The sequence below is a fragment of the Diadema antillarum genome, unplaced genomic scaffold (genome assembly GCF_040938485.1).
Source record: "Diadema antillarum isolate AM-2024a unplaced genomic scaffold, OU_Dant_1.0 seq00000843_RagTag, whole genome shotgun sequence".
Taxonomy (NCBI): Eukaryota; Metazoa; Echinodermata; class Echinoidea; order Diadematoida; family Diadematidae; genus Diadema; species Diadema antillarum.
Genome location: NW_027271718.1, coordinates 1 through 65,000, shown reverse-complemented (window position 1 = coordinate 65,000; position 65,000 = coordinate 1). Strand labels below are relative to the sequence as shown.

General features: G+C 38.8%; 3 protein-coding genes across 3 annotated transcripts; 1 reads left to right on the top strand and 2 right to left on the bottom strand.

Moving 5' to 3' along the window:
• Positions 1 to 7,289: 7,289 nt before the first annotated feature.
• Positions 7,290 to 53,495, bottom strand: LOC139740220 (proteasome activator complex subunit 4-like). The gene is made up of 39 exons (XM_071650803.1): positions 53,263 to 53,495; positions 50,554 to 50,694; positions 48,638 to 48,754; positions 47,596 to 47,640; positions 44,309 to 44,458; positions 43,727 to 43,790; positions 42,910 to 42,984; positions 42,137 to 42,256; positions 41,641 to 41,730; positions 40,659 to 40,717; positions 39,679 to 39,885; positions 39,124 to 39,310; positions 38,219 to 38,373; positions 37,410 to 37,563; positions 36,869 to 36,967; positions 35,590 to 35,727; positions 34,885 to 35,100; positions 34,170 to 34,324; positions 33,205 to 33,300; positions 31,794 to 31,965; positions 31,171 to 31,269; positions 30,694 to 30,852; positions 29,975 to 30,103; positions 29,223 to 29,417; positions 28,560 to 28,681; positions 27,718 to 27,771; positions 25,141 to 25,270; positions 24,097 to 24,341; positions 22,149 to 22,344; positions 21,521 to 21,673; positions 20,677 to 20,882; positions 19,802 to 19,933; positions 19,137 to 19,342; positions 18,161 to 18,237; positions 17,498 to 17,626; positions 16,818 to 16,973; positions 16,402 to 16,552; positions 14,737 to 14,870; positions 7,290 to 12,172 (listed from the first exon to the last, which is right to left on the bottom strand). Exons 1-39 carry the CDS (start codon positions 53,475 to 53,477, stop codon positions 12,038 to 12,040), a joined length of 5,463 nt encoding a protein of 1,820 aa, XP_071506904.1. The 5' UTR covers positions 53,478 to 53,495; the 3' UTR covers positions 7,290 to 12,037.
• Positions 53,496 to 53,879: 384 nt separating this feature from the next.
• On the top strand, positions 53,880 to 57,296 carry LOC139740227 (acylphosphatase-1-like). Its single transcript, XM_071650811.1, has 4 exons — positions 53,880 to 53,949; positions 55,604 to 55,620; positions 56,121 to 56,230; positions 56,885 to 57,296. Exons 1-4 carry the CDS (start codon positions 53,880 to 53,882, stop codon positions 56,997 to 56,999), a joined length of 312 nt encoding a protein of 103 aa, XP_071506912.1. The 3' UTR covers positions 57,000 to 57,296.
• Positions 57,297 to 61,087: 3,791 nt separating this feature from the next.
• On the bottom strand, positions 61,088 to 64,491 carry LOC139740224 (eukaryotic translation initiation factor 3 subunit K-like; the record flags this gene model as incomplete). Its single annotated transcript, XM_071650807.1, has 3 exons — positions 61,088 to 62,258; positions 63,315 to 63,518; positions 64,425 to 64,491. Coding segments are annotated over 3 exons (303 nt in total), but the record flags the coding sequence as incomplete, so codon positions are not given.
• Positions 64,492 to 65,000: the final 509 nt, after the last annotated feature.

The following is a 65,000-nucleotide window of genomic DNA, read 5'->3' as shown; positions in this document are numbered from 1 at the left end:
TTATTTGCATGATCATCTAGTATCTATAAATTATGGAATTTCTGTAGGCACATGGAAAAGGGATTCTACCTTTAAGAAGACGGCCTCTTTCAGGCAGACTGCAGTTCGTTTGGTTGTGCATTTCACCTGACAAGAGTCATTACATGTCAGGGGCTTGCGTGTAAATTAGTTTTGGAGGGAATGCATCACGATTGGGAAAGATGCAATAAACCAACGTTGGCTGGAAGATTAAGGGCAACCTGTTTTCTCTACCCCATCGTAAGGGGTACAGGTCGTCACCAGGCCGCCATGTTGGCATTATTACTTGCATGGGCCCAGGCTATTACTCGGTATCGAGGCCCTACTATCGCTGTAACCAGACGCTAACGGGGAAGGTTGTTCAGAATGCTTGCGATTGCCTTAATCATGGGGCTGGGAAGAGAAAACTCCGCCAAATGAGATGAAATGGGCGTTTCAGATTGCATGCTGGCTCGGGAAACGCGATCCCTGAGGCTACAGCAGGGTAACAGTGCGCGGCGATTCTTACGCGTCGACCGCTTCGGCCGACTTTACAGTGGAACACCAATCACTGCGGCTCGCCTGGCACGCAGTGACCCCCAGCGGCAATGGGATATGACGTCACAAAAGCACTGTACTTTGACCATCATTTACCACCTCTTTGTCTTTCACCTGTACGCTCTTGCGAATTTCCTGGCATTCAATTGTTCACAGAATTGTGAACACGAGAAAGCTGTGCAAATTAAGGCTCGACATCGGGCGATTTTTTTTTTCATACTGCTACAAATAGAATGAAAACTATAGGAAACAAAATAAACATGCACCGCAAATTCATTGATATGGTATTTGCATATTATGTAATTCATATCAATGATCCTTGGTTGAACATAGGCAAACATGGCTGTATTGATAAAGGGATGAGGATGTAGTAAAAGAAAATAAAAAAGGACATGAAACTGACCTTTGACTTCACTGGCATAACATATTTAATATTTGATAAATCTAATGATTAATATTGCACTCTGATTATTTCAAAAATAAAATGTACAACTTGATATATCATTCTTCAGTTTATATAGGGTAATCAAAGGTACTACCATTGGGAGCAGTGATTTTAAAAATATTCGAGTTATAACATTTGATTCATATTTGTAGGTAAGTTGTATCATAAAACATCCTACCATACAAAAATTTTGCAATAAAGCCTAAAATATAAGAAGATTCCACTGTTTTCCTTACTCTGGGCGGTTTATTCCAGAAACATTTGGATTATAACTATTGTTCACATTTTGTGTATTTAACAATACTTAAAATTGATTAAACTGATTACCATTTTTACATTGGTTGGTTGTTTCTATCCCTAACTCACATTTTAGAACTATTTTGAAGCTCTGAAGCTCAGTTTTAGTTTTATCTGCAAATGGTTAATAATGCCTACAAACCATATGTTAATCATCGTTGAAAATAGGTTCTGTTAAATATCCCTTTCTATATTCAATTAATTGTAGTCCACTTTCTTTTATTTTAAGTTTTTGATGGTGTGCAATCATTGTTCTGACACAGATTAGGGCGATAGGGAGAAAGAAGAAAATAGCCGTGAATTTGGTTATATGGAATGGTAGGACTTAAAGTGTCCACTCCAGTGACTGTCTTTAAAATGGTTTTACATATGCTTGATATGGTGAGCAAGCAGTTTGAGCAATAAACATAATCATCATCTTTCTTGGGGTTTGGTTGTGTTCATGTGATCTCCGGCTGTTCAAACTGAGCTTTGAATGCTTCCAAATACTTGTTCGCCAATGTGTTCTATCAAAATTCTTAGAAGAATATGAAGAAACGCACATCCTTTTTTATTCATAATTTGTTTCTGACCTGCCGGGGCAAGACGGACGGACCGTGGTCCGTTTTGCCACACCCCCATATGCCCCGTTTTTACCGTAGGCCTCGGGTGTAACGGCCCACAATGGTATAAGAAAAGAATAATTATTGATTTTGTTCAGAGAATAAAGAATTTTGTTTCATTTAGTCAACGTAGATGGGTACATGCGGCCACAGGTAGCATATACGCCGAAGAACAATATTCAAATACCTGGAGCCTCAAAAGTTAAAGGGTCCGTCTTATCCCATTGTCCCCTCATACTATCAGATCATCATACGTGTGCCTCAATATGATTGAGCAAAGGCGACATGGACAACATGCACTCGGGTGTGCTGTATGGTGTGTGGGTGGCTTCGTCTGAAGACAGAATTCAAGTTCTCTCGATTAATGAACGACAATGGGCAACAACGTTGTCTTCCAGATAAGACAAACATGAAGAACTGGTATGGTGGTATGATGCAGCATTTCGTCAAAGTACGATGCTCTATAATCCACTCCAAGTCTTTCACGGGTAACAATTTCATTGTTGTTCATTATTTTTGTGTGATATGATTTAGTATAAGTGTGCATGACACAATTATTCTATGGATTTAAAATCTTCAGTATGGTACAGTCAGAGGGGTGTGTAGCCTACTTGGTATTCTATCAACGATTGGTTCTGTTGAATCTAAAGCGTTCCGCAGTCGATTTCATTCATGGAGAGAAATATATTTCAAAGAAAGGATATGAAATAAAATAAAAAAATCACAAAGCCAAGCTTAAAGAAGAGATGCATAAACCACGTGTCCACGTTTTACTCAAGAATTTCTCTCAAAAAGAGTTTGCTCCACTCTTCTATGTTAAATCCAAGAAAAATCTGTCAGATCAAAGAAAGAAAGAAAGAAAGAAAAAACAAGTATAAATAAACCATAAAAATATTTCGTCAGAATAAAACTCTCAGTTGAACTGTCTCAGTGAATGCTTGATGTTTTTCGATCTTTTCTCGACTGTCTAACTGTCACGTACGTGGCAATCCCAAATTGTTGAAATACCTCTAATCTGTCAAGTTGCGATGCACTGATGATGAAATACACCTTACCTTCCGAGCGATGTATAGGGCAATAAATTCGCGCACCTGTTTATGAACATGTCCTAGTCGTTTAAGTGATTATACACATGACGTTCATCTAATCAAGTGTATAACGGCAGGAAACTCGTTGCCATTGACTACTACGCGACCGCGTTCGTCAATTTTCATGAATTATTGTCTACCCCGCTACTTGACTCGTGAAGCACACAGTTTTCCAATGCTGTAATCTGAACGAACTCGTACATAGATAAGAAAACATAAATTTGCCCATATGACAAAACTCAATACTGAGTAAATTGAATTACCCCTTCCTAAGAACGTGATCTGAAGTTGGGTTTGAAACCGTTTAGTTGGAATAAGAACTTCTCTCCCTCTCTCTCCCTCACTCTCTCTTTGAGTTTGAATTTATATAAAAATTCCAGGGGCAAGCATGCTAACAAAAAACACACAAAAAAAAACTTTAAAAGCAAACAAGAGTTCCTTTGACTTATTAAAGTCAAACACAAGGGTGACGGTATGTTAAGGCAATATATCGCAACATAATTTAAGGCAGTCACCTCATCCTATTCGATGGAACCATTTGCAAGTATTGGACCTTAAATTGAATACACGCCACTTCTGTAACTCATTTTGATATACAATACATGTACGCCACCATTTCGTTGAGGTTTGCTGCTTTCATCAGTAGCATCGTCAGTCTTTTTCCCCCCTTCCTTTTCCTGTACGCTTTGTCCAAGCAGAATGCTCATCAAAACAGGAGGTCACACATTGTGCGGCGGACTTGAAATACAAAGCCATTCTGGTGACCCTGAAGTCGTGACGATGACCCTAGTCTATGAGAAATAAATACAGTGTAGAGGTCATGGTATTACTAGTATCATGTACATGACGTGTGGTCAAAATAAACGCCCTCTGCAGCTTGACAGGAAAGTTGTATTAAACGGCGCGCACACCACAGAATACGGCAATTCGCTTTTTAATGGGAATTGCTATTTCCATGTAGGGCTGTCTATTCTCGACAGTCGTCACTGGAGTTATAATCAGTGGCGTATCTAGGGAAAACGGCGCCCGGGGCAAGCGCGAAAATTGCGCCCCTAATTTCTGAAAAAGTGTTCAACCCTATACCCATCCCGGTAGGATCTTTATTTGTTTGTTTGTTTGTTTTTACTTCCGTCTTCATATAAAAATACACACATTACAAGTTACATATACATTGCATATACGTACAGAAGAAACGGGGGATTGCCTGTTCAGTCATATTTTCAAAATATGTCTGTTCTTCCACATGGTCCCGATATAATACGCTTTAAACAAAGTCCATATGATATGCTTTTTCAAGCACTTAAAAGGGGTCTTTTGAGGGTGATTCAAATGTAATGAATTTTGATAAATTGTGGCGAACGAGCGCAGCGAGCGAGCCAAAAATTTTTGCATTTCAGCTTACAAAACATGGAATTCTTGTCATTTTTTGCTAATCATATCTTACAATATTTCCGCGTCATCATCACGTTTTGTTATTATCTCTTTTTTTTTTTGGTAAATTTTGGCGAGCGAGCGCAGCGAGCGAGCCGGAAAATTTTGTATTTCAGCTTACAAAACTTGGAATTCTTGTCATTTTTTGCTTATCAAATCTTACAATTCTAATCAAGCTATAGTGACGACCTTATAGATAACGATTTATACCAACAAACTGAGGACTTGAAAAAATACTCTAAATTAGTACGAGCGAGTGAGCCGAAATTTGTATATTTCCGCGTCATCATTACGTTTTGTTCTTATCTTTTTTTATTTGTTTTTTTTCCGCCCCCCCCCCCCACGTATGTTCGAAACCGTTGGCGTCCTCTTTTGATCCAATCGGCGATCGCTTCAGAACGAATGAAATTGCAGCCGCTGCTCCGTGTAACATTTTTCCTGCTAAATATGAAATGACACGTGTGAACACGATAGACATTGTCATTTTGTCCGCGTCATCGTCACGTTTTGTTCTTATCTTTCTCTTCCTTTTTTTTTTTTTTTTTTGGATAAATTTTGGCGAGCGAGCGTAGCAAGCGAGCTGAAAATTTTTGTATTTCAGCTTACAAAACATGGAACTCTTGTCATTTTTTGCGTATTAAATCTTACAATTCTAATCAAGATATAGTGACGACCTTATAGATGACAATTTATACCAACAAACTGAAGACTTGAAAAAATACTCTAAATTAGTACGAGTGAGTGAGCCGAAGTTTGTATATTTCCACGTCATCATTAAGTTTTGTTATTATCTTGTTTGATTTGTTGTTGTTTTTTTGCCCCCCCCCCCCCCGTATGTTCGAAACCGTTGGCGCCTTCTTTTGATCCAATTGGCTATCGCTTCAGAACGAAAGAAATTGCAGCCGCTGCTCCGTGAAACATTTTGCCTACTAAATATAAAATGACATGAATGAACACAATAGACATTGTCATTTTGTCCACGTTATCATCACGTTTTGTTCTCACCTTCTTTTTTTATATAAATTTTGGCGAGCGAACGCAGCGAGCGAGCCGAAAATTTTTGTATTTCAGCTTACAGAACATGGAATTCTTGTGTAAACACAATAAACATTGTCATTTTGTCCGCGTCATCATCATGTTTTGTTTTTATCTTGTTTGATTTGGTTTTCTGCCCCCCCCCCCCCACCATTCTCCCTCCCTTTCCGGGCGATTTTTTTTTTCTTCTTCTTCTTTTCTTTTCTTTTTTCTTTTTTTTCTTCTTCTTCATTTTTTTCTTTTTTTTCTTCTTCTTCGTTTTTTTTTTTTCGTTTTTTGCGCCCCCAAGGAGTGGCGCCCGGGGCACGTGCCCCCCTTGCCCCCCCCCCCCCCTAGATACGCCACTGGTTATAATACGCACACATGGACGTCCTAACTTTGTTTCGTTGATCACAAAGACAATTGAATCATAACATCACTGCATAAACACTGTTTTAAAAAATCTTTGTGTCTGTGGCACTTGTTTATGCTGGTCCTAATTGTTGCTGCCATTTTTTGTTTTTTGTTTTAGTTTTTGTTTTATTTTTGCGGCTGTTTAATTTTTCGGGTTTTGTCCAGTTTGTTCGTTTTGAAACAAATCACAAAATCACACACGACATGAATGTCAGTGACACGACATTTGCTCCTGCGAAAGTTGCTCCTGTCTTATTTTCTCATAGGACTTAGGGTTAGGGTTATATTCAAGACAGGGTTTTAGGTTCAGTTTGAAGTGAGGAGTAGGATTAAGGTTAGAATTTATATTTGGCTTAACATGGGTTCCACCTTTATTAGGACCACATTGCTTTACTTTGTTTTTGGATATGTCAGCCATTTCAAGACCGATTTTCATCAAACTGACATTTAATTCATTTTAGAATTGTATGCTACAATGTATTTGATATTTTATCTAAAAGGTTTCTAATTATCTCGCAAAAAGTTAAAAGTCTGAACCCCCATCTCAACCAAAACTATACCATCACTTTAATGTCTGTAGTGTTTTCTGTTGTTGTAGTATCACTTTTGTTCCATGTCCTGCATGTGTCCGTAGATTCAATATTTCACATAAACAGTTTCTAATTATCTTGTAAATAATTAAAATCTAAATCCTATCTCAACCAAAGTTACGCCATCCCTTTATATCATGGCTAATTAGCTGATTAATCCCACTGGTTTAATGCAGTTAAGACTGAACTGTAAACACACACACACACACACACACAGACACACCCACATACACACACAGACACAAGAAGTCTTCCTGTAACAACATATATTCCATGTTTTATTGCATACAACATCCGTTTGCAATCATCTCATAGTCAGTCAGTGTCACATTTGCATTGCTGTAGAATTCACTGAAGCATCAATTTGGATCTCAAAATGGGGGCGGGGGCCAAGAAGAGCTTCCCTTACACCAGGCAAAAGAACCAAAAATTCCTCATAATATTGTATAGACACAACATTCTACCAGTAGTTCCTCTGCTCTCTGTGCACCACAATTTTAAATCCATAAATGGTGACATCGATGGTGCCAAATATTGTTTTAAGACACAAACCACACCTGCATGAGGTATATTATATACAATTTTATGATTAAATCAAAATGAGAAATGTTCCCCAAACTTATTAAAGCAGGGAAATATCAATACACTGGTATAAACTCACCGTTATACAGATTAGATATTGTTATCAGTTATCAATGACCAATTAGCACTTTTCAGGTTGATAAACTCAAGGCAAAATAAAGATAACTTGTATGCATGCTACAACCACTTCTATTCAAAAATAAATCTCTCAAGTTAATGACACAAATCTTATGCTGACTCGGTAGAATAGGGGAGAATGACAAAATTTCAAACAGCCGAGATTAGTATAAGTTGAAACTGATCATTGCACGACATGTCAGTGGCATTATTTTGTTGTCCTCATTAACTCTAGCCACATATCCAAACTTTCATAACAATCATGACCATCCATACTTTCATTTTTTTTTTATTCTAAAAAAAAACACCTGTGAGTGATATAGACATGCATGTGACATGTGAATGGTGTGGTAGCCTTTGTCCAAGGCTCAGCAAGTAAATCATTATGAACACTGATACTGTCTTAGCTGCATTCACGGCTAAGACACAGGGCACAAATCACAGGTACCACAGGGCACACCCTTTAATGTGCAGCAACTCCTTTGTGTTACCACCGCTAGCTTTACCCTTTACACCACCATAAATCAAAGACAGGAAGAGACAAATAAATTATTGACACTCTTATGTACTCCTGATGATACACAAGTTGCTGACAAATCATGTCAGCATCCACACCAAACCCACTTTCTGATGGTTTGTCACACTGTTGTATGAAAAAAAAAAAGAAGAGAAATCCCATGACATATCTAGAGCACTCAAACTCATGAAGAAGATGCAGAACAACACTCGCTGATAGTCTTCTTCATCCAGTCATTCTCAGGGAATTTGATTGCACCATGTTCACAAGTAACAAAAACACAAATAAACGATCAATCACGCAAAAAACTCTGGCATTTCAACGTCAATCCCCCTTCCTGTCACTCATGGACTAGATTAAAAGTAGTCAATCATTTTACTATCTTTGTTTCAATTTTCCAAATTCACTTGAGACATGTGATTATTAAATTTGGGTATTTCTTTCACATTTGACCTAACACCCTGACCTTGGTAATTGACACGGTAATCCCAGAACCAAGGCAGGAACAAGTAAAATCTTTTTAACAATATGAAGTTGAATTCATCAGGTTTTACAGCGCTATCTTTTACACATTTCCATGTGGGAAATAACGACTCTAATTTGGACCTTTGAGTCCGGTTCTAACAAAAGCAGCCAAATTTGAATTTTGAACAGCTTGATTACATGTCACTGGAAAAGATACATATGGTGCCAGAGTACTTCCTTCTTCTTTTTTTCCAGTACATGTCATTCTGGATTTTGTGGGACACTGCATAAAAATGGAAAATACACTTGTGGTTATCTAAGGCAGGGTAACTACTTGGCTGACTGTCAAAACAAAATATAGTCTTTGACACTTCTTACATACAAGAATATGAAGCGACATACCATAACGCTAAACCACAAAAGGTATTACTTAATGCTACACCACAAAACCTAAACTTCCCGAAAGAATTTAGAATTGAATCAAAATTGAATCATAAGTTACAAATAAGGAGTCAGAAAAGTCTGAACACATATTACGCATAAATAGGCCGTAACAGACGTATTGATAGAATGCTAAGAATAAAATCATCTAATTTGTTTTCCCACATATAACAGACAAATAAGCACCCCAGCAGCTGAGTGGTGATCACACTGTACATAGCATTAGTTGGTTACATTTTTAATTTTGTGTAACAATCATAGCTGGATAAGGATTTCACAAAGACTGATAAATTTTTATGGATAGACATTCTACGACAAGTTGGACAGTATTCCACAGGAGAATTTTGAGAGTGAACAAATATACTACATTAGATAGTAAGGGACTGAAATACAAAGTAGCTTGCTCCCTCTTTTTTTTTTTTTCTTACATTTTGACTCTAAATGGTCTAGAGTTGTGATATCTACATGCACATCCTTTGACACACTGTTGTGGTTTGGCATACTTACTTCTCACAGCAGTGAACACACATGGATACTTTGGGACTTATATTCCAGATTAAATATCAGGTTAGGTGCAAAGTTTAGCATGTACTCGGCTTGGTCCATTGGATTTCTATGTCTGACATGGACCAATAAAGATGAATGAATGAATGAATAGCCAGAGTCATACTCTGTTTTCACTGAGGCTTTATGCTTTGATGACAAGACAGTCTCAAACATGATACTTTACACATTATACATGATAAAAATTTGAATGCTCTCTGGCTGAGTTATTTGCCTTGCAAGTGAAATAGGCATTACAACTTCAAATTTCTTATTCCAACATCAAAGGATCCCCAAAGTGTGAAGGTAGAGTCTTTTTCAGGACTCATTCTTCAATGCAGACAAGACACGATCTACAATCTATGCAACATTTGGACACTCGCGCTTGCAAACACGGTAATCCCGTCATGTTAATGAGATCCAGTAGTGGGGCGCTTTGCAAATGAATGCAGTGACATTTCAGACAATCATTTCTCGGCGGAAGTCCCAGCAGAATAGGTGTCTGCAGAATACCAGACAAAAAAAAGAAAGGAAATACCAGCCAGTATTGTGGATAGGAGACCTTTGAAAAGGTGACAGATTTTCTATTCTGGCACCATGATATTCATAAGCAAAGCTAAAATAACAAGCAGAGAGGCAGAAGAAACAAGCATTATTCAAGCAATCAAAGGAAAGCACAGAAAACTGTGTGAACTTAAGCAATCAATCAAAACCAAATAACAATATCCACTCAGCATCATGAGCAAAATTCACCACAGTATACATTGTTTGCCTGCATTCATGAATTCAATTGTTTCCATCAAGATGCCCTTAATTTATAAATCACTGCTGAAAAGCATGGATGATGATGATCAAATCTTCTCCAACCTAATCTACCTCAATCCCTTCGACACATTATACAAGTACCAAAGATACTGTAAAACACGATATATTAGCGGCATAAAAATTTCGCAAATCGGAGCCCATGGCCTTTCTCGCAGCATGAAATTTTCGCGAATTGCCACTGGCATCCAATGCATATTACGTGGGCAAGAACTTTCGCTCGCATTCTAATTTCGCGAATGTTGGCGCTCACGAAATTTGCGTAATTAAAATGCACGCCAACATTCCTAGTTTTACAGCATACAAAAAGAACATGGACCAGAATTTGTCACGAGGAGGGTGGGAGGGGGGATGGTAAGCAGCTTGCAGGAGGACGGAAGAAGGCCAATTCGCATCAACTTTTCATATATCCTGCTGTTTTTGCCTGGGGCTATGCACTCGTGGGAGAGGAATTTGAAATATTGTAAAATATTCAGTTGCCATTCTGATATATATGCTATTGCTGCCAGAAATAGATGGGGTTTTGGGTATAATGTCTCCCCAATGCTGGCATTATCAATTATCTTTACTCGTTACCTCATGGCGTTATCAATGTTCAATGCATCAAAGTTGATTTTTGTGTGCAATTCACAGAGCACTTGTTGTAAATGGCAGCTTGACTGTTGTATATAACACTAAGCAGTTTTGAGTATCTTTTCTCCAATCAGGTTTGAGTTATATTGCTCATATGTACATTTGTATCATGGTTATATTATTTGTTATTCTCATTTTTTCCCCTAATCGTGGCAAAAGGGATTGAGGAGGGGGGGACATAGAAATTCAGCTAATTTGGTCGAGGGAACTCTCCATCATGCTCCTTTAAACATTTTCTGTGCACGTAGTAAAACCTCTAAAATATTTTATCTCTTATGAGCCACTTTTTTTCTCAATGTCACAATTCATGTTATACATGATGGGATGCTACTTAAGCAGTAACAAAAAGATAAGCTTGGGAACACTTCACATACTCATTCTTGCCTTGTTGGATCGATGTTTGTACACATACACCTGCAAAAATATGGCTTTAAAGTTAAAAAGGCAGAAAATGGATAAATATATCATATACCTTTACTATCACTCCCACCACATTATGATAAACATCTAAGTTATATATTCCATCTTACGGAGGTATACATAAAGCATTTACTACTGCATTTTCTTTATCTGACCACAGCGATAGATTTAAGCCCATATCTTGACCCCTAGGCCCGAATTCACGAAGGTGGTCTAAATTTAAATCATGGTGTATGTATATTTCTTCTGCGTAGATATGATTGACAGATTGCGTACGCTAACAGGCATCCGGTAAAAAAAAACATGCATTGATGCACGCATGTATTGGTACACCTATTTAACGCTTATTTTAGAACATGGTCTAAATTTGTACCATGGTCTAAGTTTAAACCACATTCGTGAATTCGGGCCATAGCGTGTGGGAGTGTTAAATGGCACAGAAAACCCCATAAGGTTGTATACACTGTTTAAAGTACCTGGCACAGAAAGGACCAAGAAAACTTTGTCAAAGATACACACAACCTGTGCAGAAGGTATTACAATGACTGTGGCTAGGTTCCCTCAGCTTATCTACTGAGTGCGATATCACGGTAAAAGTTCAGTAGCTACACATCAGTGACAACCAAAGCAGACCCAAATTTGTTGTCCATTTATTCTACGCTTTGTCATATAAATAGATATTTATTGACAGTGCAATATGATGCCAGGATGCATTGCATGAATTGAATACTCTGCAATGTGTGCTTTTTATATCTTTGTTAAATGCTCTCTTACATTAGAACTTCTTTGTACAAAATCCATTCCACGTATGCTGCCATCATCAGTTGAAGTTCAGGCAAACCAAATGCCATTTATCTTTCATTGTCTCCGACACACCCTACTTAAAGACAAAATCACACACTTACAAACACAGACAAACACACACACACACACATGTAATCGTATACATACACATATAAAAAATATCATCTCGCCGCGGGATACAGTACAGAGTGCTCAAAATGATTGGCCAGTCATAAAAATTTCAACCTAGTCTACGACAGTCCGGCAAAAGGCAAACATCAAGCGTAGTAGCAGGGCGACACGAGAAGGTCCGTCAGCACGACCAGCTGGTCGTCGGTAAACTGCTGCTTGTGTTCGTGCCAGTTATCATGGTGAGTGCGACGGAAGTCAGACAGGGTCTTTCTTACTGTCCTCTGCAGTATCAACAACAACAAAAGAGAAAATAGATTTGATCCCATTTTGCCTCTGTTCATAAAAAAGGCATGATGTTAAAAAAAGAAGAAGAAAGACCGGGTATTTCACTCACTTCACGGCAAAATGAAAAGGCATGTCCACAAAGCAATTTCACAAATTGTAACTGATTGACAAGTTGCTCTACATCAACATAAATAAGTACTGAATTGATCAGTGTTTTAGTAGTAGCCACGACAAAAGATATCATGGGGATACATACTCAAGCAGGATTTGAACCTACGACCTCCTGATCTCCAAAAAGATATCTTATGCACTAGGCCACTGAGCTTCCGCCTGATGGCTAGTGCTGGTTCTAATCCTTGTAGCATGCAGCAGGTACTGTGTAATTATTCAAATTCATGAAATTCTTCTGTCAAGTTTTTTTTCTTAATAATTCAAGTCGATGCAGGGCAACTTGACAATTAGTTGCAATAAACACAACTTATTGGAAGAATTTCATGAATTTGGATATTACAACTGTTTTATCATAAAAGAAAGGGCAGCAAAGTCTCAATAAAAAGCATCAATTTGATATTCTCAACATAGAGAGAACAGCTTCTTTATGTAGATATGAAAAGAGAAAAATTCAAGTAGACATTCAGCTTGAGATATTCAAATCATACCCTCAATGAAAAAAAAAAAGAAATCTGCTTTGCTTCTTCCTAATTTCTTGTCAAATTTAAAACAAAGTCAAAGTACACTCCATGAAATGTAGTTTGATAGTCACCTGATATATATGCAATATCACTTATCAACCATGTCACAAAGCATGTATCCAAGATGAAATATTGAAAATGCAAGGGACAACTCATTTAAAACATCACTTTACGCCACACTGATTAAAAGGTCGCAGTCCCGAATTGGCAATTGTTATACAGGGGAAAAAAAAAAAATTTGTATATTTTTTGTCATTATGGCAATGCTCCAATGTCTGTGACTCCGTACAATTTAGCTTGAAAATATCAGACCCTTCTAGTTAGATGCACATAAGAAACTTTATACAAATTCAAAGAATATAAAAGGAAGGCAAAAAAAAAAAATCTCATTGTAGCAGCTAAATGCAAGTGATTTGACACATTCCATTTCAATTTCAAGGGCCATCTGCAGATGAAATGCGGTGGATTTGTAAGACATTACTTCTTCCTATCTTAGAATTTGAATTGGACAACACAGATCTTTCAACCCTTTATGCAGCATCCATTGAATTTGTACCCCCTCCACTACTTTCCCTTCCCCCTTCCACCAACTGCACACAATCCAATCACTTGAGTCTCAACAAGCACAACAAAACAAAGAAAAAACAAAAGAAGAGATACGGTAAAATAAAATCTTCTCAGAACAAGGTCAACAATACTTGACAGTTGAATGGCCATGCAGCTAGCGAGCAAGTTGGTTTTTGCCACCAGTTTAGCCCAAGGGCTTCCTGCATAATTTCTCCCAAGAAAGCCAGCCACATGGCGTCAGATGTTTGTTAGGTATAGGAGATGCATGGCTTTCTTTGTGCTTTTAATTGTTGCCTTTTTTTGCTTGCCACTTTTGATCCACTCAAAAGAACTTGAAAAAAAAACACCAACAAATAAACAATGACAACACCCAGAATAAAGGATGTAATATGTAACAAATAAAAAACTAGAAAAGCACTCCGAGAGCGCAGACCTCCGCCAAGCAGTTACTTTCCATCGATGATCTTGCTCTTCCATATGGAGATCAGTGATTTCCACTCACTGAAAAATTGCCCGAGATCCCCAATATAGAAGCCTTTGTTACGTCATAAACCCTCAGATGCGCGGCGCGCCTCGCCCTAGCAGAAACTAGGGCACGCACTTTAATGCGCACATGCAAACCTCAAATACGCGCAGCCTGAACTCCCAAGTTCACTAACCCTCCCTGCCAAAATATAAAAAATCCTTCATAAATTCCCCCAAAATTCTCGGATCACTACCAAAAGTTAATCGTTTGTTACTCGTGTCATTCTCAACCTTTCCTGCAAGTTTCATCCCAATCTGTTGTCTACTTTTTGAGTTATTTGGGCACAGACAAACGAATGAACGAACGAACAAACGAACGCATGAACAAACGAACGAACGAACGAACAAACAAACCAACTGTAACGAAAACATAACCTACTCCCTTGGCGGAGGTAATGAAGAGAAAAAGGGAGACAGTGAGAGACAGAAGGAGAGAAAGCAAGATAGACGAGAGGGAGAGAGAGAGAAATAACCCTGCAAAAAGCACAAGCAGAAAAACAAGCAAACAAACAGAAAAAAACAAACAAACCAGAATTTGTAAGTCAGTGTGAGTGAGTAAGGCAGAAAGAGATACAGGACAAACACACGGAGAGCCACAAAAGTGGTGGGGAAATATTGATTGAAGTGGTGGAACACAAAAGCCACAAAACTTGTATAAGGAAGGACGGGGGGAAGGATGGAATGTAAAAGGTGTAAAAGATTGATGAAGGCATTGTGGAAGGGATAAGGACATTCTGAAGGGGCAGGAAGCAGGGAGACACCAGGCACTACTTTACCTCGATCGGCTGGGGGTCGTGGAGGTGGTCGGTGAGATCCATGAGCACCCGGGGCATCCAGCCGGGGACATCGTAAGGGTACGCCTGCACACAGGCACTCAGCCCGAGGATACCTGCATGGCGCTGCACAATGGCTGCAGAAGCAAAGGGGGGGGGGGTGAAAGGGAAGGATAATGGCAATGACTGACTTACAGTTGTTGTATTCTACTAGTCAATTTATGGCAAACTTTGGAAGAAACATGAGGTGCTAAATCATTTCTAGAAATCTAGCATGTATTCTACAACTGCAATGGCGGAAGAGACTCTCATTTCTGCTTTGAATTATGTGCAGAAAAATTAATGCTTACAGAGAAAACATTCAACTATTATTTGAGAAAGTTAAGCTATACCATTCAGATGACACTCTTTTCATATTCAAAGTTATCTTTCTCTATCATTTCTTTGTTTCCAATAAATCAAAAATAAAAACCTTTATGGGTTTACTTTTACAGTAATTTGGTTAGTTTCATGCTATTGGACCATATACTAATAAGTACATAAAAGCCCTCATAGGAGTAACTGACATCTCATATGAGATCAAAATGTCTCTTGGTGGGACCAAAAAAAAAAAAAAAAAAAAAATCATGACCGAGTTGCAATAGAATGCTGTGGCAACAATGATTATTTGCAAGGGGAAAGGGTTATCACTAATACAGTAGTCTCTGCGCAATCGCGTAGTACTGGGCCGAGTATTTCTTACCCGATTATTGAAGCCACACTACCAGTTTACCAGAGAGCAAGTTTTACTCACATCACAGATACCACGCACTAATTACGCACCTTAAACACACACAGTACTGTACAAAACTAAATAGTCACAGCTCATCTGTCTGACTAAAGTCATGAAACAGCCTTCGGAGAATCTCCAATTTCCCATATGCAGAGTTAGTGTCTGTTTGTGAATTTTGTACACAGTCTGCATGTAGCTCCCAACATCTTGTACACCAAGCCCTCATCAAGCCACATGTGTGCTACTAAACATGCAGCACATGCACATTACAGACTCCTGTGCCGGGCCATGTGCCATGTGTTGTAGCAAATTTTGCTGTTCCCCAAAGGTTTTATGGCGACCGTAAGTTTATTCATTTTTTCTTGAACAGCTTGACAAAATGTAAGAGCCTCAATGGAGATAGCTTATCCTTTGTTTTTACTTGAGGGCTATCAAAACATGTAGTGATTAGTGTGTCACTGTGTATGTAGCTTCTGTAAAGTGTGTGGCACTGATGCAAGGGTTTGTACATGAGATTCATCAATGCATGTCTAATTTGTTGTGATACAGTGAAGTGATCGTACAATGTACATTGCATTTAACATGTTCAAAGGTTAAACCCATGGGATCTAATCATCTCTAGGCACTTCACGGTTTCTTCAGGATTTATATCAACACCCACTTTCAAGACTCTGTGGGAAACTATGAAAATTGATCGGCTTTGTCTGGAAAGTTTCTATGCATTTAACTGAAATTTCATCAGGCAAGTATATCATTATCAGGTAAGTATAACATGCATCCTCACTGTTTGATCAACTCGTGCATAAATTAAATCAATTATTTTTTGTGTGTGTGACGGAGGGGTCGAGGGAACTGATGATGGATAAGGTGTAGGTGTTGAATGATGGGTTACTTACCCTCTGCCGGCATGCTGGCAGAACTGACGACTGTCTTGGTGGGTAGATGAGTCTTACATAAGTTCTCAAAGTGGTTCTGAAGCCCGTTACCAATGGGGAGGAAGCCACAGTGAATGAGGCCACTGAGGGTGGCACCAGCTATCTCTCGTACCTGCACAGAGTAGGAGATTAACAGAGAGAGATATGGAGATGGTAAAAAGTGAAACAGCAGATGAACAAATAGTACACAAAGAACTCGGCTTTTGATTACTGACAGATCAGGTGTTTTAACAAACATCTCATCTTACACTCATTTTTCAGGCTTCGCTAGAAGGAAACTGCCACCCCAGCCTCCCAACACACTCAACCCCAGACTTCTAATAGGCCCACACACCAACCACTTTCCTAAGAGATTCCCCTTGAGGTGTGGGACTCACCTCCAAGCGGTCATCCTTGAGCCGCTCCAGCACCAGCTGACCAATGGTCTCCACGTGGCCAGGGTGGACCCCGATGGTGAAGAGGTTGTAGAAGACCATGACTTGCAGGTACTCCAGCATGCTGCACTTTGCCCTCCACGAGGTACCCTGGCCAATCTTGGGGGAGGAACATGGAATGGTGGGATGTATGTTAGAAAAATCTGCCAGGTGAGCATGACACAATCTTACGCCCCTTGCCGACTGGTTCACTAGCTGAGCAAATTGACGAGCATAAGGATGTAAAGGCGTGTTTGCATATATTTCAGCATGAAAGATACCTTCCTCTTGATCTATTCTAACCTCAAGAAATGCTCACGAAGTGTATATGTGAACATTGAATTGCTGAACATGTGCTAGGAATCAGTTGTTCATCTGCTGCTATGTTTCAGAGCTCTAAAAGAATGGTCACATTTTGAGAAGTTTTTATTACATCAAAGCCATTTTAATATAAGAACAAAGAAAAGGAGAAAATATCTGAACACGAGACAAAAATGTGCACAACCGCGAAGGGAGAATACAAATAGGACAATTGAGTTGAATATAAGAGTGGTAAGACTGAAAAGATAGACATGGACGTGAAGACTGAAAGGGAAGAAGAGCACAAGGACTGTCCCTCTGGGGGTAGGGACCCATCCTCTCACCTGCTGCAGGGAGGAGAGAATTTGTGGCATCATCTCTGACTGCAGGAGGGCTTGGGCCAGGCAGGCCAGCGTCACCTCGGCTTCAAAGCGAAGCTCCTCATCCGACTCGCAGCTCTCCAGTGGGGCAAGCTGGAGGAGAGATCGAGGTATCAACAGTTAAAGGCAAAAACATGGTTCTCATATGCCTGCAGGAACTGTTTAAGTTTACTTGGTAGAACTTTTCAATATATTGCAAGCAAATTCCAAATGGTGGAAGACAAATTTAAGCCCTTGAGAGCTATGTTTTAGTTTTAAGAACCACTACCCATGATAATCACAGACAAGGAAAACTTTATAGTGATGTGGCTTTACTACACTACCATACCAACAGAACAAAGAAAACAATGTTGTCTTGCTATTGCTGTGTTTAATGTCTGCTGTTGGGGTAAGAACATTCTGATGCTGTTGTGTATCTTCATACAGGTGAAGATAGGTTTCTCTTATTCTGATCATTTTGGAGATAAGAGTCATATCCCACAGGATATAGCCAATTTTCTCCAGGACAGGGATCTACGAGTAAAGTTAATCATCACTTTTAAAAAAATACTGTTGATGCACAAGTGGTATTCTATATCAACGGTACTTTGAGAGTGGGCAACATTCAAATATGGAAGGATCTCTTACCAATGGTAGATACTGGAAGAAGTCTGAGGGAGCTGATGACACCAAATTACCTAAACTACCTGTGATCCACTTCATGACTGATATCATGAGAGAAAAGTGATAAAGAAAACAACAGAAGTTTTATAGAAGATCAAAAATATAGGCAGGCATATAGATTGAGGGAGAAAGGGAGAGACAACATCAACAACAACAACAAAAGAGAGGGGGAGATAGAAAAAAGTCAGCATTTACAAATACACACAAAATACACAGGTGAGGCAACAGATACATATTTGAGTTTTAATAAACATTACTTCTAACATTTGCAACAAACATTGCTACCTATTTAACCTTCTTTCAAAACTGATGGTTAAACAAGAGTGTAATGTTGCCATACTTGATTACCAATTATGTGCAACAGAGGCATTAGATGACTGAACACCTACAACTTTTCATTTGTTGTCAAATTTGATATAACAGATACAACCTGGTATGTTGACCACTTTCATTCTACTAATTAAGAGCAAACACAAGACAGTAAATAACAAATTACTGCAACAAGAAAATTGTATAAGATCTTTTATTCTCCAGTGGCAGGAAAGAAATACTGTATACCAGTACACCATATACTTTGTGAGACTAATTTTTAGCAAATCGGAAATTTGCAACAATTTTGCAAGTGGTTAAATTTGTGATCGTGGAGTACACATATGAACAGAGAAATGTATGTGTGCACGTTGCATTCATGTCGGGGTAAGAGTTAATATTTTCATGTGCTGTCAATTTGGCGAATGGCACCTGACTCGCGCAATTTGCGAAAATAAAGACAGAAGCATGTACAGTATACACATAGTGAATAGCCACTGCAACAAAATTGCAATGCTCAACAGTGACAACGTGCAATCATACTTTTAACTGCATGTCATGTGATGAGCAATCGACCAATCAAACAGCTAGAATATTTTCAGGTGTCATACGTTATATCATGCGTTCTTACCTGTCTTACACAGCCTCAGAATCCTCCTCCTCTCGTCATCCTCTGCCCGGTTCTCTTCGGACACCTCCACCGCCCCCCACACCTCAATGTTGGCCAGTGGGGCAAGCTGGGGTAGGATGCTCTGGAGGAAGTCCTGCCGGTGTGGGGACGCCGTCTTGTTGTCCTTGGACCAGGCATTGTCGTACATGAAGATCATCACTAGAAAGCTGTGCATGTCAAGACACATTGGGAGTGAAGGAGGCATAATTCTAACACAGCATGAGACAAGCTAGGATCCAGCAAATAAGTGTGTCAAGATAGATACTACACAAACTATTGATAAAACTATAAATGTAATACCACAGTAGAACCTCATAATGAAGAGGTCAGATATATTAAACCTTCTTACAACAAGGTGATTTTGAAGGTCCCAACTCTTTAATATTTTTTTGCTTTTGCACCCTGATACAGCAAGAAACCTGTTACAAGGTAGTTGTCATGATACCTAGGTCCTTGTTACTATAAAGATCCCCCTGCATTAATTTCCTTTTTTTTTTTTAAAGTGCCATTCCAACATCCATCATATAGCTTAACCAAACACCTGCAAGAGGGTGTACTTGTTTGTGTGTATGTGTGTGATGTCTGTGTGTATGTTTATATTGTGTATGCCTAGGAGACACACCCACCTGCCAATCTTGTCCCTGACGTTCTTGTAGCTGTGAGTGAGGTGCTTGCTGATGTCTCCAAGGAGACGATGCAGTAATCCTGGCACCCTCCACTCCTGCTGGAACAGACCTCCCTGCAGGACGAACAGCCGGCTGGTTGCAAAGAAAGAGACAGAAGGACAGACGAATGAACCATCGAGACAACTTGGAGTTCGAAATCTTCATAATTCAAAACTTGACTAGTGGACGTGTTCTATTTGAATAGTGATGTTATTAGCTGATGTACCACCTCAATCATGCACATCAATTTAGATGCATGTAACATTGACATGATAATTAACATGTATATACATTTTTATTGGCAAACAGATTCCAGATCATGTAATCAAATCAGAAAATGAAAAGCTGCCACAGGTTTCTACTGTGATAACATTTCTAATGTATGGATTTTATGCCATCTACAACTAACTGACAATATGCATATCTGTCTACACTTACAACCTTGTTTTGCCCAAGTTGAAAGTCACAGGATGAAAAGATCAACTTAATGCTTCATTACTTGTGCAACTGCATAGTAGAAGACACTAATTTGCATCTGCATGCCGATGATGTGAATGAACTCTTTTTGTTTGTGTGAACAATGTCATAAATGCTTTGTGATGTTAAAACTGCTTTTTGATATCATTTCACAAATAGTGTACTGTTAGAAAAATGTCGTAATAAAAAGTGATGTCATTTTCAAAACAGTATACCAAGGAATGTCAAACAGTGTCAAATAATTGAAAATACATATAATAATGTGAAGCTCTTTCAACCAATCTCTATACAGGGGATTGATCTTTTATCCAAAATATAATACAAGCTACGGACAAGGATGGACAGTGCCGGCTCCCTACCTAGCATCCAGGAATGAGCCGCGTTCTTCGTCCTCGCTAAGTGGCTGCTGTGTCAGCCACTCAAACAGCCAGTGCAGCTTGCGGGGGTCTCTGCTCTCACACGATGTGGCCATGCACACCCCCCAGTCGATAATGGTCTCACCTGTTACCAGGGAGAGTGATGTCTTCATGGCAGGTAAGAGGATTTCTTCCCATAGGTTCTTGGACTGGATGTGGGTGGAGCAAAAATATGGAAAATTACATTCCTCACTGTGTATCAGGATTTAAAAACACTTTGTGCCTTCATTTGCCGTTTTGTTTGTATGGAACTAAAGGATATCCAACATTTTCAGGGTCTCATGTCTGATAGTCCAAATTCAATAAAGCTTTTATAGGAAGATTGAGAAGACAAGAATATTTCTCCCTTCTTTTTAGAACAGACATCGCAAGTTCAACAATGTTACTGTCCAACACCCCTAAGAAGGGACCAACCAGACAGGGAGTGCGCTGGTGTTTATTGCGCAGAGAGAGAAGGTTAGAAATTGCTTTGCTCTTGGATGTAATGGAGGATTGCTGCTTTGAAGGAGTCTTTGTTTGTGATGCCAGTGACTGTTGGTGGGAGTGCGTTCCAGTCTGTGATAGTTCTTAGGATGAATGAGTACTTATACTTAACTTGTATGCACACATGCAGCAAACCATTTCATCTGACACAAGTACTAGTGTTTGATTTTTATTGCTCAGTTTTATTACATAAGTGGGCATATGCTAAACTCATGACTTTTAATGCCTTTCTCAATCTCATGAAACCAGGTCCATGCATGCTGAGTTTCATGTCACAAGAAGACTCCCTGAAATCTTTCCTCACCTTGGCAAAGCCCCAGTGTTTGCTGCCACGGATGAGGCCAGCGATAATCTCCATCATACTCCGCTGGCTGCTCTCCTGGGAATCTTTTGACAGACGCTCCAGGTGGGGCTTGAAGAGAGGCAGGAACGTGTCGCCAAAGTTGCGAAAGAGACCCTGAGATGTTGAAATAAGTTGCAGAAACAATTGTTCTATTTTGTTTAAAGCACTTCATACATATTAATGTTTACTTATTTGAATATACTATTTTCAAAAGCTTTACTGCCAGAAGCAAAACATGTGGCATACTACTAGAGCAATGACTTAGATTTGAAATTCAATTCAATTCAAATATTAACTGCTACAAATATCCTACCGATATCGATTCATGGCAATTATACAAGTGCAGTGAGGATATCATTAAGATATTTTATGTACAAGATATTAAAGAGAAACTGGGAAATAAGGAAAGGAAACAATACTAATTCCTTCACTAGAACTTTGTATGATTTAAAGTGTTTTTTAGTGCTAATAAATCCACTTCTGTTCTGCTAAATCATACGTTTATAGTCTCTGATGCCAAATGGTGACAATAAACAAATTTTTTAGAATGCACGGTATAATTAGCGAGGATCATAACCTTTGACCTCACCTTGAAGACCATGAACTTCTTGGCATCAAACTTGTCTTTTCCTTTCTTGTCCTCCAGGGAGAGGAAACCGACAAGCTTCTCCACAAACTCGTGGCTGCTGAAGTTGTCATAGAAGACTTGCTCTGCTTCCGACAGCTCCTCTCTGCTCCGGTCGAGCTTGGGCTGCTCGGACATTGGGGCATAGACAAGCATCGTCCTGCGTTGGGGAGGAAGAAGTCAGTGGTGACATCTGCCGTCAGTGCACCCGTACATCACACACTCTCCTTCTGTCCTTCTGGACATTATTAAACTTATGAAACACTCCAGCACACTGAAATCGTTTGCAATCTGGTAAGCATTTGAGTGAAGAACTGAAGAAGCAAAATATGTGTTTCTCTGCCTCCATAATGCACCCCCAAAAAAACAAAAACAAAACAAAACTAGAAATGTCGCTATGGCGACTGGTATGCCTCCGCCATAATGCATGATTTTCCTAATAGGTCTAGATAGTACATGTGGACAATGTGTGATTACATTTTCACAAAACTGGCAAAATATTGAAATGACAAGTTTGTCACAAATGTGTTGAATGTTCACCTTCCTTGACCTTGGTTTAATTGGATGAATAGGAGAGCATGTATTTGGGGATCTAAGGACTTTAACTTGACTTTGACCCATTCATACATTTATGCATTGAGTAATTTTCATGGTACCGGTATGGAGAAAAAGTGCAATTTCTGTACTGAATAGTAAATTGTTACCATGTTCATCTGGCCTTTGACCCTAAAATTCATAAGATACTAGTAATCACTTTCAGGTAGAACATGCATAAATATGCTGTAAGTTTCACGATAAATTGAGCCACTTCTGAGATATGGAGGAAAAGTTAGTTCAGCACTTTCACTTGATCTTTGACCTTTTGAACTTTGAGGCAAAAAAAAAAGAAAAAGAAAAAAAAAAACTCTCCAGAGAATTTCTATTAGGTTACACATGCATACACCAAGTGTAAAAAAAAAAAAAAATAATAATCCTGCTGGCATTGCATGAACATGAGGGAAATAGTAAAATTTTGAAGTGTTGCACTTGACCTTTGACCCCTGACCTTTGACCCCATGAACCTACATTCTCTAGATAATCACTGCCAGTCAGTACATATATATACTACAATGTATGTTCCATGAAGATACCTTGAACAATTTTCCAATTTACAGAGAAAAAAAAAGAAGTTTTAATACTTTTACGTGACCTTTTGACCTTTGACCTTTGACCTCATGACCCAAACTTTCACCAGAGAATCTTAATTGGGTAGTACATGTATACACTAAGTTTCAAGAAAATATCTTCTGGCATTGCATAGATATGGTGGAAATAGTGAAATTTTATGTATTTGACCTTGACCTTTTGACCTTTGACCTTGAGCACGTGCACCCAAAAGTTGATAGGCACAACTTCACCCCCTAATACACATACATGCCAAGTTTCATTAGGATACCTCAACAGGTTTTGATAGTTACCTTGTCCACAAAATTCATTACGGACGGACGGAAAGACGGACGGACGGACGGAAGGACGGACGGACGGACGGAAGGACGGACGGACGGACGGAAGGACGGACGGACGGACGGACAACCCGAAAACATAATGCCTCCGGCACCACTTCGTGGCGGAGGCATAACAAAAACAAACAAACCACATACCATCATCACCCTCCTGCAACCTGATCCCAAACATTTACAAATCTTTCTAAACCCAACTTTAACCCGGTGAGGACGAGTCCCGAGAATACTCGGGCAGGTGTCTATGGGAAATGCATGCTACAGCAAAATCAGTTCGTCCTCAACGGGTTAAGAACACTCTTGGACATATACAGGGGCTCTAAGACAAACACATAGAACAATTTACATCAGTTCACAATGACCCTGAATAAAGAAACAAACCAAAGGACAAAAACAGCATAAGAAACTCTTACTTTGGCCAGACATAGTATCCCCAGTGAGTCTTGTCCACAAATACACACTGGTCCCACTTTTCCTGAGTGGTGGGTATCCGATCGCACTGGTATTGGATCCACTTGTTGTCTGGCCGCTCCCCAGGGCTGGGCAGGGCATCTGCCGAGGGTGTTGGAGACCCCGACGCTGCATAGGGGTCCATGGGGACTTTCTTGTGGGCACGCTTCAGCTGCTTCAGGATTGCACCCACTGTCGACAGGGCAAGCTGAGGATCGGATAAGAGTACGGACATGGTCAAAACCAAGCATATGGCACAAAACTCTCAGCGACTAATTTTCACTGAAACTCATTCCTGTAACATTACATTTACCAAATAAAAGTTATTGCTTCTTGACAAATGTCGCTTACCAATGACCACACACAAAATGGACACATCTGCTATGATCAAGAAACTGCTATGACAGACATGCAAAACCTTTCCTAATCTTAGAATCCACTGGAAATATTTACAGTTGATGACAACACATGTAATACATTGTCTCATAACAGCACATGAAAACAAAATATTTTACCAATAACATGCCGTTACCATGGCAATGCACTTTTTGCCACTGCGGAAATATGTGTCTTGCACATTAACATATTCAGATGAAGATCTGTACCTAATTTCATAAAAATTGATCAAAAACTGTGGGAGGAGTTCGCGACGCAAGATTTGTACCCATTTTTGCCCATAATATGCCGTTACCATGGCAACGTACTTTTGGGTACTGTCAAAAAATACGTCTTGCACATCTACAACCCAAGGCACACATCTGTGCCAAGTTTTATGGGAATCGGTTAAAAACTGAGGAAGTAGTTCGCGACGCAAGATTTGCAACGGACCGACCGCCCGACCGACCGCCCGCTGATTCCTATATACCCCCTTCAAACTTCGTTTGGCGGGGGTATAAAAAGGGGATTAAACTGCTGATGCAACACATGGCTTCTATAAAGCGTTATTAGTAATTTCAAATCACTGAGACTGACAATGATGCCCTTGAGATCGTGATGATGAGCCTCACCTTTCGTTGATGGAGCGTCTCATGTACCAGGTGTGTCACAAAGAGTCTGACCATGGGTGTGGGCGGAGCCACGTCTTGTCTCACCAAGAGTCGCAGGAGGCCAGCCGCCATCTGGGAGAACTTCCACCTCCTGGAAGATGCAACACAGACGGCAAACAAACGATCAAATAATAATAGAACTATGACTAATGTGATTAATATCTCAAGTGACCAGGCTAATGATATGATATCGTAAAAGTGGAAATTTTTGTGCAATTTGTGCAACCAGAAACTAGTGTGAAAATATGAACACGCAAATATTTTTTCTTGCCATATGTTCCAGAAGTTACTGTCTTGATTCCCTGGAAATAAAACATGCAAAACTCACCTAATCCAGCTGAGCACAAAAAATTACTCACCTGAAAACATCCACTTTTACAGTAATGTATACTGCTTTGATCACAATGAATTGGTTGAATGAGCTATGTACAAAATAATTCTCATCATTTTATCAGTCGACACAATTCACAGGTTGCCCTTCTAAGTTTATTCAAGGGTAAGAAATCAATACTGTAAAAGTGGATTTTCTTTGCGCGACGTATTTTTCGTGCTCAGCCGGATAAGAAGAGTTTCGCGTGTTTTTAATTCCGCGGTATCAAGACATCAACTACAGAAACATATGGCAAGCAGAAATATTCGCGTACTTTTATTTTCGCGCTAGTTTCTGATTGCGCGAAATTCGCGAAAATTTCAACACCGCGAAAATTTCCACTTTTACAGTACTTCTACTTAGCACTACTGGTTCACTTGTTTAAATAAATTGTAACAATTGGATAACTTGGCTGTAAGAAAGCATTTTGCTTGTTTGTTTTTTGTGTAAACATCTAGAATTTTTTTTCATAACAAGGCAATCGCCAAATTGTGTCTCGCCCATTCGCGTACAAGGAATTAATATCTTTTATAACTCCCAGAAGTTAATTGACCTGCTTATGACCTTTGACCTTGTGGTGACCTTCAATACCCTAAGGGACATTTACCATCCAAGTTTGGTCACAAACGGACAAAGGGATCAAAAGTAATGAGCCATAATCGAAACGCGCCATAAAAACTTAACATTGGGCCCTAAAAATTTGTTGACCCCTTTCTGTGACCTTTGACCTTGTGATGACCTTTAACTCCCCAAGGGACATCTACCGTCCAAATTTGGTCACAAATGGACATAGGGATCAAAAGTTATGAGCCACAATCAAAACGTGCCCTAAAAACATAACATGGGGCCTTAAAAGTTTGTTGACCCCTGTCTGTGACCTTGTGACGACCTTCACCTCCCCAAGGGACATGTTCCATCCAAGTTTGGTCACAAACGGACAAAGGGATCAAAAGTTATGAGTCATAAATGAAATGCACCCTAAAAGCTTAACATTGGGCCCTAAAAGTTCATTGACCCCTGTCTGTAACCTTTGACCTTGTGGTTACCTTCAACTTCCCAAGAGACATCTACCATCACCCAAGTTTGATTGCCATTGTAGCAACATGTGCTGAGTTATGTGTGATAAGAGAGTCTTGCAAGTAAACTTTAACGTATGACCTCAAATGACCTTTGACCTTATCATGTGACCTCTTACAGCACCATAACATGAAGGTACCCCTAGTGCATCCATCACCCAAGTTTGATTGCTATTGTAGCAACATGTGTTGAGTTACGAGTGATAAGAGAGTCTTGCAAGTAAACTTTAACGTATGACCTCAAATGACCTTTGACCTTATCCTGTGACCTCCAACGGCACCATAACATGAAGGTACCCCCAGTGCATCTATGACCCAAGTTAGGTTGTAATCCAAGCAACTTATGTGAAGTTATTTGTCAAAAGAGAGTCTTGCAGGTAAACTTTAACATAGAAAAGAGGGTCTTGCACATACCCTTTAATATATGACCTCAAATGACCTTTGACCTCATCACATGACCTCTGACAACACCATAACATGAAGATACCCCTAGTGCTTCTATCACCCAAGTGTGGCTGCCATTGCTGTAACAGTTGCCAAGTTATGCATCATAAGAGAGTCTTGCAGGTAAACTTTAACATTTGTGACGGACGACGGACGACGGACGGACGACGGACGGACGACGGACGACGGACGGACGACGGACGGACGACGGACGGACGCCATTTGGATCCCTTAGTCTCGCCTTCACCTCCGGTGGGCGAGACAAAAATGAGTGAAATACACGAACTGATGCATTACCAAAAATATGTATGGAAATCATTCCACGCTACAGTTTCTGTTAATTTAAGCTGCTGGTGAGCAAACTACTGTCATTAACTATGAACATTGCTCTTGCACTCTCAGCACAGCAAATTTGTGTGTGTAATATTAGGCTCATGGCGGGGAGGGGGGAATACAACAATAACAAGAAAAAAAGTTTTATACAACTTTCAGAAGGGCAATAGACAAAATTTACACATCCATTTGTCTTCTGTGATGCTGCAACACATAAACTATTTGCAGAGACCGCAGAAATCGCTATTTGAATGAAAATGAATAATGAAACCTTGAAAAGCTGATCTTCAGCTGAACGGTCACATGCAAACTTACAAGTTGCCATGTTCTATAAGCTCCACCAGGTCAGCCACCAGTGCTTGGTACACTCTGAAAGTCAAAGTGAAGTGAGAGAGATGAACTTCACTCCATAGTATACATAAAATAAACTGAAAGGTTCAGATGTATAGTTACATTACAGTAGATACAGAGTTTCTCTCAAGTGTATTACAGTGGCATTCCTCACCTGTGAATTTCCATTATGAAGAACTCACCTAATCTTTCACTGTTCAGTGCCTGATAATTCCACTAAATTGAAATTATCAAATAGTATTCTAACAAATGTTGCGCGTCAACTGATAATCATGAAATTAAAAACTTGTGGAGATACTGCCTCCTAGGAAATACAAATGCATTGTATATCGCGTCCAAGGTGGGGAAATCAACAACTCATCTCCTGAAATGGGATAGTCCTTAAATCTCATTTCATTACTGTGGCTCTCAATCATGAATTCAACCACTTCTGAAATTGTCTAACAAGTCACAATTTGTAACATCTTATACATGCGAACAATATGTCATTTAAGGCACTTGGACATGGTTGTACGCATCCCTCCACACACACACACACACGAAAAAAAAAAAAAATGATATGAAAGCAAATTGAACATCTTTGTAATCACACATCTGTGTTGTACAAATAAGTCTAATTCACCACTACCAATTATCTAGATTTTCATTTAGATCTCATCTTGTGTCAAAGAGCTTTTTACTGCCTGAAGCCTTTGGAAGCACATTCTCCCCAAGGGACATTTCTGTTGGTGTCATCATTGTAACATATGCGTCTCTGCAAAACCGACAAGTCGGTTAGAATCACAGCGTGTAGCAGAAGTCCCTACCTCATGCTCTCACTGTTCTCTTCCTGTAGTCTCTGGATAGATCCTGCCCCCTGCTCCTCTGTGATCTTAACATCCGTGCCCTGCACCAGCTCCTGGGCCCTGCTGATGCTGTCATCCGACACCTACGTAAGCGAGGGGCAAAGCGTTCCGACAAAAAGTGAAATGCGACAATTGAGGTCCTTGAAGGATGATCATGAAAATTTATGTGGTGTTTGTTTGTTAGCTTTTTGCAGAACGTAAGTTAGTTTGGTTTTCCACAATCCCTTCCACTTTGCTTGATGTTTGAATGGAATTCAGGCTCCTGTTTTATAAAAATAATCACATCAGTAGCATACAATTCTGCTGCAAGTACACATATTTGTAACTTTTCCTGAAACTAGCCACATTAATCAACTCATCAACCTTACATACTCAAAATGTAGATGACTTCTAAAACTAGGCTATTTCAGAGATATTACCTAAGCTAAAATATCACTTGCAAATTCCACTCGAATATGGAAATAATATAATGAACCTTTTTCACTATTTCAATTTGAATGTCATGTAGTAAGTGACTTTACTGAGCACTGAAAGTGTTCTTTTCATCTTCCATAACTTTAATGGGGTATTTGTACTTTTGCTCCTGACCCCTGCACTATTTTGACCTTTGCAGTGAGGACGAACCTTGGATGTGATTGGCATGGAGTTGTAGACCTTGTTGATTTTGCAAGTGACCAGGCTCATGACCTTCATGATGGACGGCTTCTCGGAGTGACCAGCGTTGACCAGTGCCAACCAGCAGTCTCGGAGGAGGGGCCAGGACCGTGGGCAGGCCATACTTCCATTCACGCCATACCCATACAGCAAGTAGAGTGCTCCCTGAGACAAATTGATTTACAATTCATGCCATTAGAAAATCTAGCTGTGTGAGCCAAGCTATTCTGTTTCTATCTCAATAACACAAAAGCCTAAGTCACATTGTCTCATGAAATATGTGTACAATACATACTTTTGTGTAGTTTTGAGAAACTTACAAATACTGTAAGTTCTACAAAAGTTATGAGTCATATGTACTAACATATGTATGTATGTACCACCGCCGGTGGAACATTTTCAAAAGGGGGGGGGGGGGCCACTTCCAGGTTTCTTCAGCTGACAAGCAAAAAAAAAAAAAGGTCTTCAGCACAAAACAAAAGCCTTACCGCACTCACACTTCAAGGTTTCTATCTATTTCTTTCTAGTGCCACTTACGCACTTCGGGGATAAGAAAGTGGGGGGCAAAGTAGTGACACGTTATGTATTCCTTTGTATGGTGCAACTCCCCCCCCCCCCCCCCCCACCCCCTTCCGCCAGCCCTGTGTACATAGTATATGAACATGTGTGTACATTGTTTGTTTGACTTGTTTGTTGCTTTATTTGTTTCATATCAAAGTTACCTTGAACTGATGATGAGAGATGCTGGGCTCAGGCTTGAGGTTGGCCAGGATCTTAGGAAGGATGTGTGTGTAGGAGGAGACATAGTAGTCTGCTGACAGGAAGACAAAGTTCTGGGCCTTCTTGCGCACCTGTGCATTGATTATAAGTAATAAAAAAACAACACAATTACATCAAACCATCCACCCTCACAACTAATCAACAACTGACCGTTGCAAAATGCATGCACAGCGCAGACAGTGCTATGAACTTTGAATTACAGGAAAATCACATAAAAATGGACTATGAACCAATACATAAAAATGAGAACAAACTATACATTATTATAACTAAAGGCATATAGATATATCTTAAAGACCAGGGCACCACGCAGAAATCAAAATATGATCATCTGATCATATGATTATATTGTGAGCTTTTCCACATTCATACACTATCTTTGAAAGTCAATATCTACATCCTCTAATTTGATGTAACTTTGAGTGGCTGTCAAGCACGATTTTCATGCCTCTCCAAGAAATTCATATATGAACTCTAATCTCTGAGATATCTGATTGGATGAATACAAACACATGAACCGATAGCAACTTAAGAAGTTTGATGAGCAAAATGTTCACTTGATATTGAAAAGGAAACAACTTCAAGACTCCACAGAACATGCGTCCATGCTGTTGAGCCATCCATAAGAAAACTGGCTGTAATAACGGATCCTGGCTCTTACCTCACTGTACCTGCTTGTGGCCAGTGCAAACAGATCTTCCTGGATTTGCTTGTCCAGCTCAGTGTAGACCAGCTTGCCCTGCACCAACATTCTCATCTCATGCTGAAGGCAAACCCGGTCGATGAGTAGCGCCCTCAAGTGCTTCTTCTTGCCATGTAACTGTTAGAAGTTGCAGTTTAGAAGATGAAGACAAGTTTAGAAAAATACAGCATCGTGTTGTCAAGCTGCAAAGAAATTCTTTAATGTTGCTGCTGATTATCAAAAATTTGCAAATTACACTTTAGTGTAAACCCCCTAAAACTGCACACGCAGGAACATTCATGCACAGTAAAATTGGCTGTGTGAAGGATTAAGATGCAAAAAGTCAGAGCTTAGACAACTTTAGAAACAGGCTAATGATATCCTGCTGTAAGGTTATTTCCTTGTCAGGCAATGTGGCTATCAAGAGGTTGACTTGTCTTTTAAGCTTCGACTCACCCTGTCTTCCATGCCTTTCTTGATGATGAGGAAGCCTTTCCAGCGGTTGTCATAGTCCTTCTTCTCCGCACCTTGGTAGAACAGCAAGGAGTAATTGATCTGCAAGACACACACACAAAAAGAGAGATACAGAGTGTAAGTGTGTAAAAAAAAGCTTGGGGATAACACCTCACAAAGACCAGAGGTGTGTTGCAGATGCAGGAAAGAAAAAAAGAGAAGAAAACACAACTCTAAAAACAATCATGTGACTTCAAGGTTGGATGGAAACAAACCAGTTAACACAGTACAGAAAGTTACAGACTCCCCATACACTCACTACCTGTTTGAGTGGCAAATACATTCTCTTGAAACCCTCCCCCCCCCCAAAAAAAAAAAAGCAAAAGAAACAAACAAATTGATACACACATGAAGATATAATATCAATATTTACAAATCCTATCATTCAAATAATTGGTAAAATCAAAGATAAGATTAAAAAAAGGCAACACAAAGAAACAGATAGAGCAATAAGCCATGATCACATTAAGCTACTGATATAACTCGTCCACGTAACAGTAACTACCACTATTCCAAACTTGTGTTGGAGTGCTGCCCCGGCCGAACTTCATGAGAGGAGGACTCACGTTGATGATGAGAATCAGGGACTTGGTGTCATCTTCCCCCGTTGCTAGGAGATAAACCAACAGGTCATGCATCACTGATGCCAGCTCCTCCCTCAGACCTTTGAATAGATGATGCTTGTCCTCCGATCCTATCGTCTTCATCATCTCATAGAGAGGCACCTGGCTCTCCTCCCTAGATAGCCATTGGAAAAGAAATCACATAACAAAAAAATGACACGCTGCTGCTCTTAACTCTTTACGTGCCGTGGTGTAAACCCCCTGTGTGCTACATTATTCTGAGACAGCAACGTTGTTAAGCTTTGGGAAAACATTCTCTTTCTGAAATCTATGTAACTTGTATAGACATCTGTTACCGTGGACATGTAATGAGCACAGTTGTAGAGAAAATGTCCAGTTTTGCTTTGATATAGAATTGTATGACAAATCTATGACTGTTTTTCTGTCAAATGATCAGCAGCTACACTGTTGTGGAAGCATGACTTTTGCACACAAGACGGTGACAGAAATCCAGTAGAGAGCACCATTTGATAGTCAATCACTTCATAAAAAGCAAGCTATATGTAACAGGAATAAAATCGCGACAATTGCTGTCATTGTACTTTGACATTTGGCAATTTATCGATCGGTTTGGGCGGGTTTGTGCGTTTGAGTAGAATATGCAAAGTTGGCACACTGTCGACTGAGTCGGGCGTGCAAACGTGGTACATAAAGAGTTAAAGAAGGAAGGTTTCTCTCTAAGTTACATGAAACACTCAATACCTACAACTATCGCCTATGGAACAGCGTATACGTGGCAAAGAAAAGGTAAGCTGGTGGGGAAAATAAACAATCTGTAGCACCGAAAAGGAGAATTTGATCTTTGTATCAAAGTCAGACATCTGTGTGGCCATATATATAGTATTACGATGAATTATTTTTGTCTTAGTCACTCAAAATCTAAAATGATACACGTCTCATGAACAAGATTTTGTGAAAATTTCTGGTGTAGCATCAATTCTTCCACACTTCTTCAGCATGTGGTATACCCCTTGCAGACCACATCAAGATAGTACACGTCTACTCCTAAATTGAACTGCCTCCAGAAAAAAAAAGAAGAGAAGAAACATGGAGTGTTCAAGGAATGCCTTGTTGGTATCCATCACATCTTATCAACCTTGTATTACAAACTTGTTGGAAGACAATAATTGCTTGCTTCATTTGTAAATGGCTTATTACAGTAAAGAGTCCAATAGTGTTCCCTTTGTCATTAAAACTAAATGATTTATGATGTGTCCTGGTTTCTCTAGCAGAGGGTCACTGCCAAAACTTTTCAGAGTTTGGCCAGAAAGGATCCTGCTCATATTTGTTGAGGCTCATTCAATGCTTCTTTGAAGAAGAAAGGTCACCAGACTGAAACAAGTCATCAGCTTACATGTCTGGTTCGTGGTATCCCCGCCATCTTGGAATGACGGCTCCGGCTCCCAACAGTGTGCTGGACACAATGATGAGGCTCTGCAGCAGCTTCTCTCTTTAAAAGGAAGAGAGAAAAAATAATATAAAAACAGTGACAGACACATAAAACTATACAAATACTCACTGATATGGCTACATGAATTGTCATATTTGCTACTGTTTTCTGTTTTCTTTCTTTGTAGTGAAGGTGACAGTTCTACAGTTTAAAATAGCAATTAATTAATTAATCTGGTTATAATGTCTCGAACTGCAAAATCTCATTATGACGATATAGCACATAAGACTACAACGTCGGCCTCATGCCAAAAGGGCCCTAATAGTGTACAAAGTCTATGGTGTTAAGGCCCTTTTGGCATGAGGCCGACGACAATTACATTTCAAGGACAGCAGTTCTACAACATATCTTAGTCTGTTTCTATCTCGCATTCAGCATATTGAAAACACTTCAGCATACTGGCCGTCGTGTATCAACCCTCATCAATTGCAGAAAAATTTTCTCAGAAGATGATGTTTGGTGTCAGAACAACACAAGATCATCATTATTCAAACCCCTTAGAAACATTAAAAAAACAAAAGATGCTACAGGAGTCTGTGTTTTTCTTGTCTGACATTCTAAGCAGCTCCCACTCAGATAAAAACAAAACAGTCCGTTTGTATTTAATACATAAATGGTAGACATCGATCCATTCCATTTCATATGTTCATGAATTAAGTTGCAGTTTGAGGTAAGCAATCAAATTTCCATTTTAAATGTCACTTATATTAAAGAATATGGGAAATTATTATCAGCATAATAAAAGACAAAAATATGCTTTACACTTGGGAAAAAGTGAGTCTAATCGGTCATGACAAAGCACTCTGTTGAGATTGCCGGAATGAAAACTTCTTCCCTTCCAGAAAAGCGGAGAAAATGGGATACTGTACCTGCTCATGACTTCACCCTTGGTGTAGTCTTGGAGTTTCTTGATCTCAGGTCGCAAGAAGGTATCTAGGATATCCTTGATACAGGTCACCCCCTCCTCCGATGGCTGATGCCACTTTACGTCCAAGTTGTGGATGTCACCTGGCTTGCCCCAGTCCTGTCAAAAAAATCAAAACAACCCAAAGTTAGACCGGTGTACACTACCAGAGTTGTGGTGTTAAATATGTAAACATTATTCATGGGACCTACTTCTTGGATATGTGTAGGCTTAACTCAGAAAGGTACGTTAATTTTCCCTCTCGCTCTCTCTCTCTCTCTCATTCTTGAAATGTATGTAAATCGCTTGAGAACTACTACTGGTGAATATTCCTTGACATGGCTATCATTTGCAGACAAATGTTGCTCAAGTTTTCATGACTAATATCCACTCATTACTTCGAATTGCTACTATAAATTCTGAGTTCAACTAAGTAGAGAGAGTCTGTTCTCATGTGACTAGGGTATTGTTTCTGTCCTTTGACTGCAACTTGTACGCACATATTACATCACAAATGTATATAGAAAATCTTTCTTACATTCGCAAACTTTGTGTCTGTGTTTGTGCTTGGGCATCTGTTTGTGTGTGCAGTTGTATGTGTGTGTGTGTGTGTGTGTGTGTGTGTGTGTGTGTGTGTGTGTGCGAGAGTGTGATATGATAGAGGTGTATCCATGTCCTACCCTGATTGGCAGGTACTCTGTCAGTGGCCGGTCGAAGCCCTTCGCCACGCTGCAGAACTCCCTGGGGTAGGAGAGGGACATGGCCCGTAGCCAGTTCTTGAGTAGCTGGCAGGCGAGGTCGTAGCCTGCCTTGCACGTCACGTGGAGGGTGGCCTTCAGAACCGACATCAGCGTGTCTTTGTAGACCAGCACAGCCTCGCTCGGAACTCGGATGACCTAACGAATACAACAGAATATTGGGAATATCAAAACATGTCACAGTCTGCAGTTCTAAAGTGCAACAAAAGGTTTTTTTTTATAAACAAACAATAGTCGTAAGGCATTCTATTATTCATAAAGATATGATACGGCATATTTTCAAAAATCCCTGCATATTTTGAGTTATCTTTCAATCTTTCAAATGACAATTCGACTGTACACTCTGTTTGTAACAATTCTGAGTTGACATGATGGAATTGACCCCCATCCCCCTATGTAACAAAAGAACAGGAAAGAATGAGCTTTCTTATCACTAGGGACAACTGCATTGGTGAGTAAATACATGTAGGCTAACCATCAAAGAATTATGAGAATCTCCTGAATAGTTTCAAAACATCATGCATAGTTGTGGGAAAAAAAAAACATACTGGCCTATAGCACAAATAATCTATGTGGCTAAAATAAATGCCAATGATCTTTGGCCCTGTCCTCCAAGGCTGCTCTCACCTCCCCCAGGACCTGAAGGTTGAAGAGAATCTCCTTGTCCAGCTCCTCTTCCTCCTGTACCTCCTCCGACGTGAAGGCATCCAGGATCTTCTGGCTGCAGTGTGGCACAAACTTCTTCAGGGTGTACGCTGGGTCCACCTGATAGAGAAAGAGACATAGAACCATGCGCGTGATGAGTTCCAGGAGAACGTCTTGGTCTACACTGGCAATGATTCCCTGCCCTTGTTTAAAGATATACAGAAAGTCTTCTTGTCATATGTTCTACAAAGGCTTCAGGCTTCAGGCTTCAGCAACATGTAGCTCATCTCTTCCAAAGCTGCTACTGTTCAACAATGACTGCTTGCCTCTGAGTTTTGGAAAATTGATCTATTTTTTCCCCCAAAACAGAACATCACCACACGTTAAAGGGATCATCTAGTTTTGGTTGGGACCTAACTTCTCTTTTCTAATATTGTTTGGTGTTATAATGAAACATTTCTTATTAAATATGTAAGGGCATGCAATTCCAAGAGGAATTCAACATTTATTTGGTAAAAATTGATTTTGAAATGGCTGAGTTAGCCAAAACAGAGCAATAGTATTAAAATGTGGGACCCACCTCTTATTACGATCGCTTTGTTTACTTTGATTTTGGATGTCTCGGCCATTCCAAAACCAATTTTCATCAAATAAACTTAGAATTCCTCTTAGAATGGTATGCTGTGTACTATCTAAGTGGTTTCTTGGTATCTCGCTAAAAGTTAAAAGCCAAATCCTCAGCTCCACCAATACTATACCATCCCTTAATGTTTCATTTTTCAAAATTACAGCAGGAAATGTTTAGTGCACCAATGAATACACAGAGTGATTTCTCATTCACCAAGTCTCTAGTACTGTGACATCGTGGCACACAGAAGTGCACATACGATCTTTAGAATGGCATAACAGAAGTCCTATGAACTCTCTAACTATTCCTATCATTTCCACTAAGAATTCAGTTGTGCATTTGCCTTCTTGATAATAATTACATCATTTGTAGGCTCAAGACAGCAGCATTTTCACCCCGCCTTGAATTTTCATCTCCTCTGAATGCATATGAAATACCCAGACATGCAAGCAGATTTTGTCTGCAAATCACTAAGTTTGACATCATCATCACTCATGATGCTATTACACTTTGCTCAAACGTTCCTGACACAATCTTCCAGTGGTGCAACACTGCAGGAAAGAAGAAATGTGATGGCCACCGATAAATGAATGAATAAGAGCTATCAAATAGAATCATCAAGCTTTTGCAAACCTTTGCTGCAGCACGGCACATGTTGGCTATGATCTTTCCAGACACCTTGGTTTCCAAGATGGATGTTGACACGTAGCGGAACAGGCGATCAACTGTGGCCTGAACAGGAAAGGACACAATTGTAATCATTCAATTATCACAAACCATAGAATCACAACCATTAAATACATTTTTTAAGATCTAATTTAGTATTACTTTCACAGAAAAATTTATAGAGACAATAAAACAAACAGTTGAAGCCAACAGTCAGATTGACATCAAACATTGTACCTCAGTGGTTGCTGATGTACTGACAACACAAAAGGAATATTATCATTACCATCTGCTACCTGTTTGTATAAAATGAAAATGATATCTTTGAAATTTGGTATCAGGAGGGTTAACTGCTACTTTCTTGTTACACAACGAGACTTGCCATGCACCACTCAAATACCAAGTGTTTGTTTTGTGTTGTCAAAATGCAAGGTTCTATTAAAATAGGGAGAGATTACTGGCAAAAATAACCACAGTCTGGACGGAACAGAATTCCTCAATTTTTCACCTTGTAGATCTGGGGTGAGCTCTGGGAGCAGATGGTGCAGAAAGTGGACGAAAGGCCAATGTCCACCATGGTCTCCTGGTGATTGGCTCGCTCCTGGTCATTGTCCTGGCTACGGGTGTGCATGATGGAGCAGGCCTCAATCAGGTTAAAGCACCTAAAGAGCATTGGGAATAAAATACAAGACGACATTCGTTCACTCTTAGTATGTGTTCTACCACCGCATGAAGATTCTTTGGCAAAAAATCTAATGCAATTTTCATCACATCATTCAAATATCACACAAATATTGACAATGCTAGTACAACAGATCTACTTACGAATCTTTGTGAAAATCCCTGAAGGAGTTTTCCAGCAAGAAACAGTTCAAGGAAATTTAAGATGACAATGAATGATGAATCATTCTAGAAACACTGGGTTCAGTGTCTACATAACACTACATTCAAATTGTAAAGTCATCACTACAAAAAAGTAGCTGAAGCACTACCAACACAGGCAAAATGAAAATAATGAATAGCAGAAAATCAGACTTCCTTCTCACTAGAAAAAATGGAAAGCAGAGTGATGTAAAATATGTTTACTTGACCGGAACTGAAATTTACGATGATATCCGAGGAAGGGAGGGTGGGATGGGCTTAAAAAAGAGAGACCTGTATCACTTGTAACAATTTTGGAAGCATGGCCTCACATATTCAACATGCAAATAACACAGTATTTCCTGCACCAACACCCTAAAGGATGAGGCCTGGTTCTTATCGGGAGACCACTACATTAGGGTCTGGGTATATCATCAGAGAGAGTGGGATGCATACCTGTCCATGAAGAGGAGCACAAAATCCTCAAAGGTGGCCGTGGCCGAGCAGAGGTCCCTCTCCTGCTCCGTGAGGTCCTCTCTGACGAGGGGGGCCTCGGAGCAGTCCACCAGGGGCACCATTACGGTGAAGGTTGAGATCGCTTGGAGGGTCACCTGGGAGGCAGGATGAAATGGGGGCGGGAGATCAGATTAGAGCAGGAATATGGTTGGGGGGTACTGAAAAGGTGTAGGGGATTCCGTGAAAGGGCACAGGATTTGGTGGCAAAGGAAAAGACAAGTTTGGTGTATGTATGACAGCCTATATGCTGTGCCATGGGGAATTAAATGTATGTTTTGTTTTCGTAACTTTTCATAAAACAGAATATTGTTTGCAAAATAAACCTATGTGCAATGTAGGCACTGGACCAATCAATGCTGTGAAACTGTGTATGCATGTATATCAGCAGATTAAACTACATAGTACGATAGTTAAAAGAATTGTACAGTCTTGATAGCTTAACAATGTGATTTTTTTTTTTCTATTTAAAACTAGTTTTTGTATAAATGGAAAGAAAATCCCATGCCGGATTTGTTAAAACATTGACCCTACAGTCAGCCGTAACATCTCAATAAACTTACAGATGCAAGATATACCTGCTGGACACTTTTTACTCATTCTGTGCAGTAACAATGAGAAGAAACAAACACATATAGCACATCCTTCAGTATATCTCTAAGGCTCATGGCTGCTATGTCATACAACTGATAAGGATGTTAAGACCCATTCATACATAAAACTTCACAAAACATTGTACATTATTTGTATTCATAGATCTTCTCAAGTTTTGGTCTTATACCTGACATTTTTTGTTTTTGTTTGTTTGTTTGTTAGTTTGCTTGTTTTGTCATAATGCAGCCACTTACCATACACTTGGCAAAGTCATTGGGGTCAATGCCCGGCAGAATGGCATGAAGGAGGGGCAACAGGTGGGTGGGGCCATCAGGTAGCCACTTGCCCCCCTTGAGCATGGTGCCAGCCACGGCCACCACACAGCTGACTGTGGCTATCAGCTGGTGGGGCTCGGTCAGTGTGTCCAGGGCCTTGTACGTCCTGTCAGGACACAAAAAATTTGAGGCCATTCTGTATGAAACTTTGCGAATCAAAATAATCTTCTGTTGAATATCAACCAACATGGAAATGCCACAGATTTCAAAGCTTGTAAAAAATACCTCTCAAAACTTTACAAAAGAATTGCACAATGACTACCAATACTTCATTGTATTCATTACTTAAGCACAATATTACTATTAAAGAAATGATGCCAACACATTGGTAAATCTAACAATAATATGATATACAGTTGCTGATATTTCTTGAGAGAGAGATATATACACACACAAAGACAGACAGACAGACAGACAGACAAACAGACCGAGAAAAAAAGAGAAAGAGAAAAACATTTTGGTTCTAAGATTTACTTTTCCAGAAGAGGTGGTACGACAAGCTCCGGCCGCAGGAGAGCCAGGTTGTGGAGTGCCGAGGCGGCGTCCCGGTGGCCCATCTTGCTGTACATGGCCAGGAAGACTGGTGCCTTGATGGTGTCTACGAATGCTGTGATGTCCTCATCTGTGATCTTGTGACTGTCTGGTATAGGGTGCTGCCATGATGGCTTCTTGTACCTCTCTCTGTGGGACGCCAACAAATGAAATCAACTTCATTACAGGTCACATGATATATCAAATCATGCTGCATAGTGGCAGCTATAGATGAGGTTCCAATTATGTCATCAAGCCATGGCTCAACTAGCTCAGGGGCAAAAACTGTGTATGGGGGCCTCCATACGCCTGGGCAAGCACGTAAACATTACATCCCACGTCCCATGCAATTTTATCAGGCTAGCCAGGCAGGCAGATATGCAGTATGTGTACCTCACACTACACTATGTGTTTAGTACACACATGATTTGTTTTTGCCCCTCAAGTAACGTGTTTTTTTCTGTCATGCAATCTTGTCTATAGAGACATCTGGTGGACATAAAACCACAGAGGATCATAATCAATTTTTGTTTTCTTCTATGTACATGTTTAATCACGATGAATGATGAAAACTGGTTCATCGCACACACACAAATCTTCTCTCTACAACCAGCGAGACTTCATTTTGTTCTTTTACTTGACGAGAAGATTGTGCAATCAAAGATAGAGTTAATTGAAATAGAAGAGTATTTCAACAGTACAAAAAGCAGAGTTAATCTCAGAGTTTTGCTCGAGTTCTTAGCACTGACTTAAAACCACGAATTCCACAAATGAGAGAAGAATCAATTGGTACATAAAAGGAGTAATTGGTGAGTGATGGGCTACAGACCAAAGTTTCTGCTACCTTCACAAAGGCACTGCATGACACATCCATACACAAATCTACAGCAATGGAACCCTACAGAATAAAACAATCACTCTACCTGTTCACTCTCTTCACAAAGGCATTGGCAAGATGAAAAAGCATTCTCTGAAGGTTGAACTGTGTAGAGAAAGAAAGCAAAGATGTGTAACCATCTCTTCATCATTACTTCTTCATAGAACAATGACAGCTTCTGATCTGGGTACTGGTATTTGTCTTGGCACAAATATGTAAAAGTTACATATATCTCTACAAAACAAAAATATCATTATCTCTTTTAACAGTTTTATTGTTAGCTCTGTCCATTCTTCAACACTAAGTTGTAGACATGGCATATTCATCCATCCTTCATAAGACTGCGGTGGTATTACGGTCTAAATGATGATAAGAGAAATTTTACTATACCTAATCCTTTGAAATGGAGTATGCACTGTGTGTTTTTCATTAAATAAGTACACAGCAAATGCCTTTACCTCCAGAGAAATCAGGGCAATGTTAGGTCAAGAAATGGTCACAGCCACAGAGTGGAGGTAAAAAGCTGAGATGTATTGAGTCTTTAATGCAGTGTGATAAGAAAAACAAGGGAAGAACAAAAGGCAAGTCTCTTTCAGCGACAGATTGTTGACTTTTTCTTTAAAGGTAACTGAGAATATTTTTTTATCAGACTTGCATTTTGTTTCATGTGACCATTAAGGAGCCACTGAATGCTTATTGAGCAAGCAACTATGGGACCAATCCCTGGTAGGCAATGAGGATAAAGTCCCTTGCCTGGAAGCACAAAACCGCTGTAGTCAGGACTCAAACCAGGGACGTCATGATTGATAATCCATGGTCCTATCTACTAACCTACAACAGCTTCTTAACCTGTTGAAGACTAGTCCTGAGTATACCTGGGCAGGTGTCTATGGAACATAGGTGTTGTAGCAAAATCAAACCGTCCTCAACGGGTTAATATGATTGTCATTTCTGGGGATAAATGAGACTTAACAATGCATACACAGTACAGTATTGTATACAAATGTTCATAAGTAGAAATGACTTACTGAATATTTGCCAGTGTTGGATGGATGAAAGTAGGAATCCGTTGCCACGAAAAACTTCTTGAGATGCTCTTGGCAGGTGTTTGTATGCCCCTACAAACCACAGAATAGCACTGAAATCAGTACATCTATATAGCATAGTGTAAGTTAAGAATACTCACACACCCTGGAATGGAATCAGGTTAAGCACAGAACATTTCCAGTAAGTTTATATACTCACACTGTAATTCACATTCACATTACTATAATGAGCTCCACACATCTTACTAAGAACAGCATAAGTTTTCTACAACCTTGTATGCATTTCATATTAACCATACTTTTAATTCTTTAGCCTCATTCCCCCCCACAACTTCTAATGCGACATACAATATGGAATAATTATATAAGTAAACAATCATATAGGTCATTTTCATAATTTTTCATGTCATGCTTTTGCACATGCATATAATTAATGCATTTTATTCTCTCTCGTTTGAACATCACAATTTGTTCTTACTAGCATTGACACAATCCATGTGGTGAGGGGCCCAACATCAAAGCCTTTCCCATTTCTAGCCACTTGGAGCTTCTTGGAGCCAACTGGTAGACTGAGGCCTCTCAGAAAGCAGGTGAAAATCTGGGGAAGCAACCAACCAGACAGAAGTGACCATTATAGGCTCCCAGGATGCCTACTGCCAGGTAATTTTATAGGTGAAGGCATACTGTACAAACTGGCCCATATTTTCAATCTTAAGTATCCAAACGAAGTCAGCAAAATCTATAATTTCTATGAAGAGGATGTATTGAGAAACCATCACTGATCAACAAAAGTCATAATGAAGTGTGTGTGTATGTGTGTGTGCATCTGTCTGTCTGTATGTCTGTCTGTGCAGAAAAAAAATGACCCTGGCCTGTAAAAAAGATTAAGCCTGTTGTGCTACAACAAATTCCAGACAAAGAGATATGTGATAATAATGTGAACCCTGTTAGAAAATAATCTCCACATATTGTGATACAACAAATTCCAGACAAAGAGATATGTGATGATAATGTGAACCCTGTTAGAAAACAATCTCCACATATTTCTAAATTTTCAACAGCACTGCCATGTCATGCTGCTGAGTATTGTAATAAACACAAAGGGATATATTGAGCAGACCTTTCCACATATCAATTACAATCCTGACAAATGAGTTCGTAAAGGCCAAGAATAGGACTATTCATAAGCAAGTAGTACAGCAATGTATAAAAAGTAACTACAAAATTTGGAAGGAGATATGATTGTTGTACCTTGGGTATGTGAGGGGTCCAATCGATGTACCCAATGTTCTCTGATGCTAGTCTGGCAAACAAATCTACCAGAGCCTGTGATGAAGTGGAAGAGAAAAAAGATGAGAGGTAAAATTTGGTTGTCATGGATGAAAAATCAGATCAATTTACATACAATACCACAAAGATTTTATTTCTTGATTTCATTCTTGGCTTTGAAGAACACAATTTACAAAATAAAAGAGATATGTGCAACATAAACATGGCAGCTTTCTTTGACTGAACTAAAATATACATATTGAGCAATAGTGTGGGACAATCACAAAATAGCAACTAATAATATCACAGGCAGTTTCAAGATACTAAATACTAACATTACTTCTTAACTGCAAGAAACCAATTTAAGTGTTACACTGAAAATTAAATAAATTGAAGACTATCAATATACTGTTACCAAATTTATTCAAACTTTGTCTTGTACATTTATGAAATTTCTGAATATGCAAATTAACTTCCAACATTTGTGAATAAAGTCATGGTCATAAAGAGTAAAACATAACTGTCATAATGAAAAAAAAAAGTGAGGAAAGAGCAATGTTGTGAAATAATTGTCATAGAAAGCTACAGGAGGAATGCCAAATCCAGTGGGAACAGCAGCTGTGATGTTTCTCGCTCATGGATATCAAACTACTTCCTGTTTGCTCACAGCATCTCCTCTAAATGTAAACAAATATTGCGCAACTGTTTGTTTACATAGTAATACCACACCACCTTCATCTGCCAAAAGTGTAAAATTGGCATCATATATGACAGAAATGAAAGATATAAGACGACTTACGGACTCTATGCAGGGTGAGTTCTGAGAGTTACTCCAAATGTTAATCATCTCATCTAGCCACAACCTGGAGGGGGATGAGAGAGCAAAAGTGAGCAAATGTTCCAAACATCAAAATCTCAAAAAGTGCAGAGAGCTGTTCTTAAATAAACAGATGAATATATGCGTACTGTAAAAGGGGTTATTTTTGTGCGACTAATTTTTCGCGCTTGGCCGGGTAAGAGGAGTTTCGCGTGTTTTTATTTCCGCGGAATCAAGACACCAAGTACAGGTACATATGGCAAACAAAAACATTCGTGCCCTTTTATTTTCGCGCTAGTGTCTGGTTGCGCGAAATGCGCGAAAATTTCAACACCGCGAAAATTTCCACTTTTACAGTATTAGATCACAGAACTACACAGGAGAAAAATGCGTAGATATAAGAGTAAATATGTACTGGTACTCAGTTTATATGAGTATGCTTTGCAGTAACGGTACTTAGGATTTACAACATAATATAGACATCTAAAGATTATATGGCAACTAATATCTATGAACTAATGTCATGTCTAGGAAATGTAGGTCAGACAGTGAGGCTGAACTCACTTGAATCCCTTCTGGTGCTGCTCTGGTGGGAGTAATGTCGGCATGAAGGCCTCAATGTAGAGGATTCCCTTGGTCATGGTTTCATCAAATGGGCACAGCAGGGGACGCCATTCGTCCAGCATTTCCTGGGTACTCTCAACAGAAAAGTACCTGCGACAAAAAAAAACAACCACCCACAATCAAGATAGAAGAAATACAGTGCATTTCCATTATAATGAGCACGGTTGTAACAAAATTCTTGTCATAATGAAGTATTAATTCAGGTCCCCATATTACCGCGTATATATCTCTATATACGTTACTGTTAGGTTGAAATGAAATTTTGATTCAATGAAAGAACTGCCCATCCCAAGAGCTTTGATATAACTGGAGTTGCCTTTTCTAAAACTCATATATCTCATTTGTAATTCATTTTCAGCATTTATAGTCCATACAGAACTGCTTTAAAATCTAGGCCTACATGTAAATGATGGGTGACTTTGAATAATCATACCAAGTATAGAATCTATGCCAACCAATTTCTCTATTTTGGAATGCGTATACCTGGAAGCGTGCTTTATTTCAAATACTATATATCATTTGGGCTGACCCTTGATATTATTATGTGAGTGTGTGTTGGGTGTGTGTGTGTGTATGTTTGAGTGTGTGAGTTAGTGTGCGACGCGCGTGTATTATATAGTTAGTCGAATTTGCGCAAAGAATATGAGGCATTCATCAACATAAATATTGTCACCTTTATAACGATCTTTTTTTTTTTGAGGCATGATTGTTTTTTATTTTGGATAGTATTACTCTAATAATAATTAATATTTAATAGCTGTATTTTTTTTTCTTCATATGAGCTCCTTTGCGGAGACGCCCATTATGAGCTCCCTCGTGGAGACGATATGAGCTCCCTTGTGGAGACATCAGGGTATAGCTAATAATATTCTTGTTTAATATCTATAAGATTTATTTGTTTTATATTAGTATTGTCTGAGGCAAATTATTTGATGTATAGGGCCCCAATTTTTCTCTCTTTCTCTTCATTCTTTAAAACAACAACAACAACAATGCTAGCAAATCTTCAGGAAAACTGATATGTTCTAAATAAGCAGAGTTTCATCTCTTTGGTACACTTTGCATAGTATTCATACAATATATAAAAAAAGCATGGAAACTTCTCTTTTCCTTTAGAATCATATTGTACCTAGTATATACGAAGTTCAAAAATGATTTTAATGTATAACTGACCAGAAGATAAAAGAAATAAGTCAAACAAAACAACCACAAATGTGACCATACACATTGTATTCCTGCGTGATCCAGCAAAACTGTGAACAACCCATAGATATATAAAACAATTCAAAAAATGACAGAGAAGAGCAGTGTCCACTCATACCAAGGAGATATTAATAGGAAGAAGGCTTAGGAAGGTTCTTTTGTTGTTGCTGAAATACAGATCACTGCTCTTGGACAATTAAGACAACTCCACACTTGTTTACATGGTGGGCTTGCTCTTTTTTTACCCACGCCGATGAAAATCGGCAGGGGGTTATGTAAAGGGTTCCGTATGTTTGTTTGTTTGTTTGTTTGTTTTTTTGTTTTTTTTTGTTTGTTTGTTTGTTTGTTTGTTTGTTTGTTTGTTTGTTTGTATGTTTGTTTGTTTGTTTGTTTGTTTGTTTGTGTACAAGATAACAAGAGAACGGGAAAACGGATTTGCACGAAATGTTCAGGGAATGTTTGGATAATGACAGGAAAGAATCGATTAGATTTTGGTGATAATCGGTTGACCCTTGCAAATTCTGTGTGACCTTGAAGTTTTGACCCCATGGTATAGTGACCATTCCGAAAATTTCCCGTTTCTCACTTTGCGATTTTCCGCTACCATACGAAGACATAAACTCCCCAACGATCCGACTTCGCTGCTCAAATGTTCGTAAGAATTCCGAAATTTACGTTTAGGCCTATTTGAGGGACTATGTCCTTCTAGATTTATGAAAGTTCGTTCTCCGTCATCACAAACTGGCCCGTATTTTGATGATTTTTCAAATCAACATTGATTGTTTTTTTCGTTGGAGAAGCATTTTGCTCGGTCGCAGTCACACTGCACGATATGCGCGCTCAATGTCAATGCGTGTGCAAGGCCGCTGAAAATGCATCGCGCTCTACACTGTTGGTGCAAAATTGCACCGGGGACGTTGCGGCGCTCGTTGGTGGGCTAATACTGGTGCAGTAGACATTTGCATTCAACCCTTGCATTGAATAATTCCCGTAGACACTAATCATAGGGGTAATTGCCTAGGGGGTACGTAAATTTTGTTTTTCTTTTTTGCTTTTGTGGATACCATCAAAGATCGTACACTCATACGACCTTTGATATTTGATGATTTTTCAAATTAACATTGATTGTTTTTTTCGTTGGAGGAGCATTTTGCTCGGTCGCAGTCACACTGCACGATATGCGTGCTCAATGTCAATGCGTGTGCAAGGCCGCTGAAAATGCATCGCGCTCTACACTGTTGGTGCAAAATTGCACCGGGGACGTTGCGGCGCTCGTTGGTGGCCGAATACTGGTGCAGTAGACATTTGCATTCAACCCTTGCATTGAATAATTCCCGTAGACACTAATCATAGGGGTAATTGCCTAGGGGGTACGTAAATTTTGTTTTTCTTTTTTGCTTTTGTGGATACCATCAAAGATCGTACACTCATACGACCTTTGATATCATCACACTCTCGGCTTGCTATAATCAAAATATCCCGCAAGAAAACGGCGTATTTCTCGATTTTTAGCGCTTTTTCCGCGACCCGTCGCGTAGACAATACTCTTAAAACTGGACTTAATTCGCGCGCGCTTGGAAAAGTTCCGATTCTGCACTTTTGACGGTGGAATTTGGGATTTTCGATGGATTTTTGGAGGAGACTTAAGGACTTTCCTGTACGTGAATGAGTGTTAATACCGTATGTGTAATTATGTGATTTGCGTGTGATGTGACTGTAGAACCAAAGATCGTACACTTCAGTGTACGATCTTTGGTAGAACTCACTGGCTGGTGATAAAGCACACTGGCAATTAAGTGGCCGAATTCTGGTAGATGACCGAATGCACATTATGTTTACCCCGACTTTGTACTTAGGCGTGGGTCTGCCGCCTTTGACGGCCCCTCTCTAGTTTTTATTGCAGGCTAGATCCCTAAATGGTAAACAGTGCACTAGTTTCAGTATCGCTAATTCGCATCCTATAAAGATGATTTGTCAATGGCAATTGGCAATCTCTGAGAGTTAATCTCGATCAAGTTACTTACGGTCTTGACACCCTGATCAGACTCTTGAGTCTGTTTTCCAGGGAGCTGTGGAAAAGAAAGAACAGAAGGTCACCCATCAAAGTTGGTAGTCTCAGTCAAAATCTACATCAAGTACTTTATGATAAAACAAGAATAACCTGTCATTTATGAACAATGATATCCTGTGGGAGTGATCTCTTGGAGTAGAGTTCTCCCTATTCAAAAGTAATCTTTTTTTTTTTTTTACATCAGGAAAAATCAAAAGCATCTGCAGCAATATCAAACATTGACACTCTGTAGTACAAATTGCAATTCTGGTCTAAAAATCCATTTTGATATTTGATTTATAAAAAATGCAACTTCAAAAGTTCTTCAGTGAAACCCTGAAATAACTAGGATGCCGGAATCGCCAATTTGACCTGATACTGCACCAGACAATTCTCAATACTTTGTAACCTGAAACAATCAAGATGCATTTTTTCAGCTTAAATTTAGCACCACATAAACGATAATATGAGCGTCATTTCTCTATACAGAGACACACTGGCCCCGTCTTATAAAGACTTGTGATTGATTCAAATCAATCACAACTTTACAATTGAATGCAAATCCATCTTATAAAAAAGTAATGATTGAAATTAAGATGGAAAACTGCAATAAATCAATCACAGGTTGCGATTGATTGCAGCTTTCAAGAAATTTGTGATTGATTGATTTCTATCACAAGTTTTTATAAGACAGGGCCCAGTTAAATCAACAATGCTGTTTCTTCTTCTGATCACTAATACGAGCGCCTGTACAGGCATGCAAGTTTAAATCATCTACAAATTTAAAACATGAAACCAGTGCCTTTGTGAAACAACAACAAATTCAGCAAAACTTACAATCACTGGTATTAAGCATTAATGGGCATGAAGATGTTTATGACACTAACAGTTGTAGAGTGTTGCCAGAAATTCATCATACCCATCCAGGAATGAAAATTGAATGCTGTGAAATGTCCTTTTCTAAAGTCACATTAGCAATCACAACAACAATGATAACAATAGAAACATGTACTCACTGTGGAAACCATTCCAGGCCAAGAGGTTCATACTGTGAGTATATCACTCTCTCCACAATCTTGTACAGAGGTTTCCATGGTATTGTGATGTCATCACGAGACAGCAAGTTCCTCTTTCTGCGTGTTTCAAGATGAAAACATTGACATTAAATTGTCCTCAATCTGCGTGCAAGGAAGTCTTATTGTCGTTCTGAAACTTGACACTATCTTACTAATTACTGTGCTAAATTTGACAGAACAAGAACAAATCAATAAGACAAAGATTTACAAAAATTGTCTCCAAAATAAACTCACAGAATGAAGGTGACAGCAACTTTTAGCCTAATTTTATTAATACATTATAAAGAAATACAACCAATAATTCCATTGGTAAATGCACATCTATGAATATAATGTAGGTCATCATGTTAGGAGATCATACCAACTGAATTTGTAAAGCAAAAGCAACATGTTCAAACTCTGGCACACCTTGTTGTAATATTACCCCTTGATCTGTCATTGAAAGTCTCCCTAAAGTCATAACATGCCCTGGGTAGTTTACTTAGTACTTTACTGAGTATTTCCTTTTTCATTTCTGTTTTTTCTTTCCCCCAATTAATGTGAAAAGCCAATTCTCTTCCTGGCCTATAAAATTGTGTGCAGATACACTTTTCATGTTGACACTGTAAATATTGACAGACTGTGAGACAGGCAGCAAAACACAATGTCACCAGGAATGACAACAAAATGGCACCTTTCAATTGAGTCCAGTCATCCGATACTTACCAAGCCTGGAAATTCCCGATGACCTCATGTGCACACTGAGTTGCATCGTCTTGGCATATATTAGGTAAGCATACAAATAGCATCTAATCTCAAGGCCACCAACACATATGGCTGCCCTCAATTTATGCTGAGTCATGGTAGAGAGCAGATAACCCTCAAACAATTGAAATCAATAAAATTCATCAATATTCTTAAATGAGTCTTCTTAACATTAATTACTGTATCAGGACATTTCTAACATAACTCACAAGTGAAGATTTTGGATTTTTCTCTCACTTCACTCATACATTGCATGAAGAGGCAGGTTTGTTTGTGTACAGAGTATGATAAAAATTTCCTGACAAGACCTACTGACTATGGCAAAGAACTTATCCTAAATGTCTTCTTTCATGAATTCAAACCTACATTAATTTGAATTGATCCTTTTCTCTCTGGTTCACTGTCATGTCGACCTTAATTTTTTACTTGACCTTTTAAAATGACATGACTCAAGAAGCTGGGTCAATAATTATTTGGTCACATGAACCAGTCCACACAGCAATCAGTAATAATATCTCCGATTGATGTAAAGTATGTGATAGTATCAGTTCTATAATGTGTTAAGTACCTAGAAATTGATAATGGCACCATGATTCATGGGACTACAAACCCTCAGATCTAAGACTTTTTTAATGCATCTGTCTGAAAATATTAAACATTGAATTAATTTTCTTGTTGACAGACAGAAATAGTATGCAAAAACTGTATAAAAAAAAAGAGTATGAACTTGTTACCCTTTTCATTACGTATGCACATACATTTCAAACATCCCTTCTCCAAGATGCAAAAAGTTGGGTTTTTTGTTTTAATTTTTGAGAAATAGCCAGTAGTCAAAGATAGGAAACACATAAAATCTTTTTGTTGATAAAGCCTTGAATTATATAGTAGTGTCATCAATGTATACATGACAGTAATTTCTAATGTATTTAAAACCCATTCTTTTCATTAACATCTACCGGTACCATAAAATGAATAAGATCCACTGAAATATTAGTAAAAAAAACAAACAAACATACAAACACACAAAAGTTTGAATAGGAGATGTCTGAGAAGCACATTGTTTAAATCTCATGCCCTAAAGAGATTGTTGGTTAAACATTGTGACAGCTTACTTCAAGAGCATAACAAGGATCCTTGCGAACTCTGACATGAGTTTGAATTCCAGGTCAGGTATGTTGAGAAGTTCCAGGTAGAGGTTGATGAAAACAATGTGTTCCTCCTTGCTAAACTTCCTGCCATAGTAGCGGATGTACCTGCAATTTGTGAAATAATTTGCACATTGTTGCTTAATAGAATACTGAACCTCTTACAGGAGTTAATGACAGTACAATTTTCTTTTCTTTTTTTCAACACACCATCAAGAACCATGTTTATATTGACTGTGATGAAAAAACAAAAATTTTAACATGATGGGATCAAGCATTTCAAAATTAACCTAAAATTAAGTTCAAGGGGCTAATGTACTTCCATATCCATGTAAATTGAAATACCTCAAATTATACAAAAGCACATAACACCAAAATCACTGGATTATACTTTAATATACTGAGCCTATTTCCAATACTTTCAACCAACTTTGAACCAAGTTGGTCATCCTGAAGCATTGATATAGACGTTGACTTTCATTATCATGTTGTTGCTGCAAACAACCCACTCTTTGTATTAAAGCAATCACAGCTTACGTTGCCAGCACAATCTGAAACTGAAGTAAGTCTTCTAATATTATGCAACATATCTTTCAAGTAAATCAGGAGCTAAAAATCAACCATGAAAGAAGCCAGCTGAGAAATGCCTTGTGTGTGTGCATGGTCTATCTCTGTCTGTCTGTGTCTGAGTGCACACTTGGAACTGCATTTCTCATAAACTTCATTCAACTTGTCATAAATCATTTGTACACTGGTTTTTAGCTTCTCTGGTTGTACTTGAATTGTGAAAGATACTTGTACGTCACATAATATAGACAATAGAATTCAGATGTCTAACTTCATTTTCAGATTGCTCAGGCAGCAGTGTACGTCGTAAAATGCTAATGAAGATGCTTGAGCCAGTACAGTAGGGAATGTTGTTTTGAGCGATGACATGAAAGTCGACATTGATATTGAACGCTTTCCAATGACTGACATTAGTGCACAGTTCAAAAGGCTAGATTTGACTCTCTGAGTAGCTGAGATAGTAGAATTCACATGTTCGAACCATTGAAAAGAAGAAGCCAAATAAAAATATCAATTGACAAACAACCCGCAGCAAAATTTGACCTCTGGTGCCAAAATTTGACTGCACACAATAGCATAAATTTTACAATTGTAAATCTATTTTATTTGCAAAATTATAATCTAAAGCAAGCCGCACATAATATGCAAACGCCGTCCAAAATCTGACCCCCGTCTCCATGTAAAATATAAACTAGGCCCTATGCTTTTGCGTGTGGTCAAATTTAGGCATGGGAGGTCGAACCTTGGACAATTTGCATTTAGGGTAACATCCCCAGTATTCGGTCACTTAAGCTTTTTTGCAATATTTTTCAAACTAAAATGATACAAACATACATCATATCTACAGCAATGTATGTGAAATATATCAAATTTCTTTAATCTCAATTTTCATTTTGTTAAATATCACACAGAATTTCACAAAATCGCAAAATATATGACCTTCAAAATTCCCCAGTACCGTAGTTATTGGTAAACTCAGCATAGTGGGTAAACTCGGCCCCCAGTGCGCACGTTACAGCTAGTTATAATGTGCGCGCTGGGGGCCGAGTATACCCGCTAGGCCGAGTTTACCCATAACTACGGTATACGGTCACCGCCTCCAGTATTTGGTCATGCGATATTCGTGTTCAAAGTCAATGCGTGTTCAAGGCAGCTGAAAAACATGTGCGCGCGCTTCCTTGTTGGCGCAAAATTGCATTGGGGACGTTGCGGCACCCGTTGGTGACCGAATACTGGGAACTCGGCACTTGCATTCAACCCTTGTACAATGAGACACTGTATCGGCATGTACGGAAATTTTGTTTTTCTTTTGCGTTTTTGAGGATACCATCACACTCCAAGCTTGCGATAAGCAAGAAATCCCGCGAGAGAACGGCCTATTTCTCGATTTTTAGCGCTTTTTCGGTGACCCGTACTCTTAAAACTGGGCCTTATCCGCGCACGCTTTTGGAAAGTAGCGCCGATTCTGCATTTTTGACGGTAAAATTTGGGATTTTGGATGGATTTTTGGAGGGGGCTAAGGGAGTTTCCTGTTGTGAATGAGTGTGCAAGTATGTGAATTGATGTGATTTGCGTGTGTTGTGACAGTTGAACTTACTGGCTGGTGACTAGTGATAAGTGACCGAATACCGGTAGCTGACCGAATACTGGTGCTCTTACCCTACATGTAGAGAGGGTTCTAGGTGGTGGTCAAATTCTACTGGACAACATTAAATTTTTAACTTATAACTTAAATTGAGGAATTACACTCAGGCTTGCTTTACACTTGTAAAGTTGCTACACTTGTCTAGATCTTTCAGTGGAATCCCTCAAGTCTAACGTTAGATTCATATGCTCGGTGGAAGTGAGCTCAACCTCAGTCAGCATGGTCGTGATGCCAGGTCAGCAGCAAATGAAAATGCGCTCTGGTTAAGCAATCCACATTTAATTCATTCATCTATATTAATCTGATAAATTTACATAAAAGTAGAACCGATACAGTGAAACAAACTCAGTGAATTATTTTTTTCTAAAATAAACTAACATGGCTTGATGTTCTCCTGATGTTTACAGTTAGACATTAGACCATAGCAGACATCTATCTAACGTTACAATTTTTTACTGACTTACGATGAAAACTTTCCTGTCCAGAACACCACTCCAGGCCGGAGTTCCCTGAGCTGTACTGCGAGCGACAAGTTGGTTTTAATTTCAACCAGTTGTCTGCTTGATTCCCCATCTAGACAGTCTGAATACGGTAACAGTTTGTTGTACACAACCTCCTTCTGAAAACGCGATTGTCGTTGTTCTGCATCCGCAACACCTTCATGACTATGGTCATCCATCTTTTCCAAACTGTGAAGTGGCATTTATCGCAAGTAACAAGTCATGCCCGTATTTATACTGTGCATGTCAAACCCGTTCAATCACCGGTGTATTCCACATACAATGGTTCTCACCATCTTACGATTCATTGTACATTATTCGGCATAGTGTTCGCCGACTAGTGTAGCTCCTCATGATCAGCAAAGTAAGCTAACTAGATCTATAGCAAATACCGCACATTTTACAGTAACTTTTTAAAATATGCAGTAACTTGGGTACTTTAGCCTGAATAATACTATGATTACACATATATTAATTTTGAATATTTCTTTGTTGCATGATTATTCATGAAATCGTTAATTATTGAATAAGATTATAGTAAGATATCGAACGAGGTAGTTAGTTACGACTTCGGGATTGGAATGGCTTCTGCTATTGCGGGAAGGATGGCACTTAAATCAATAGATTTCGAAATATTCGGTAGAGTTCAAGGTGAGCTAATTATTTTATGGTACTTTACTTCCAACGTTTTTTTCCATATCTGCCTCTTTTCATTCACTGAAACATTATTCACCAGAAATTATACTGCTCCCTACAGATAGCATAGGGTCCCCTACGTCTACCACACATCTTCTACCGTGTTTTAAAGTTTACACGCACCTTGCACCCATTGACATGTACCATTTGTACAGAATACTACAATGGAGATGGAGCGAGCGAGCGAGCTTGACCGAGACTCCGGAGAGATCGGTCTGCATCATATCTTCATCTTGTCGGGGATGATAAATTTCATGTTCGTTTCGCGCTCGGGGATCCGTACAGAGACTGCGAGCTGCGTCTGGCTTCACGGAATGCGGGCTGTAAAAGTTTAAAAAAAAAAAATGATAAAAAAATCTTCCGGACAGACGTATTTTTCTGTCTAGTGTAGAGCCTCGAGGGTAGAGCCTATCACGAAGATCTACACTCGACTCCTTAGCTGAACATCTAACCCCGGCGCGGGGCGCTGTACATTGGGGTCGCTGCTGTGGTTACTGAACATCTAGATCTACATACACAAATCTACTTTGCCTTGTCCTTGAAGAGTTTCTGGTTAAAACCATCTGAAAACTGTGCATAGCTGTCGTGGGCAAAGGTGATCATGACTCAAAAACAAGTTTAGTACCGGTAGCGTATTAATGGTAGGCCTACTGAGGCCCATATAGTTTACCAAAAACTTGAAATATAATATTTAAGGCAGAGCACATGCTTTTTTTCTTGGTATTATTATATTATTGTGGATCTGAGATTAAAAAAAAAAAAATTAAGGTGAGACATAAGAGAGAAGTGTGGTGGATGTGATGCATGATGTCTTACATGAATACATATATGTACAGTGTTGTCAAGGCATCAGGGTTGGTGTGTCTAGCTGGCAATAATTGAGTACCGGTACTACTCAGTGGATCCAGAGCAGAGGGTGGCGCACCGGGTGCGCGCGCCCCTTTTTTTCTTAAACAAATGAAATAAGAATTAAAAAAATGGGGGGGGGGGGGGGCTTTGTGCCCCCTTTTAATTTTTCTAAAGGCGCCTCCCCTTTACGGAATTCCTGGATCCTCCCCTGCTACTACAGGTTCTAGTAGTAGTACTACTTCACTCGAATGGAACAAAGAAGTCGCCTGTTATATATGGGAGGGAAGATATGGAGCTAGACCATATATTAATATTATATACATATTGTACTTAACTGCAATGCTAGCCATTACAGTTTTTTTGAAAAAGACTGAAGTTTTTCTCATTTTATAGTACCAATGTAGCACTTTAATAGCACTTAAGCCTTAAACCCAGTGGCATGCCATCCTAATTTTCCTTTTTTTCTTTTCTTTTTTCCATGGGACGATCCAGATTGGGTATGACAATGTGGAAATATGTGACCAAGGATGTGCATTATGATTGTTTACAGAGATAGATCTGATTTGATACTTCACATGATGCCCTTTTGGACTATTTCTATACATTGGTCAAGGACATTTGTGGCAGCAACAATATTAAAGACTGACTTCGGATTATATTGCATGATATGATCTAGTGCATTCTGACTGAATAGAGCCTGATACTTTTAACAGATTTGAAACTTTCTGTAAAACACTTATTTGTGTTTGCTTTCATGCAGGTGTATTCTTCCGAAAAGTAAGTACCAATCATTATCTTTCTGTATTTTCATCACTAGGAAAAGTTAGGAAAATATGAAGATTGTCTGCTTAGTTGAATGTACAGATAAAATGAATTAAAAATCATTCAAATTATTTGAAACTTCTTGTTTTGTTTTCAGTTTGTGAAATGCATAAAGACCGAGTTTTTATTTTTATTTTATAGTCCTATTTATTATACATACTTGTATTTGTTCTTGCAGACAGATTGGGTCTGTCCCCAAGCAAACTAAAGAGGGTGTTTATAGTATTCCCTAGTCCTCTTTCCTGTAGTCTCCGCATATACTGTGCATTTGAAGTACTCACTGACTTTTTTTCAAATTAATTTTGCTCTTATGCAGACCTATTCAGTCACATTTTTACATGGGAAATTGATCTTTGGTATAAGATGAAGTAGGGAAGACAGTTTGACCCTTTGTATCCAATGCTGCCCTTTCATTGAGTCCTAATGAACAATTTTTGTCGGTGTTGTCGATCTAGCATACACGCCTCAAGGCAAAAGAATACAATCTGACAGGATGGGTGCAAAACACAAGCAGAGGAACCGTCATTGGGCAAGCACAAGGTTCGATGGACAAAATCAGTCAGATGTAAGTGCACATACTGAATATGCAGAAACTCATCCACAGGAAATTTGCTTGTGAAACCAAAAGTCGATATCTACAGTAACAGTTACCCTAGTGATGTTAATCTATGTTTACCAAAGTGAACTGTTAGTAGTGTTTAAAAGAGACATTTGTGATTTACAGCGATCTTATTCAAATATCTACAGTGGATTGTCCTTATAAGAAGTCAGATATTACACAACTCTTAAAACAAGATAATCTTACCTAGGTCACAACTCTTTGTATTTCTTTGTACATCTGTACCTTTGTTTAGTGAGAAACCTGATATAATAAGCTAATTGTAATGTCATCTAGGTCCTTGTTATAAACGAGGTACCCCTGTATACTGGTACATGTATTACGAATGTGTTGCCAAGTCTTCGAAATTCTGTTGGAGGCTTCCCAGAATATCAAGTATCTCTTCTTGTCCAGACAAGAAAATTTAAATCCTCCCTGATTTTGGGATTACTTTTGCTGGCTGTGCTACATGTAACACACAACTACATGTACATGTACAGTGTTTTCTTGATTACTCATTGGAGTTTTCCCAAACTTTGTTGCAAGAATGTTTGCAGCCCTGATAATCTGAGTGCAAATATAAAGTGTATTTTGTTCCTTTGTTTGTTTGTTTGTTTTCAGGAAGAGGTGGCTGAGGACAAAAGGAAGCCCAAAGTCTAGGATTGACAAGGCAGTGTTTTCAAATGAGCAAGAAACAGAAACGCTCACCTTCCAAACATTTGATATCATCAAGTAGATTGGTGTGTCCATCATAAGATATACTTCTAGCTACAAGGCTGCCAGTAAATACATCTTGAAAAGTGTAAGGGACAGTGTACAAGCATACTTCCATCTTATTCTCACATCATAGTAGAGGGAAGATGGTCAGAAGTGATGGAACATATACTTGTATGTTTTAATGAAAATGTAGTGCTTCATAAATTTTATACATGGTAGAGTATGTTTAAAACGGTTGTTTAGGGGAAGTGTGATACACATCTGAATACCAGAGTTGTATTTAATGTACAGGTATGTGTGTGTGTGTGTGTGTGTGTGTATGTATGTATGTATGTATGTATGTTTGTGTTTTCTGTCTACCAGTATATGGGTGTGTGCACACAAGTTTACCTAAGGTACTTGTGCAGTCACATATTTTACCAAACTTTGAAGTGAATTTTTCTTGCAAATAACAAGTTGTTGTACATGTATGCACAGTACTCTGCATTCATAAGTTGTCAGGTCATCTGGGGTGACCGTGCAAAGTTTCCCGAAGGTGAAATATACAGCACCTATTATGCATGCTGTTGGGCAAGTGCAGAAAAGATGACTGATGTTTTACTTTCCTCAGAATTCTGTGAAGCAAGATGAAGTACAATGTATAAAACAACAAATTGTGTATAAGTGTACCCATACTTTGATTTTGTTGGCTTCATGTTCTTTTTATGAGCACAAACTATAATTTGGTAAACGAGCAAATATAAGTGATGAACTGCAGTAGGATCAAAAGAATATAACTCGGCCATGTTCATGAATTCACTTGCTTGTAAATTGTATCATGTAACTGTACATGGCACAAGGCATTGTCTTTGAAGCATTAATGCGCGAGATTTCAGATATCCTGAGATTGAGTTTGCGTGATGGAATATACATGTGCACAAAGTTCACTTTATCTTACATGCAGATAATAAGATGTAATTTTCTTACAATAGGGGACAGCTGCCCACTCCTGCCCAGTACAATGTACATCTGTACAAAAGTGTACATGTTCATGTATTTTGATTTTGTATTTGCACGACTGTATATGAGTTTGGTTGCAAAGATTAAATTATGAAAATACATGTACACTGTTCTTTGTTTATGGCTCACATCTATGTATGTGCTGTGTGAAAGTACATTTATATATGTGTATATACAGTATGTCCCCCCCCCCCAAAAAAAAAAAAAAAAAAAAAAATTACAATCAGATTTTCGCATTGATAACACCCAATATGATTAAACTGTCTAAATGCTACTTGAGTCTTAAAATATAACATCTTAGCTCTATTTTGCAGAAAACCCCATTCAATTTGGTTATTGAAAGCAGTCACAGAGAAATGTGGATTGTTGTTAAAGCATGTCATGAGTCTGATTCTTCCACATTTAGCACTTCAATGCTCTTGTGTGTGAATACAATAGACAGAACTTGGAGGGAAGAGATTTTTGACATCCTGTACAAAACTCCTCATTTCTCTTTGACCACTGATGCAAATCGAATGGGGTTTTCTGTAAGATGTGGGCAATGAGTTATAGTTTCATACCCTGAATTTGTATTTAGATTGATTCACTATTTTTAAAGATATCATTGCGGAGGGTCACGTTTAATTTTTTTTGGGGACATGCGGTACATTGTAGAAACTAGCATCATTTTTTCATATTCAGGAAAAAGAAATTATTTAATGTACTATTTCATGTAATACATGTACGTATTTAGAGACTTATTGTACAGACATGGAAGTCTGTATAAAGAGGGGAGTGCGAGAGAGACGAAGAGAGACGTATACCCCACACAAACACCACGAAAGCTTGGTAGATAAATGTTATAAGCTAGCTACAACCATTGCACGCATCTTTCCTCTTCTTATATTGTAACGCGTGTGTGTGCATATATATGTATACATTGTATATATATATATATATACATGTATATATCAAAATATGAAAGTTCTGCGTCGGTGTGTAGTAAATAGATATCAATTGTAAAAACAGTCGTATAAACACCGCAGGAGCCAAAAAACTGACGTTTCGGTCAAAGACCTTTATCAAAGTCCAATTTTTTGGCTCCTGCGGTGTTTATACGACTGTTTTTACACTTTATATAGAAAAATTATGTATATATATATATATATATATATATATACAGTCAAACCTGCCTTAGCGGCCACCTCTCTATAGCGGCCACCTGTCTATAGCGGCCACTGAAAAATCCCCCCCGAGAGAAAAGCCATGTTAAAGACCCTGTGTATAGCGGCCACCTGTCTAACGCGGCCAGCGGCCACAAATTTTGTTTCCCGCGGTAGATTTTAACCTGTCTATAGCGGCCAAAAACACGATGGAGCCATAGCCGAGCTGATAATTCAGGGTGTTTTTCTGCTTTTTAGCCGTGCCAGTCATTTCTGGGCAACATTCAGTGATCGCCACCGTTGCATTCATCACTTATTCAGTCACAATAATGCACTAATTCATGACTGTGCACATGCTACATCTAGTGTGCTGTGCAACAATTTCTTAAACACCGGCATTGTTCTATGCATGATACACACGTGTGCATACGTACACACATAAATGTACATGTACATGTAGGCAATGCACACAAAGTTGGATTACCTGTCTATAGCGGCCACCTGTCTATAACGGCCACTTTTTCCGTATCCCTTGGGTGGCCGCTATAGACAGGTTTGACTGTATATATATATATATATATACATATATATAATTTAGAGTAGATACCCTTATTTCTTCATCCACACACAAATACAAAATGTACAAATTTGAGTATGTGACAACAAGTATTAACAGCATATTTTCAACCAAACAGATCCATGATCCAACATGCACTATTTCCTCTTCTCATTCATCAATTTGAATCATCATAATATAGAATGTAGTTATGTGAAGTACACTTTTATTGTACATCTGCACAGTTTGTACATTAGTTACACAAAGACATGTGCTGTACATGCTCGATTCCAAAAAGAATACAGTGCACTCCCATTATAACGATCAAGGTTATAACGAAATTGCGGTTACAACGAAATAAAATTTCACGCTGCAACATTATCAGCTCTGTGTTTTTTATTGTTCATTTGTTCGGTTATAACAAAATTTCAATATAACAAAAGAAAACTGCCGGTCCAAAGGACTTTGCTATAATGGGAGTCCACTGTAATGTCAAAGGGCTACATATGCACGTGTACCTTTACACTGCATATGCCATCATAGGGGAATTTACCCCAAGTATATGAGGATTCAGTGAATCTAGCGATACTAGCACAACAAATGAGACTGTATTCTCTATATATTTTTCCATAGTGGAACTACACTTGACTTGTCTCCCTATCTGGCAACGGCCGCTCTAAACTTTACAACTCATAACTTTTGAATGGATGTCTAATTTTCTTCAAACTTTACTCATATGACCTTTTTCTATTGCTGCATTCACTGAATCCACATAATATGCATCATAATTTGAGTAAATTCCCCTTTCTTCAACAAAGGTAAGAGGTTGTGGCGGGGTTAATGTTTTGTTCAACTAACTCTCGAACCATTAGCACTTACAATGCCCTATGATGCGGTCAATGTTTTTCATAGTTGTCTCTCACTAAATAAAATGCATGTATAGTGGAACCTCATTGTGAGGTAGGATATGGCGAGATACCTAATTTAACAAGGTAATTTTGCAGGTCCCATTCCATTTTGTATTCTTTTTAGTTTTTACTCTTGATTGAAAAAACAAACAAACAATACAACATGAAATTACAATGGTACTAATCTCCTCATTATAGCGAGGTTCCCCCAATATACTGTAGGAATGCTGGAGCTCACAGTAACTTCACTTAATTGCATCCAATCACCTCTTGCAATCTTGGCATCAATATGTTTCTGAGACAAGGGTCTTAAAATAGGTGTGAGAAATAAATAGTGTATACTTAAGTTTAAAACTATGAAGACTGTAAGTGATAATCTACATCTCCATTAAAGACCTCTTGCCTCTTCACAGGAAAAACACAGAAAAGCAAGGTATAAAGTTTAACTCTTCCAATCTTTGTATGTCAGTGTGGATAGTGCTGTATTTGTAACATACCCACATTTTCACAGTCGCAAAACGTCAATTATTTTGCTAATATTTTGTATGTTTGCATTTCATTGAATTTGTTGCTGAAGCATTTCCCAGTCCATAATATGCTCCACTGAAACAAGCCTTTTTAAAAGTCTCATTTTTGTAATTTTCCTATACCATGATACATTTTTGATGTACACACAAAATCATGTGTACCTTCGAAGTGCAGTTTGATTTGATGATCAGGCATCACAATCTGTTACACTGATACAAGTATAACTGTCATGCATGGGTTCATTACCCGGTACTTACTAACAAAAGAGAAATGATCAGGTGATGTCCTATTCATGAAACAAAGATAGCCTCTGTCAGCTAAGATTCACCGTTAAAACAGAAACTTTCCAGCATTTGTCCTCGTAATTACCCTGGCCTGAGAACTGTTCTGCAGTCTTGCCTGTAGACATTTTAACAACTCTCTGGATGAATTTCTCCTTCAAAACATGAACCTTTCAGCACCTACATGTTAAAATACCAAAACTTTTCTTTCCTTGTATACTATGCAGGTGGAGATGAGCAGTCTCAGTGCAAGCATTGTCCACTATTCGATTCCATGACTGGGTTTTTAAAATTTCATGAGTGCACATTAACATATCCCAATTCACATTCTAAATCTTACATGACTTGGCATGAGGTATATTTTGAACACAAAGTTTTGTTGTGGAATAGAAATTTGACATTCTGCAGGAAAATGCCTCTCCAAGAATCTTCAGTTATTTTCTAGATTACACCTCATCATTACAAGTTCTATGTGTCTGCAACTGCATACTTGCTCATTTCTGAAAGAGACTGTCGATTTGTTCCTTTTATGCAAGATGAAGCCATTCCAAACATGAACATCTAGTCAGGGTGTGGGGAATAAATGAATAACTGGTAATGAGGGACACATTGACACATTGTAACCTTTCATCACATAAAACCTGCTCTTGCAGAAACAACTCATTGTGAACGTCTTTCCACTTCATGGCAGAGTTGTTCATGCCACGCTAAGAATGGAGGGCACAGCACATTCCTGGTAGTACACATTGTTCACCTTTTTCCGGTCTTCTGACACACGTGCCTTGGGCTGGAAATGTTTTTGTTGTTCCATGAACTGCAACTCCTACTGCTCCTATTGAGATATCTTCATTACTGTAGCAACATCTGAAAATACACAAATGATGACTCATGTCAAAATAATTCCTTATAAATGCGTATGCATACATCTGTTCACATAAATAATGAATGGAAATGACAAAGGCCTAGCTTAATATGGTCATGGGAAGCCTTTAAAAGTGAAATGCAGACTGTACACTCTTTACATGTCATACATTTAAGTTGTAATATGCTAAAGTGGTGAATTTTTCCTCTTTTCATTTTTAGGGTGAAATCTCAGTGTACCATCAAATACAGTAATTGGCTAAACAGCAAATGTATGAATAAACTCACAGTGCCAACATTTAGGGCTGCTGTAATAAGACTTTATCATTGGAAGCTGTACTGTTTTGGTGCGCACTGATTTTAGCATACAAAATAAAAGTATCGGGTTCCGGCTTGAAATATTTGTTTCAGCAATTGTCGATATAATTGCTAATTGAAGTTATAACATTTCTAAATGACTTAAAGAATGATAAACAAAGACATAATGTATCCAAACAAGAAATTCTTCCCATATTTGTCTTTTCCCCCTTTTTTTTCAAAAGGGAAACACATGACAATGGATTGTATAGGTAGTTAAATCATGCATGACCAGCTTCATATAAACTTTCTATAGATTGCAAATCTATCACGTGGTGAATGTGCTGGTCATCCGATTACTTTGCTCAAAACTGCACTGATGCATTTTGTAGCTACCCTATTCGTTTACACAATTTGATATGTATTAAATGATTTGTGAAGAAATATAAGCCATATGCTTTTCCAGAGGCTGCCATCAAACTCAAGCTTCAGCTTTAGATGATGGTCTCCTGCATTTTGTATGTATTAACTCGATTGAATAATCAATGATTTTCCAATTGTTTTTGAATGATTATAATTCACCTATACAATATTTCGTTATTTGTACATTATGACTGTATTTTTATTCATCTTGTGTTGGATACAATATGTATAGTACTGGAAAATTGTTTGTTATGTTGTATATATTTTGTGAAATATGCAGTAATAAATCAAATCAAATCAAATCAAAACTGCTTGTGATCTTAGGTAATTGGGACTCACTGTCAAAGCCAATCTTCTCCGTGATGTTTTTCGTCTTGACACTCTCCTCCTGGTTGCAAATGTAGACCTGGTCACCTTCAAGTTCCTTCCAGTCATAGCTGGCCATCCATCTCTTGAGCTCAGTGTCATCAGTCAGTCCAAGGAGCTCAAGAAGCTGCTGCCTCTCAATGGTCTGGTAGGTGCTGTTGATGACGTGGCATATGACTGGAGTGGAAAAGGGGAGGAAGCGAAGAGCAGCAATTAGAATGTGGTGGGGAGGGGTGCGAACGACAACGTTGACAAGTAGCTACAGGCAGCTGTCACAGGCGTGGGGGGGGGGGGGGTGTGCACAGAGAGGAGAATTTTGGGACAAGCTCATCAAATTTAAGATCAACATGCACTCACAGACCCTCTAATGGCACAATCACATTTAGCATAATGCCTCAAAAAATATGTGATATTGTGATCTCTTGGACAAGTTAATAGCCACCTTTTGGGAAAAGGGGTAAGAGACTCGGTAAAACAATTGTCATATGCAACAGTGTCTCAGATCAAACTTAACTTTACTCAGATATTTGGGATTTAAATGCAATTCCATTTACAAGTGCATGATTGAATATTCCTCGATGTTGCCATTAACTCACCAATAATACTATAGGTTTCAACTCCTTGCTGAACATTTTGTCTTGAAGCTCAGTCCCTTGATAAAATTTGTTAGTCCCTATGTTTATCTTGTTGACATTGCCCCCCCCCCCCCCCCGAAAAAAAACAAGGCATGTGCAAAAATGTGTCTCGCCCATTTGCATAAAAGAAATTGTTTTTCTAACTCAAGGAAGTTCATTAACCCCGCCTATGACCTTTGACCTTGTGGTGACCTTTAACTCCCCAAGGGACATTTACCAGCCAAGTTTGGTCACAAACGGACATATAGATCAAAAGTTATGAGCCATAATCGAAACACGCCACAAAAACTTAAAAGTGGGCCCTAAAAGTTCATTGACCCCTGTCTGTGACCTTGACCTTGTGGTGACCTTCATATTTGTCAAAATGTGTAACTTTATATAACCACTCTTCCCTCCAAGTTTGATCGAAATTGAAGTCCTCAGTAGAGAGTTATTCAAGGCAACTTACATTTGCGGATAGCATTTTGGAAACCAGCCACTCCCTGAAACACATCTGGCCTCTCATCATACTCTGCCTGTAAGAAAATGGGTCATAAAATTGAAGTAAAAATCCTTGGGCTCCTCTTTACTTTCTCAACACAAGCTGTATAGTAGCTCACTAAAGAAAATGTCTCGCTGCCATCTGTGGACAATGGCAGCCAACAGAAGCAAAATGTGTACTATGCACTGGTGAAGAAATGACAGCAAACTATAATGGTTAGAGATGAAAATATCATTCGTTATCTCAATGACAAATCTAAAAGAGAAGCAAAGCACCAGCAGTGATATTTGTACATAGTTTATCAGAGAAGTACTGCATGTACTGCATGCAAAGACACAATTTGAGCCATATAAATAGCCCAGCTTAACCAGTACGATAGACTTATATACTACTTATTTGTTCATAAATATGAAGAATTTGAGATGTATTCAGTTCCTTTCATTGGGTATCTCAGCATTTTCTGGTCTTTGGTACATAATTTGTTTAGAAATAAAACAGAGACAGGTAGATGAAAGAATTGTGTATTTTATGGAATCCATTACA

Coding starts and splice junctions, on each gene's coding strand:
- LOC139740227 (XM_071650811.1), top strand. CDS start 53,880: ATGGCTTCTGCTATTGCGGGAAGGATGGCACTTAAATCAATAGATTTC. Junction 56,231..56,884: donor ATGGACAAAATCAGTCAGAT/GTAAGTGCACAT, acceptor GTTTGTTTTCAG/GAAGAGGTGGCTGAGGACAA.
- LOC139740220 (XM_071650803.1), bottom strand. CDS start 53,477: ATGGATGACCATAGTCATGAAGGTGTTGCGGATGCAGAACAACGACAA. Junction 42,985..43,726: donor ACTCACCCTGCATAGAGTCC/GTAAGTCGTCTT, acceptor ACTTCATCACAG/GCTCTGGTAGATTTGTTTGC. Junction 18,238..19,136: donor TCTGAGGCTGTGTAAGACAG/GTAAGAACGCAT, acceptor TCATGATATCAG/TCATGAAGTGGATCACAGGT.